Here is a 58,968-nt window from a genome sequence, read left to right as displayed (position 1 = left end):
ACAGGAACACGATTGACCACATCTTTACTCCTGATACCGCTGTGCGAGCCGGGTTCATTAGCAAACTTCATGCCGGCGCCATCTTTTTTTGACATAGAAAATGCTTATGATACCACATGGAGACATGGAATTCTGATAAAGTTACTCGATTGTGGCATCCGCGATCACATGGGAAAGTTCTTACAAAACTTTTGACTGATAGATTTTTTCGGGTGTGTGCTGGTTCTTATCACTCCGACAGGTATCCGTAAGATAATGGTGTGCCTGAGGGCAGCGTATTAAGTGCCATTTTTTTCGCCGTGATAATTAACGACATAGGGGACACGCTTCCACATGGGATCAGTCATTCTCTGTTCATAGACGACCTTGCTATTTGGTGTAGCTCATCGACCACTCGCACGATGGAGCGACAGCTGCAGCTGGCTGTCACACGCCTTGAGAAGTGGAATGTGCTCTATGGTTTCCGGTTTTCCACATCGAAGACAACTGCAGTCCATTTTTGTCGTCGTCGCCGTCACTGTCCTGAAATGGAAATCAGGCTGTATGGGCAACTGCGTCGCCAATGACAGTACCGTGAAATTTCCCGGTATACGATTTGACCGCCTAACATACCGTAAGCACATAAGAAATCTCAGCGACAAATGTTTAAAATCTCTTAACACCTTAAGGTGCGTAGGACGTACATCGTACGGTGCTGATAGGAGGACAATCTTGCTATCGTTCCCTGATTCGTTCAAAACTTGACTACGGTTGTTTGATCTATGATGGTTCTTCAAACCTGATCAAAGGTACTTTGAACACGGTGCATCACGTCGCACTACGTACCGCCACAGGGGCTTTTCGAACATCGCCCATATATAGTCTTCTGGTGGAGGCTCACTAGCCCCCACTAGCATTGCGAAGGCAGATGCTGGGACTGTGCTACACGTGCAAGCTGGCGCAGTTCCCAGATCATCCCACCTACAAAGCAGTGTTTTCGCGTAGCTTACGAAGGCTTTTTCTACGTCAACGGTCTCCACAAACTTATCCTTTTTGTGTACCAATAAGAGAACTTTTAGACGCGAGCGGCCTCAACCTACGACGTGTCATCAGACCTAAACCCATGAAGACTGCTCCTTGGGAGCTAGCATCGCCAAGAGTGGATGTTTCGCTATCGAACATGCAAAAGCAACGCGTTCTCATGACGGAACTTAAAGGCGCAACCTTAGAGCTCATAGCCTCCTTTGACGGGTGCATGACTGCTTATGCAGATGGCTCGAAGACGGATGCAGGTGTAGGGTCGCTTTTGTGTGCAGATCCACAACCCGGTCATTCACACTGCCTTCACACGCGTCGGTCTATACTTCCGAGCTTATAGCTGTCAGCAAAGCTCACTGTTTTACTGAAGTGGACGATAGCAATCTGCATTTGATTTTTTCCGACTCCTTGAACAGTCTTCTGGCTGTTGGCGGCTTCTCCTCGTCGAATTCACTGGTCCAGCACATCCAATCGCGTCTTAGCTCACTGGATCGAGCAGGAAAAACGGTCGTACTATGCTGGATCCCAAGTCACGTGGGAATCTGCGGAAATGATCTTGCTGACGCGGCAGCAAAGCGCGCTACGACAGGGACACGCATTCCTATGACGCCACTACCAGCTCAAGACTTGTACTCCGCAGTGTCGTCGTCTGTGTAGAAGCGATGGCAGTTCCACTGGAACTCGCTGAGCGCCAACAAGCTGCAGTCCGTAAAATCCCGTATTGGATTATGGCCGCCGTGTTTTCGGGACAATCGGGGAAAAGAAGTTGCTCTTTGCCGGTTACGCATAGGCCACACATATGCTACGGACCGTCACCTGCTATTGGCTGGCAACAGACCATGCTGCAGTCGATGCTCTGACCCGCTGACTGTGCATCACGTGCTGGTCGCTTGCCGTCACCTTACTGCAACGAGAGCGCGGTTTTCGGACACTACGTCCAGAGTCGCACTCTATGTGACTTTTTAGGGGATTCTTCGCACGCTGTCGAGTTTGGTAAGGTGCTCCAGTTTCGTCGCGCTATAGATTTCCCAGTTATCTTTTCGTCATGATGCTAGGCCTGACCATCGGGGCTTTGTGGGGTGACTTGATTGATGCACTTGCCTGATTGACGGCTCTACATAAATGGATAGCTATAGGCACTGCATGACCTACAATAGTCGATGGGCCCCAAAACCCCAAATCATCATCATCATCTGTTATGCGCAAATGGCTTGAGCCATGCCTCACCAAGTATGATCACGTCATAGCTGTGCTGCGCGATGTCGTGTCGCAGTTCCAGCAGCCTGGGTTTCACCAATTGTACATTGAATTGGGCAATGAACAGCTGGCCAGGGCGTACTTGAACCCTCCAGATCCGTCCGCCCTGGATCCTCGCCGCCGGCTGCGCAACCCTCCCCGGGCGAGCCTGGACGCGGCGGTCGGCCGGCCAGGCTGGGGCGCGGCCTCAGGCAGGGTCGCCGACCGCGTGAGCCGGCCGCTCGGCGGTAGTGCGGAGGGGTCGGGCAGGTCGGGTGGCCGCTACTCGCTCAGTCAGCTGATCGTGCTCCGGTGAGCCGGCACCGCCTGCGGCTGCGGTGGGTCAGGCACGTGTCGAGGCCGGGGTCGGCGCAGCGGCGAGCACCGGCAGGCGAACGACCGCCAGCACTATCAGGCAGCGCAACAGATCAGGGTGCATGCTGACTGCAGCGTCACGTCTTCACTCGAAGTCTGGATGACTGCCGAGCATTGCACACACGGACAGCACGGGCCTACAGCTCGGGACTATGAGCTCACCGCCCCGCCCGTCACTGCCGGCCAGCGCCGCCACGCACCCGTCACCGGTCACGTCGCCCGTGGAGATGGCTCAGGTGTCACTTTCACCCATGCACACTGGCTCAAATCACCCCGATGCACGCACAATCAGAAGCACTTGTTTGGATGAGGTCACCAGCACTCAGCCGGTTGATCCGTGTGGTAACACTGGACACTGGAGCCGGCGGACAGCGGAGCAGGAGCGGTTTCCGCACGCGTCCGGCCTCTGGCGCCGCGCAGCGGAGGCTGTGGACTTTATGGGCCCCAGCAACAGCACGATACCCTTCGGAGCCAGTAGAAAAAACTCAAGACATAGATAAAGAGCCCTCAAGACCAATATAAAGAGCCCCTGAGCAACTGAATGTATCCGTCATATGGGGACTTTGACAAAAGCGTGTAGAGCTTTTCAGGAGAATGGGAATCCGTGAAAAGCCCCTGATCGACCAAGAGTGTCCAGCCATGTAAGCTGATAGTGCCCCAACAGCGGCGTAGAACGCTTGGAAAAAATGCAAAGTGTTATAAGTGCATTTGCAAGGAAATTACGCACATAGAAAAGAAGACAGTAATAGTCTTATTCCTGGGAGAAAAACCAGGAAAATGGAGATATAAATGCGTTGACATTTCGGCAGTATGCCTTTACCAAAACAAATGGCAGAGGTGGGCTCAAAATTACCTGCCGATGATCCTACTCCATTTTTTCAATTTTTTTCTTTTAAACAGCGAGCCATAGTGTTTACAGGATACCAGCCTCCAGGAAATTATGCGAGAAGCAATTGATAGCCATTGCTACGATACAATGCATATGTAACTAAGAGTCAGAATACGTGAAAATGCGCGTACGTGCAGACGAATTCAAGCAAATAGGCATCACATATCATGCTTCATTCAAATATGCAAGGGAGTTCAAGCAAACAGGCACCGCGCATCACGCATCAATTATACATGTAAACGGTATTAATTGAGCACACATCACGCATAAAGACACATATCACGTTCGCATAATCGGCCATGATGAGCCTGTACGTTAAGGTTTGGTCACTAACTTTGTATAAAGAAAGATTTACCTAGTTTCCTGTCTGGTTGGTGTTGTGCTCTGAAGATGACTTTGAACTTTAAAAGGGGCATAGGGTCCACACCTCCCTGGATTTCAGCCTGAACGAGTGTTGACAAAAAATGGTCACAGAAAGTGATATTTCTTACTCTCTTTTAACGTCTTATTCCCTGTTTCCGTTTGGAAAGCTGGGAACAAATTTCCACTTTCCCATTCCCCGTTCTCATTCCCTGTTTTTAGCGTCTTCTCCCTGTTTTATCCTTGGAGTCGTCTTTGAGTCGCTAAAAACAAAACAGGGAATATCTCTTTCAGTGCTCATTTTTTGGCAAACGACGCTCGGGCTGAAATCCAGGAACGTATGGAACTCATGCCCCTTTTAGAGCTCAAAGTCACCTCCAGAGCACAGGACCACCAACACAGGAAAATATATGACTCTCTTTTATAAAAAGTCGGCGACCAAATCTTAACACTCGCTCGGGTGGGGGTCAAATTACCCCCGCCACCCCGAAGGTTTTTCCAGAATGGTTTCCGAACGATGTGGCGCGCCGCGCCAAATTTTGCACGGCTATAGACAATTAAATAGCAGATCGTTAGGCATCAAAAATTTTAATGTACCTGGTAAGGTCGCTGACCCATGGCAGGTAAAAGCCAGGCCATGGTTTCAGCAGTCAATTTCTAGGGAATCTTTTAATCTGACGCAACAACGCAGTGTTAAACGAAGCCATACATCTCTGAGATGCTTTCTTAGGCAGCACCAATATTGAATAAGCAAATTACGTTGACCTAAGGTCAGATGCAAAGGTCAGACCAAGGAAAAACAGCCTGATTTTTTACTCTAGGGCTTGCTGTATGGGATAGTTTCTGGTGATCATATTTAATCTATTTACGGCAGGAACTGCGCTATACATCTTCCATGATCCTGTCGAGTCAGGTCAAGTCAAGTCAGGCCAGGGTCGTGGTCAAGTGAGGCCATGGTTTCAACGAAGTCAAGTTCTAGGGAACCGTCCAATCTGATGCAACAGCAGAGTGTTGAACAAAGCCAGACATCTCTGAGATGCTTTCTTAGGCAACACCAATATTGAATGAGCAAATTACGCTGACCTAAGCTCAGGTACAAAGGTCAGACCAAGGTAAAAAAACCGCCTGATTTTTTACTCTAGGGCTTGCAGTATGAGATAGTTTATGGTGCTCATTTCGAATTCATTGATAGCAGGAACTGCAATATACACGTTCAGTGGTCTTGTTAGAGGTTAGAATAGGTCATGACCTAAAATGACTGAGATCAACATCTTTTTTTGTAGAAACGCTCTGCATGGCATAATATTTCTCGCTTATTCAAATGCAAAACTCAGAGAAGTCTTGTATGATTTTGGTCGCCATGAACTGTAAAAGGTCAAACAAGGTCACTGACCTTAAATAAGCATGAGAACTTCTGCTTAGAAACAGTTATCTAGGTTCTGGGGCACTTTGGATACCAACCAGGAATTTGACTTTATTTGACCCCATTTGACCCGGAGGTCATGGCCTAGGAGCCTCAAACTTTTGCTTAAGTTACATCACATACAGGTCAGCACACCCCGTGAATCTGGTGTCTTTATCTTTCTTAGTTCCTAAGATCTCAGCGGGGTCAAATGACCCTCCCCACCCGAGCGAAGAGTATTAGGCGGCCACCTGGGCGCGTGTTAAAGTACAAGGCTCATCATGATTATGCGAACGTGATATGTGCCTTGATGTGTGATGTGTGCTAGCTTAAAGCCGTTTACATGTATAAGTGATGCCTGACGCGTGATGTGCGATGCTCGTGTACGTAAAATAATTTGCATGCAGACTTGATGCGTGATGTGCGATGCCTGTTTACTTGAACTCGTTTTCATGTTTGAGAGAAGCTTGATGGGTGATGCCTGTTTACTTGAATTCGTTCGCATAAACACACATTTTTGGCGCGTTCTAAGTCTTAGTTAGATAAGCACTGTACCGCAGTTATAGCTGGCAATCGCTCCTTGTATAATCCGTTTGATGTTGGCGACCTGTAAAAAACTGTGGCTCGCTGTTAAAAAACTGGAATATCGAGTGGGATCATCGGCAGGCAATTCTGAATTTGCTGCTGCTATTCGTTTCGATAAATGCATGTTACCAAAATCTCAACGCATCTATATTTCTATTCCCTTGGTTTTCTCCGAGGAATAGGGCTATTACTGCTGTGTAATCTATATCAAAATGCAAAAAGATCAAGTCCTGAATTGACCCGACAAGTAGGCGTATAGGACCTGGCAGGAGCGTAACGCCTCTGGACAGCGTGATGATACTAGGAATTTTCTTCAATCATCACTTTCTCAATCAGCGAAGAATTAACTTTGTCTGCCCACGGGCTCTTTCCTTTCACTTGCAACTCTGCTTGGTCGTCTGGAGCCACAAAGACGTCCAATTTTCTTGTATTTTATGCCATAAAACTACGTTCGTTCTGCCCATCTGGGGACCCATCGGAGTCTATGGGTGCCCTTTGAGGCACAAGGGGGCATGGCCCGGTAGCCAGCCCCCCCCCCCCCCTCCAGATCCACCACTAGCCCGCGCAGCTTAATAGATGGGGCACCAACAAAAACAAGATGACGCACCATCCACTTAAATAAGAAGTACCCAAGACACAATATGGATGGCCCGGAGTGATCGAGTGTGCCCGAGAGGGTTAACAGATAGGGCCCCTGACAAGTCCTTCCATTCAATTGGGAAGTACCAAGACCTAATGTAGATGGCCCCCGAACGATCGAGTGCGCCCAAGCAGGTTAGCAAAAGGGTCTGCGACAAGAGCGTAGGGCCCTCCATACAAATAGGAAGCACCCGAGACCCAGTGCCGAGAGTCCCGGAAAGATGGAGTGTACGGGAAGAGGCTGTCAGGTGGCCCTCAAGAGTAGCATGGGGCCATACTTTCAAATACAAAGACTTGATATGTGGAGTCCCGAACAATCCAGTGTGTTCAAGCAGTTTAACAGATGGGGCCCCTAAGTGCGTAGGGCCCTCCATTCAAGTAGGAAGTTACCAAGACATAATGCGTAAGGCCCCGGAACGAAAGAGTGTACCCGTGCAGGTCAACAGATGGGGCCGTTGATGAGAGCATAGGGCCTTCTATGCAAGTAAGAATTACCCACGACACAATGTAGAGGACCCGCGAACGATCGAGTGCGCCGAAGCAAGCTAACAGATAGGGGCCCCGACAATAGCGCAGGCCCCTCCATGGAAATGAAAAGTACCCAAGACCTAGTTAGTGGATCCCTGAAAGATCGAGTGTGCTCGAAAAGGCCATTAGATGGCCCCGAGAGGAGCGCAGGGCCTTACATTCAAATACCAAAATCCAATGTGCAGGGCCCCAGACCAGTCCAGTGAGCCCAAGCGGGCCAACAGATGGTGACCCCGACAAGTGTGTAGGGCCATCTATAAAAAATACCCAAAGACCCATTTTGGAGGGCCCCAAACGACCAATTGTGCCCAAGCAGGTCAACAGATGGTTTCCGAGAAGATCGTGGGGTTCTAAGCAAATGCTAGAGAATTGGAAGGGCCCTAGGCCATTGAAGAGGAGCCATGAGCATATCACGAGTGTATTGGTTGGTAAACCGGGACCAACGTGAAAAGCCCCCGGGCAACCGAGAATACCCCGGTAGGTTAACATATGCGGCCCCCCCGGCTATAGCGTACAGAGCATTTCGAGCGAATTGGACGAATATGTAGATAGCCCCCGATTGACAAGATTACCCCGGCACGCTAGCGGGAAGGGCCCAAGGAACGGCTCAGGGCCCTCCGAGCAAATGGAAAGAATTCAAGGGAAAGGTAAAAGGCTTCTTAACGATAGGATTGACTCTGTGAGTGGACATGCAGGGCACCCAGAAACGGCGTAGGTCCTCTGGACGTCGTAATGAGACTGGAAATCTCCCATCCACCACTCTCTCAATCGTGAAGAACTATTTTTGTCTACTTGTGGGTCCTTCACATTCCCTTTCGACTGTTCTTGGCTGCTTGGAAGTCCAAAGACGTCAGATTTCGTTGCGCTTTGAGCTCAAACTGCGTCTTTTCGGCCGGTTATGACCCTTTAGTCCCGGAGCCTATAGTCCCGTTTGGTGCCGAATGGGGAGAAAACAGCCCGTACCCCCTGCCCGTACAGCCCGTTAAATGTCATGTAAACAGATGATTTGTCCACTCACCGGAATGAACGAATCTCCATTTTCACAAGCGTCCTATGTCGCTGTCCTGAATTCCACTGTGAACTTCTTGTTCGTGTTTTTCCTCGCTCCTTGGTGACCTCTCCCACTACGCTATTCTTTAAACTGTTGTATACTGCAAACTTGTTATCCTTTCTGCAATGCCGAGATATCCTGATAAAAATTCATATGTCTACTTTCTTCTTAAGTTCATCGCATTTTCACAGAATGTGGTAATTAGTTCTGAGATTTAGAGCTTCTTTTTGTTTTTCTTTCAGTCAGATCACGGTGAGATAAACTGATGAAACCACCTACAGTTTTCAGTAATGCAATGTGCCCATTATGGAGATTTAAGAGTTTTTTTCCCAAAACAATGTTTCTATAAAAAAATTAATAAACTAAATAAAAAATGTTTCAAGACATCTATCATCACATTCAATCACGTCAAGTTTGTCCAGTACTTTTTGTAAATGATGAGTTAGGCTCCTGCCTGCAACGGACTTAGAAGACATATGAGGTTTTCTGACTCTCAGAACACATGATGAGTGGATAATAAGTGGGCCTAAGAGGATCCGACATACCGCACACAGTTCACAGCGGTTCGGTTCATTACCAACAGACAGGCTGCCCGCCACCACCGGATTTGACGTATCCGCTCTCGTTAAAAAACTTGCTCAAATCAGCCTCGAGAGCGATGGCCGCATTGGCCGCTAACGTGTGGATGACCGGCTGCCAAACCAGACCTGTGGTTCGTCCAGCGATGCGAACCTCTAACGGAAAGGAAGCATTGATCCGGAAAACTGGAAGACAAGCGTATCACTTCCTTATTCAAGGTACATGCTGTGGCGCCTCCGGCTGCAGGGCGACGGAACCTTTATTTTCCAATAGGCAACATTTGCTTAGCTGGCTGTTTTTTGTTTTGCTTTGATCGACGCTTGCGGCCCATTTCACAACAAAAGCTATCTTTCTTTATGTTCACATGGTGCCCCCCCCCCCCCCTCTCTCCCTCCCGCCATCTGCCACCTCAGAAGCTCTTTCTGAGGCATAGTATTTGGACATGAGCCATATCTCGGACTTCACATTCTGGATGTTGACAAATCGGTAGGGCCCAATATTCTATGGATACAAAATTTAAATTTCAGTGCAGCTTTTTTAGGGGATGTCGTCTGCCTTCAATCGAGCGGTATGATATGCAGTGACGTCAGAGCAACGTCTGAAGAATTATAGCTCCTGACAGCTTTCACAAGTCAACTAACAATGACACCTTTGGGGACCTAAAACTTAATCGAAGATTATTTAAATCATACACCTCTACTTACATTTGAACTTACAATGAGCTGCTGCATATTCTGACTATCGCTAGCGGTTATTTTATAACATCCGTGTCCTACATACTTGACTTGATTTTCAAAATTGTGACGCGATCAAACTTCATGTGACCTATTTTTTAAGTGTGAACATTCATAATATCATGTTGTTTAAAATGCAGAACTCAGGGGCAATGCTTTCCTATTTCACAGGAGCAAAAACAAAGTTTTTTCTTCTGGCGTGGTACACAGGGGCGGATCCAGCATATCTTCAGGGGAGGCACGCAACATTGTGGGGCCCTGGAGTTTGGGGCCCCCTTCAAACAGCATCCTTGCATTTCGGTCATTACATTTTAAGGCAAGTCGTATATATATATATATATATATATATATATATATATGTGTGTGTGTGTGTGTGTGTTTGTGTGAATGTATATATATATATATATATATATATATATATATATATATATAAATGCGTGTATACATAGCTATATGTGTGCTTATCAATTTATTTAATAACTACTGAAACCCATCTTACTGCGCAAAGCCCCATAAAGTTATTCGTGCTACGCATGCATGCATGTAGGGCTCACTTAGTTTCTACAGATCACTTTAAATGCTGCGACTTCGAGGCCAAGTGTTTCGGAACAACGGGCAAAATAAACATGAGTTGGCTACCAACAACCATCGAAACAAGCATGGGCTCGATTCCTAGCTTATGCATTTACGGCTAGCCGGCTGGGCGGTGTAATCAGCTGATGGTTGATGACTAATGCATCATTTTCCCTTTGTTATAAGGGAGTGTGATATTTCCAAGCATTCAAAATATGCCAAGAACGTGATGCACTAGTATAATAAGTGTCACACACTCGATAGCCAATGGAAATGACATACACGACGTCGGCTGCATGTAAAATTACGTTCGACAATTGCCCGCAAATATAAATCGTCGCATCTTCGACTGCTGGTCTAAGACGGAGACACCAAGACCAAAAGGGATGGAACCTGGGCAATCATAGGTGCCACAGGAGGCCAACAAAGTGGCTCTCCTTAACAAGTATAAGGTGCCCAGGGCAAGTAAAAAGAACCCAAGACCAACGTGGTGTGCCCCTAAACGATTGGTAGGGCCTCAACAGGCTGAAATACAAAGCCCCGGCTATAACACAGGACCCTCCGAGCAAAGGGGAATTATCCAAGACCATACATGAATATCCCTGTGCGATCAAGAGTGTACGGGCAGGTTAACATGCGCCCGGGCGGCCGGCTAAATACCCTTCACGTGGCTTGAGGTCAATTTGACCCCCCGAGATCTCAGGAACTGAGAAAGCTAGATATACCAAATTTGCAGGGTGAGTTGACCTGTGCCTGAGTTCACTTAGACCAAAGTTGTAGCTAGGTCATGACCTCTACGTCAAGTAAGGTCAAACAAAGTCAAACTCCAGGTTGGTCTTCAAGTGCCCCAGAACCTAGACAACTGTTTCTAAGCAAAAGGCTGCATGCTCATTTAAGGCCAGTGACCTTGTTTGACTTTTTGGAGGTCATGGTGACCAAAACCATACAAGACTGCTCTGGGCTTTACAGTTGAATAAGCGCTTAAGGCTACGCTTACGCAATATGTTTCTAAAAACAAAACGTTGACCTGGGTTATTTTAGGTCAATGACCTGTTCTAACCACTAAGAAATTCGTGGAAAATGTATAATGCTGTTCCTGATATTAATATATTGGAAATAAACACCAGAAACTATCCCATACAGCAAGCCCTAGAGTGTTCAAACAAGTTGGTTTTGACCTTGGTCTGACCTTTATAGCTGATCTTAGGTCAACGTGAATTGCTTATTCAATATTTGTGTTGCCTAAGAAAGCATCTCAGAGATGTATGATTCCGTCTAGCATTCCGTTGTTGCATCGGATTGAACGATTCCCTAGAAATCGACTTCGCTGAAACCATGCCCTAAATTTGACCAGCCATAGACTAGCGACCTTACAAGGCACATCTAATTTTTTATTTCAAACATTCCATTATTCAATTGTCTACAGCTATGCAAAATTGGGCGTGGCCACGGCGCGCCATTCGGAAGCCATTTTGGAAAAACTTTCGGGGAGTCAGTTTGACCTTCACCCGAGCGCGTGTTAACAACACGAGCCTCGATAGGAGTTAAGAGTCTTCCGAAAATGGGACCAAAGCGAAAGAGCCCTCGAGGAAAGTAGAGGGCCCCTGGGCATCGAGTGTCTCCGTGCCTTACCTTACAAGAGCCCTAGCAACAGCACAAGGTCCTCCAAGCAAGTGAAAAACCCCGGGAACTATATGAAGGGCCTCTGAGCCACTGATTGTGCCCTGGCATATGGGACGCCGGAAAAGTGTGTAGAGCCTTTAGGGTAAATGGGAAGAATCAGTGGAGGAAAACCTGATCGATCAACAGTGCTTAGGCATGGAAGCAGATAGCGTCCCAACAGCACATTGGACGCTACGTGAACATGCGAGGAGATCAATGGCAACGTGAAAAGTCCCTTAGCGATCAGATTGACCGACAAATGGTCATATGGGACTAGACAACCAACAGCGTAATGGCTCTAGACAGCGTAATGAGCCCCAAAATTTCCCCCAAGTAACACTTTCTCAATCAGCGAGCAATGAGCTTTGTTTGCTTATGAACTCTTTACTTTTGCTAACAATGGTTCTTGGTTGTTTGTAGGCTTAACAGCATCCAATTTTGTTATGTTTTGTTGTAAGAAAGCTGCAGCCGTCTGGTCGGTTATGGGCCCCTTCGGAGCCATTGGGCCACCGACATGGTCCATGGGGCATGATCCCGTGCCCTCCACCCTCTGCATCCGCCACCGGCCCGAGCAGCTGAATAGATGGGGCCCGCTAAGAACATAGGGTCATCTATTCAAATAAGAAATGCTCACGACGCAACGTGTAGGGCTCTGAACGATCCAGTGCGTCAGAGCAGGTAAATATAAAGGGCCCCCATCAGGAGCGCAGGGCCCTCTATTCAGATAGGAAGTATTCGAGGCCCAATGTAGAGGGCCCCCGAATGATCGAGTGTGCCCGAGCAGGTTAACAGATAAGGTTCCCCAAAAGAGCGTATGTCCCTCCATTGAAAAAGGAAGCACTCAAGACCTAACGCAGAGGACCCCCGAATGATCCAGTGCGTCAGAGCAGGTTAACGTATAGGGCCCCCCTCAAAAACGTAGGGCCCTCCATTCAGATAGGAAGTACCCAAGAAACCAATGTAGAGGGCCCAAAAAAATCGAGCATGCCCGAGTAGGTTATGCAACAGGGCTCCCAACAAGAGCGTAGGGCCTCCATTCGAATGGGAAGCACCGAAGACCCCAGTTAAATGGCCCCAGAATGATGGGATGTGCCCGAGAAGCTTATTAGAAGGGGTCCGACAACAGAGTAGGGCCCTCCATTGAGATAAGAAGTACCCAAAACCAGTGTGGAAGGCCCCCGTAAGATGGAGTTTACCCGAGCAGATTATCAGGTGGCCCAGACAGGAGTGTAGGGCCCTAAATTCAAACTCTAAGACCCAATATATAGAGCCGCCGAACAATCCAGTGTGGCCGAAGCGGCGAGCAGATGGGGTCCTCGATAAGTGTGTCGGGCCCTCCATTCAGATAGGAAGCATCCAAGATACAGTGCGGCGGGTCCCCGGATATTCAAGTGTGCACGAGCAGATAACCAGATGGGGGCCCCGGCAAGAGCGTTTTGTTGAGTACCCACTTTTGTTGCGTTTTGGGTTAAAAAAAAAACGCACTCGCACCGGTTACAAAAAAACACTGCACCGACTGTGGCACCCTCGTAGCCAGTGGACCCCTTCAGGGCCCAAGGGAGGCCATGGCTTCGTGCCTCCCCCCCCCCCTCTGGATCTGCTCCTGACGGTACATATATGCTCTGTTCTATGCATACATATGACTGTTTTCGCGATGATTACAATCGTGCTTAGTAGGAATTTGTTTAACAGATGCAATATTGCTGATGCAAAAGCCGTTGCCGTCAAGGTTGTTGCACCATAAGGTGACGCAACATTTGATCGTATTATTGGCATAGAAGTGTGCCAATGCGTCAGCCGTAATTGTTTATAAACCCCCCAGTGACACCTTTGCCAGTTGGCCTCCTAAAAACGCCTCTGGCTATAATTCCCTGACCGTTGCACTTATCTATCTAAAAATGGCACAGCTGGATGGCGAGCGTAAACAACGCTACACTGTTACCTTCAGAGAAATAAACGGATGTGGGCGTGGTTTGGGTTTTTCCACCTGTCGCTCTAACGTGGAATGACCCACATGACGTATGAAATCATTTGACTTTTTACTTTTTGATAATCCGTGAAGAGCTTCGCCGTGGCCCGTGTGCGTTTGTGTGACCCCTCTCTCTGCACCTGTCCTTTCACCTGTCCGCAGCGCTGCCTGCGCCTTGACCTGTCTGGCGTCTCTGCGCGCCCCCCCCCCCCCTCCCCACCCACCCCAGACCGATCCTCTCTTCTGCCCTCTGGCGCCCTTCGTGCGTAACCAATCTCATGTCCTCTCTGCTCTCTCCTACCCTCTCTCCCGCCGCGCCGTGACTCGTCTAACGCCACAAAACCAGCGTGACCGGTTTTGTAGACGGACGGGGAATTTAAAAAGAACAGCCGCGTGTTTTTCCGAGGTCATTCCGGCCCGGTCCAGTGACGCAGCACGCCAGCCGAGGTCTCCCGGCCGCGGAGAGCACGACAGCGGCAGGCGCAGACAGCTGCTCGACCCCACCCGGCTGCTGCTGCTGCTGCATCGGCACGGTAAGCTGAGGCGATTGGCCTTAAGCAGCGCCCCACGTCTCTCATTGGCATCCGCATGTATGGCAGCATACATCTATATCGTTTGATATGATCAGCATACTCACATCATGCATCATATGATATAGTATATTGCATCATACATGATGTAATATACTCATATCATACTGTTGTCTTCCGTTTTCGATAAATTGGGTCTAAAAATTGCAATGGTTGAAAAATATGTCAAATATTTTTCGTCGAATTAATCCATTAATTTCAAAGTCCTGGTAAATTCTTTACATTTTTCTGCATCGTGTTTTCGTCTACTCAAGTTGAGCATTGCAGTGTGATAAAATGCTAGCAAAGCACGCAACTGCTGGGGACAAAATTGAGCCCCAGCAAATTTGTGTTTTTTGGAATCATGAAAAGGCTCATGAAAAATGTTAACACCGATTTAGCTTTATCAATACTCGACCACAAATTGTCCAACGAAGTGATAGAAAATGTCTATAAGTGGCCGAATCGCGATGATAATGGTGCAGAAGACGTTCACGTTTTCCTGGCCATGCTGTTCATGTCTAGCTGTTACGCTGGTTTCGCGCGGCAGCGTGAGACCAGCGTAACAGCGCTTTGCTAGGTCAATGGAAAGGTAACCTATTGATAGTCTTTTGATATATAGATTGATAGATGAACATTTGAGGGATAGGCTCTTTCTGAGAATATTACGTTGCCATACTTCGACCGCTTTCATGTGTACATGTAGGGTAAACCAAGCCTGCTTCAAACGTTGTTCAGAAATGTACGTTGAATTGCTACCGCGAATAATGTAAGCCCGTAGCTCAGTCTCGATAAAGGCGTGCAGTCTCAGTCTCAGTCTAGTCTCGCCCGTAGCTAAGTCTTAACGTTAAATAACACTTCCACCATGTCTTCGCGGCATGCCAGGTTGCACCAGGCCTAGAGATGTCGATCTCTTCCCAGTCTCCCGACGAACGGGGCCAGATAGGATGAAGGAGGGTGTCCTTGAAAAGCTTGGAAACAATAACAACTGTCATGCTGATTTTCCAGTAACTAGCGTAGTGCTGCGTATGCTTACGCACTTTTTCTAACGATATCAGACCTACGGCTGTTTTTTGAGTGTCGTGCCTAGGTCAAGGTAGGCCAAAAACGTCGATTTATTCTTTTGTATGCGATTTATGGCAACTACACGTGCAAGAATATATGTATATATATATATATATATATATATATATATATATATATATATATATACATTGTAACCAGCATTTCCCGGTATACTATCAGTACACCAGGAGGTGCTGGTTAAACATCGTTATAGAGCAAACTTTAGTTATGTTGTCAATGCTCGACGTTTCAAGCTCTGCTTATGATCACGATTGATCATCAGCACATATCAGGCACAGTCATATGCATGTGACGGGCATGGTCATAGGTATGATAATAACGCACATGTATTTCTCAGAGAAAATATGAGCATCCTATCATCATAATAGCATCCTATCATCATCATATCTGCGATGCCAGCAAAGCACAAGGTGCGCAGGCGCTCTCCTTTTTAGAGCGACTTTGATTTTAAAAAAAAAATTCCAGTTTCTCTCTCCCTACCTGTATCCGCGTCCTCAGATCGCCACGTCGATGATGGCAGCCGAGCGCAGAGGTGTCTCTGCAGCCGTCTGCCATGATCACAAGTACGCCTTTGAACGCCCAGCATTGACAATATAACCAATTTTTGATATAAAGCGTTGTTTCACCAGCGCCTTTCGGTATATTAGAGGTCGATAAATCTGCATAGCAAGCCTGAACTCGTCATGCAAGGTTTTCTTGCGTTGCGATCCACCACATCAGCAGCATTTTAACGAAAATTGTGCGACCAATTGTTACAAACTTTTTACCCCCCCCCCCCGCCCCCGTAAAAGACAACTTGAGTTAGGTTAGAAAGTTCAGATGATGGTCATTGGATCACTCGTTTTCTCCGCCACCGTACTTTGTTCAGTGCGACAGCTACTGGTAAAGCGGCTATGTATAATGCCCTCCAATATAGCGTTTCAACCGTTGTGGCTGTCTCAGTGAGCTGAGAGGTTGTTGCACTATGCTTTTTCATACAAATGCGATGCATTACGGCATTTATGCACCATTTGGCGTGGTGCATTTGCTTTTAAAGGTCTCAGTCAGGCTTTAAATTTGCATTTTGAGGGAGAACACACGATTATTTTGTTGCCATCACAAAATAACGTAAGATGGCAGCGAAACACAAACTGCACGGCCACTCTTCTGTAGAAAGCGACTCAGAACAGAAAAAACGCAGTTTAACTCACACCATGTCGTGCTGAATCATCTCATATAAGGTCTTAAGGTCAGTATTTTTAAAAAATAAGAACCAATTCTATTCTAAGATGGTTTAATGGCTTCATGCGAGTCCAAAAATGACTGTTTTTCAACATTCCGATTGTATTCGTGCAAAACGTAAAGCACCAAAACCACCATCGCAACAAACATATCAAAAACGTACGAGGCTTTACCTCAGAGCTGCACACCCAGACTCAGTGCATAAGAAGCCCGTCATAAAATATTTGATACAGCGTGGGAGACGAGCGTAATGGTGCCAGTCCACCTGTCATGTCACGGTCACATCAGCGTGATGCGGCCGTGCGGCAGGATCATGCAGCTTCGCGTTAGATTCTTGTTCGCTACCTGCAGTCTCAAACTATCTGCCGCAAGTTGTAGTGTTGGTTTTCGTCGGAGGCCGTAGCTCGCATCGCTAGGCGGAGCGGTAAAAATTAACCATTTAGCGAACATAAGTAGATCAGTAGGTAATTATTCAATTTAAGCAGTTACAAGTAGAAGTCGTGAGGGTAAATAGCACCTCAAATTTATGTTACGGCTCTTGATAAAATGATGAGCTTTGGGATACGTTTATGCAGTTCAGATGTATTGATCTGTAGCGGTAAAAATAATGTGGTCTGTAATCGACAAGTAGAATTACGTGAACTGTCTGAATGTTTCGCACCACGCTAGCCAACTATGAGTAAATTACGCAACGCTGCCCCGCCTTGTCATTTAACACACGCTCGGCTGGGGTCAACTTGACCCCTCCGAAGATTTTTCCGGAATGGTTTCCAAACAGCGCGGTGCAGCCCTGCTAAATTTTGCATAACTGTAGAAAATTGACTAGTGGATAGTTTGGTATCAAAAAATTTAGATGTACCTTGTAAGGTCACCGACCTACGGCAGGTCAAAGTCAGGCCATGGATTCAGTGGTCAAGTTCAAAAGAATCTTTCAAACTGATGCAACGACAGAGTGTTAGAGGAAGTCATACATCTCTGAGATGCTCTCTTAGGCAACACAACAATCAAATAAACAAATTTCATCGACCTAGGGTCAGGTATGAAAGTCAGATCAAAGTCAAGACCAACCTGTTTTATTACTCTAGGGCTTGCTGTATGCGGTAGTTTTGGTGCTCATTTCTCATTTATTGATAACAGGAGCCGCATCATACATCTTTCACGGGCCTATTTAAGGCCATAATAGGTCACTTACGTATCATGAGCTAGGTCAGCATTGTGTTTTTAGGAATATACTGCCTAGCGTAGCTTTTGTCGCTTATTCAACTGCAAAACTAAAAAAGTATTGTGTGATTTTGGTCAGCATGACCTTTGAACGGTCAAACAGGGTCACGGATCTTAAATGACTGCGTGACCTTTGGCTTAGATCAGGTGTCTAGGTTCTGGAGGCACTAGGAGACAGCCTGGAGTTTGACCTGGTTTGACCCTATATGACCCAAAGGTTGTGGCCTAGGAATTTCAAACTTTGACCTAAGTGAGTTTACATACAGGCCAACACACTCCGTAAATTTGGTGTCTGTAGCTCTCTTAGGTCCTGAGATCTCGGCGGGCCAAATTAATCCCACCCGAGCGAGGGGTATCCGACCGGTCACCCGGGCGCGCGTTAACACGCGCTCGGGTGGGGGGTCATATTGACCCCCGAAGGTTTTTCCAGAATGGTTTCTAAACGGCGCGGCGTAGCCGCTCCAAATATTGCTTTGCTGTAGACAATTCAATAGCGGATCGTTTGGCACCAAAAAAGATGTACCTTGTAAACCCACTGACCTATGAAAGATCAAATTCAGACCATGGTTTAAGCGAAGGCAGTTTCTAGGGAATCGTTCAATCTGATCCAACAACGGAGTGTTAGGCAACACAACAGTCGAATGAGCAAGTTACATTGACCTAACTTCAGGTATCAAAGTCACATCAATGTCAAAACCAACCTGTTTTGTTACCCTAGGGCTTGCTGTATGGGATAGTTTCTGGTACGCGTTTCGAGTTTATTGATGGCAGGAGCAGCATTATACATCATCCATGGACTTCTTAGAGGTCAGAATAGGTCATTGACCTAAAATGAATCAGGTCAACATTTTCTTTAAGGAACATACTGCTTAGCGTCATCTTTGTCGCTTAGTCAAATGCAAAAGTCAAAGCAATCTTGTAGGATTCTGGTCACCTTGACCTTCAAAAGATCATACAAGGTCACCGACCTTGAATGAGCATGTGACTTTTTGCTTAGTAACGGTTATCTAGGTTCTGCGGGCACTTTGGAGACCAACCTGAAACTTGACCTTTTCCACCTTTTTGGGACCGAAGGTCATGACCTAGGAAGCTAAAACTTCAACCTAAGTGAGTTCACGTACAGGTCAACACACCTTGCAAATGTGGTGTCTTTAGCTTTCTTAGTTTTCGAGATCTCAGCGGGGTCAAATTGGCCCCCACCCCACCCGAGCGAAGGGCATCTAGCCGGCCACGCGGGCGCGTGTTAAGAGGAAGCCAACGCCAGTCCACTGATAACGGATCGAGCTGTATTTACTTTCACTCCAGCTAATGCGGTCAGAGGGTTACAACACTCACCGAGTTGATAGGGCCTGTAGGCAGTTCTTAAGGCAAAAGTGCAATGGCAGCAATCGCATTTACGGATCGTGCATACAAATGAGGCATAATGCGAACGGACTGATTTGTAGACCTTAAGCAAACTGAAATCCCATTACTCCAGATCCGGGGCGCGCGCTGCTTGAATTGTCTGCACTGCAGGACCTCCGTTATGACTGGAAAGGAGAACAGCCGCAGGGACGTATCTATCACAATCATAAAACGGGGCCGAATAAGAAGTACACAAGTAAAAAGAATGGGCGGATCTCTTCGACCGCGGCACCCAAGTCAATTGCTTTATCACGACGTACAGTAAAGCGAAAACAGCTTTGCGAGTATACTGTTCGGGGAAAGTGCATTGGAAAGTTAGATGCCTTATTTGCCTCAAGCATCAGTTGCTATAACATTCAAGGTCAATTAGGTATATGTAGTGGTCTAGTCGTTCAGACCTAAATGATAACTCGATGGGATCTACTCGTATCGATTTCAAATCGAGCTTCTTACCATTGGCTGATTCCGCACGAGGACACGCCATGAGCCGATCAGCCAGTATCGGGTAACGGAGTGCGATCGGCTCACTCCGTCGGGGACAGTGGCCGTGACCTTGAAACTGTTCAATTCAGTCTTAAACTAGTCATTTAGACATGCTTTCCGAATTCTAGAACAATGTCAGAGTGACGGATGCGTGCTAATCAGCTGTACGTGCCCATTGCCTTTCACGACTCCCTTTAATGCAAGCGCCGTGCGCTCCGAGTACCACAACAAATCGATAGTCATTAGGTAAGTCATTAGACAGTCAACAAACAGATAGTCACCAGTGCGGTGCGAACCATTTACCGTTATCACGAACAAGAGTTTTTTCCACTTGCCAGGTTGTTACAGGCAGGCGGAATTATCGTGCCAGACTCAAGACATTTGAAGAGCCGTTCGACCTGAAGCACAAATAAAAAAGCACGGCCACAGGTTGAAAAATGGTTCTGACTGTCATCCTCGTCTGGTGTATTGCCATGTTACAGCGTTTCAGCCAGATGGAGTCCTCATAGGGACTCGATGATGTTCAGCTATCAGCCATGTAGGCGTCACAGCCCGAATCGTCTCTTTGGAATTGCTGGAATTCAATCCGGGACCACCAACTGGGTTTACCAACTGAGCTAGCCGGAAGGACAATTGTTGGGAGGTGAGTGAAGGGGCTCCAACGTGAGTCGGCAGACAAACTTCCACTTGAAATAAAGCTACCTTTTTAGAAAGTCCGCAGGCTTATGAGGCCCCACATGGGCAGCAATAATTTTGTAGTTCGAACGACCCTGCTAAACCGCCGCACTTTGTAAATGTCAACAGTTCCTCAGCGACTGGTTGCAGCCCACGCATTTAACAAAATGCATTTTTCTTAGTTGAACCTTAAATTTAAATTTGAACATTTCTTTTATTAATGCATTTGTTTACAGATTGTTTGCACATATTTCATGTTTCTGCTGTGTTGCAATAAAACCAAACATGGTTACCCTGTTTGAAATATCTGGTAAGCATGCAATTAACTCATTACAAAAAATTCGGTACATTCCTGGTCAAGAATTGAATCAAATATCAAAAGTGAAACAAATTGCGTGACAAAATGACGACATCAAGCAGACATAAAACTGATGCCAGTGATCTGGAAAGTACTTGAGGCATGAAAGCTATGCCATTGGACGACGAACGTATAAGATAATGGTTCAAACTAACGTGAGTCGATGTGCGGCAACGTTTGCGCGCTGGGTGCAACAAATGTGTAACCAGCCGCAGGATGTACACGAATGGGCCGCGCATTCCCGAAGTGATGCTCTGTTCGTCTCGAAGATTCGCCAGGAATGTAACAGGAAGTGGTCTATATCACGTTTTTTAAAACCATATCTTTTTCACGCATGGTGACCTCCCAACATCCCGCGGCAAATGGGAGCTACCTGAATCGGGAGCTTGAAATAGGACAGATTTGACCCTGGTACCTGTTTTTGGGATCTGGGAGCCCTGTGTTTGTAATCTGGGAGCCCTGTTTTTGTGATCTGCGAGCCCTGTGTTTGTGATCTGGGAGCCCTGTGTTTGTGATCTGGGAACCCTGTGAATTCTGCGCTGAAGTTGTCATGTCTAGTTTGTATATCCTCAGTTCACTTCACTCGGGAGTATCGATCGCTTTGGCTGATGTCCAAATCGGGCCGAAGTTTCAATAATTACAGTCGATGGCATCTGAAAGCGTTTAACAACACACAGATGTGCCCAAGCCAAGGAGGTTAGTGCGACTAGCAATAAAAAAATGTGGAAAACAGCTTACAAGTTCTGGTACCGGTGCATCTCCTTTCCGCTTTCAAACTCTGTGCATGCATTCCTCAGACCTGTGCATTCGCCAGGCTGTTGTCTCACTTTAAAATAAATTGACCTGGAAACGGTTATCAAGATATTGGCTGCACTTGTGTGTGGCGGCACTAGCGACCTGCGCCGTATTACAAGTCAGAAGATAAGTAATTAAATAAATGAGGTGCCGTGTTCGGAGGTGGTGTTCTACTCCCACTTTAAGTATGAAATCGCTTTGCAATTGGTGCGAATCCATCCTCCGAATGAGTAGGCTGCGCCGGAACACGAGATGTTCGTTGAATCTCCCGGTTTTGATCTCTGTGTTTTTTATGAATCGAGAAGTTTCAATCCTTGCTTACTTGCGCCTATCAAATGTCTATACAATTCCAGCAGATATCTTGTTCCGTGGCACACAAGCGTACTTTCTGTCCATGTTGGCATTTCTTGTAGGCATGGACATGCAGTGCCGAATGACTTTTGTTGTTTATGCCATGTGCCCTCTATTTCAGGAAGTCTGGTGCAAGCATGAAACTATTTATCATTTCCATGCTGGTGGAGGTGATATTGGCGGCAGAAGAGTGTCAACTAAGGCAAGTCCTGCAATGTTCAAACTTGCGTCTTATAAAAACCATTGAGAAGTAAACAACAGACCCATGTCACGTCAGAGGTGATGTGGCTCAGCGTGATTCATAGCTGTTTGTTAACAACAGGCTCGTTTTGGGCTGTCCTCTGTGGCAACAGGAATGTTCGCACATTTTACTGGGGCTTTGCTTGGTAGAATTTAAGCACATGTCAACGAGCTGAAGCTTTCATAGGCAGTGAAGTGAGTGAATAGCACTATGATTGCTGAGTGCTGTTCAGGACATCAGATGATTGTAGAGACAAAAAGACATAGGAAAGAGACCTCCGTCACCTCCCAAAAAACTGCCCATTTTGTGTGCCAACACTAATGGGTAGCTTTTTAACACTACGCGTTGATTCCTGAAGACAATGTACGATGGGTGAGCTCTCTTCTTCCTCACTCCTTCCTCACCGTGGGTGTCCCTGGCTGGACGCATGCCAGCCCGGCGCCTTGCGCCCGGCATCGGGCCGAGGCCACACATGCTGATGCCCGGCGCTCGGTTCGCAGCGGCCCGTTTCCGTGGACATGGCGCTGCGAAAACGGCGCGTGCGTGCGCCGCGCCGCCGACGAGGTCACAGACGGCCTGACGCTGAACGCGTGCAAGCTGACGTGTAATGACGACTCGATGCTATGGCCGCGGCCAACGGGGCCCTTCAGCATCGGCAACAACACCGTCTCCTTTCGGCTGGAGAGCGTCCGCCTGACGTATCAGGCGCCAGAGGCCGCGCGGGCTTTGCTGGGGCAGGCCGGCGCCCGCTTCCAAGCGCAGCTGGCGGCGATGATGGACGGGGGCGACAGCTGCATGGCCGGCCCCGACGGACAGTCGGACGCGGCGGTCGGCGCCCGGTCCGTCAAGGTGATGGTTGTCGTGGAGGACGGGAACACAGCGCTCACGCTGGACACCAGCGAGTTCTACCAGCTGCTCATCAACCACAACGGCCGATGACGAGGTGCATGTGCTCATCTATGCCGACACGTTCTTCGGCGCGCGTCACGCGCCTCGAGACGCTCTCGCAGCTTGTCAACTACGACAACGTCAACGACGCGCTGCAGACGGTAGACGCCGTGATGATTAGCGACGCGCCCGTGTACCCGGTGCGCGCGCTGACGCTCGACACCTCGCGCAACTTCATCTCGCTGGCCGGTCTGCTGCGCACCATCGACACCATGGCCATGAACAAGCTGAACACCTTCCACTGGCACATCACCGACACGCACAGCTTCCCGATCGAGATCCGCAGCGAACCGCGCATGGCGCAGTACGGTGCCTACTCGCCGCGCAAGGTCTACACGGCCACGCAGGTGCTGGAGCTGGTGGAGTACGCGCGCGTGCGCGGCGTGCGCGTGCTGCCCGAGCTCGACATGCCGGCGCACGTGGGCCATGGATGGCAGTGGGGCGAGAAGGCCGGCCTCGGCCAGCTGGCCGTCTGCCTCGGCAAGGTGAGTCCGGCGGGCGGCAGGCGTGCGAGGCCCGGGGGCTGCACCGGTGCCACGGCACGCGCCGTGTCTGATGCATGGCGCAGATTTTGCGCGGATGCAGTCGGGACGGCCTTCTCTTGTTTGTGGACTGCTCTTGTTTGTGGACTGCTCTTGTTTGTGCACTTCTCTTGTTTGTGGACTTAGCGCAATAACTTGTGACGTGCCTTCTTTGTGACCTATCTGGGCTGGCATTTTTGATTCTTTTATTCATGGCAAGCAGTTGTATTTTTTATAAACTGCCTTCCAAATGTATCACTAAGCATTCAATCGGTGCGACTAGCGCGCCTTTGCCTACCGTTGTTTAACTGTATGTACGTTGCACGGCACGCGTCCCAGTAACGTGAAGCCTTGGATAAGTTTATACCAGACGGTGGTCATATGTGAAGATATCTGCGGCGAACCAGTTACATTATTTCGAACGTGCGTCTGAGAGGAAGGCGACATAAGTGAAGCAACCCTTCTGAAAAACCTTCTACATCCTCGTGCAGGAACCTTGGCAGGAATTCTGCGTGGAGCCTCCCTGCGGTCAGATGAACATCGTCAACGAGAACCTCTTCCCCGTTTTGGAGAAGATATTGATCGAATATAAAGATCTCTTCCAGCCCGACATGTTCCACATGGGAGGTGACGAGGTGAGTAATGACTCAGTTTTGATTGGCTACACACGCGGCTTATCCGTGAGTGCCCGTTATTCTATGTGTATTTTGTGCTGATCTTGCCTGACATAAGGACCTTCCTGCATATATGCGTTGAGGCACAGAGTGCTTGCAATGATTTTATTTGTCAAAATGCGATATCCGTACGTTCCGCAATGCTGGATGGAGCGTACTACGTTGACCACGCTCGTGCTTGTAAGATATAAGCTAGACGCCAAAGCAGCAGATAGTAGCTTACAACGCCAGGAGCCTTACAAGTACAGTGTGGTCACCAAGCGTTCAAATATTTCTGGACCGCTTGACACCAGATGCAAGCCATGACCTTCATGTACAGTCAGTTATTTCACGGCGCCGGCGACCGTCCGTCAATAACCGTTGGCTGACCATCGCCATTCCGCTACCACGGGTCGATGGAGCTCATTGGTATCGGAGATGCGGCTAGCACAGTCAGCTGCGAGCGGACGCAGATGAGTCGAACTCCGTGCTTGCAGAGCTTTTTTATAAATGCCTGTAAGTATTTGTAATTATACTGCTTTATAAATAAACCCTTTAATAATGATACAAATGCTTTTATACGCACTCTCCGAGTTACGGCATGCCTGTCCGACAAAATCGGCTTCTTTTGTCGCCGCGCATCACGATGGCACCTCTTGTGGCGCAGATCAATCTCAACTGCTGGAAGTCGACTCCGGAGATCGCCGCCCATGTGAAGGCGCAGGGCGGTGACCCGGAGGACGACGAGGAGTACATGAAGCTCTGGATACAGTACCAAGACCGCGCCTACAACATCTGGAGCAACGTTACCGGTAGCTCGATGCCGCTGATCCTGTGGACGTCGCACCTGACTCAGCGGCCGGCGGCCGAGTCCGGCCTCGACCCGTCCAAGTACATCATCCAGGTCTGGACGACGGGCGCCGACAAGGAGGTTGGCCGTCTCCTCAAGCAGGGCTACAAGCTCATCATTTCCAACTACGACGCCTGGTACCTCGACTGCGGCTTCTCGGCCTGGGTTGGCGGCGGCAACAACTGGTGCACGCCCTACAAGAGCTGGCAGACGGTGTACGACAACAGCCCGCGCGCCATCGCGCGCAAGTTCGAGGTGCGCGCCACGCCCTCGGCGTCGCTGCGGCCGTCTCAGGAGGCGCCGGGCAGCGACTTCTCGCGTCAGATCCTGGGCGGCTCTGCGCCGCTCTGGTCCGAGCAGGCCGATGACTCGACGCTGGACCAGAAGCTGTGGCCGCGCGGCGCCGCGCTGGCGGAGCGGCTCTGGGCCGAGCCGGAGACGGGCTACGCCGCTGCCGAGCGCCGCTACGTTCACCACCGGCGCCGCATGGTGGCAGCCGGCGTGGCGGCCGAGACCGTGCAGCCCGAGTTCTGCCACCACTATGAGGGCAGCTGCTACATCAACAGCTGAGGGCTGCGGCGCTCTGGCAGCTGCCGGATCAGGGACTGGGCGACGCCCGGCGCTCGCCAGCGATGCCCGTGCCCACGAGAGACGCTGAGATGCGACGCCGCCTCGGCAGAGATGGCGGCCAGACGAGAGCCAGCCTGTCAGGCTATGTTCTGCGCTGGACCTGTATGCAAATGGAGAATACATGTTTTGCCACGTCTCGGTGCTGTCTCGTGACGTGTACACTCGAGGGGCACAGTTCTGTGCTTATACGACTCCCACCATCTCCTTTCTCTGAGAGCGGAAAAGTTGAAAGCTATGTGCAATAAGCGACCCGAGGAGCCTGCACCATTCTGCTCTTTACCCTGAGTCCACGAGCTGTACCCAGTCCCATTCTTGAGGTCTGTTGGCAACCTATGGTACCGTTCAGACCATTTAAACATATTTTGTCGAAACGCTTAAAAACACATAGACCATGACACGCTCAGATTTCGTATATGCTCTTTGCCTTCTTATCGGGAGTCACTCTTATATGAAGAGTTAGTTATTCCATATTCGTTCAGTTCGTCGATGGCTCTTATTTGGTTAAAAAAAAAACGTTAGTTGTTCAGTGCGTTAGCGAAGAACATTAGTCACATAGATAAGGCAACGGTATTAGCCTCATTCCTCGGAAAAAACAGGAGAATGTAGATATAGTTAGGCTGATATTTCAGCAACATGCCTTTATCGAAACAATAGCAGAAGTGAATTCAAAATTGCCTGCCGATGATCCCACTCGAGGGAAGGTAGGCCCACCGGTCGTACACAATGGGATAATTTAATCACAAAGGCAGCCATCCTCCGCGCTCGGGACTTGCCAAGGCCCCATGTTTGAGCTTGATCCACGGCTGGATGTGCTATCTTCGACCGCAAAAAAGCGGCCAAGGACCTCAACCGCCAGAGCAGCTGAGTGCATCATAAAATTCCAACCGGTGGCAGGTCAAACGTGGGGGATGGCGTCAAACATGCGGGCCTCATCGAGACCATGTCCCCTTTTGGAAACCACAAAAACAAATGCTGGCTGTTTCACATTCTTGTCACGTTGAACAAAACAAAACAAAAAAACTGACAAATAAAAAACAACAAAACGCTATTAATTGCGGCTACAGCCAACTTTAGAAGACTGTGACATGCTCTGACGAACCGTAGGTACCAGAAATCCCGCACTCAGGCTTAATGATTTCCTGACGTTTGAACAATAAAATGATTCGTATTTCCACTAACGCGACACAAACGAGCTATCGCCGATCCTAGTCGTCTCTATTTCCATTTGCATACCGAAGCTTAACACGCGCCCCGGCGGCCGGCTAGATACCCTTCGCTCGGGTGGGGTGGGGTCAATTTGACCCCCCTAAGATCTCGGGAACTAAGAAAGCTATAGACACCAAATTTACAGGGTGTGTTGACCTGTACGTGAACTCACATAGGTTAGCGTTTCAGGTTCCTAGGTTATTACCTTCGGGTCAAAAAGGTCAAACAAGGTCAAGTTCCAGGTTGGTATCTTAAGTGCCCCCAGAAGCTAGGCAACCGTCAAAGTCAGGGACCTTGTTTGACCTTTTGAAGGCCAATGTGACCAAAATCATGCAATATCGCTTTGAGTTTTGCATTTGACTAAGCGACAAAGATTACGCTAGGCTGTATGTTTCTAAAACAAAACGTTGACCTGGGTCATTTTAGGTCAATGATTTATTCTGACCTCTAAGAAGTACATGGAACATGTACAATTCGGTTCCAGCTATCAATAAATCAGAAATGAGCACCAGAAACTATCCCATACAATAAGCCCTAGAGTAACAAAACAAGTTGGTTTTGACCTAGGTGCGACCTTTATATCTGATCCTTAGGTCAATGTAATTCACTCATTCAGCTGTTGTGTTGCCTAAGAAAGCATCTCAGAGATGTATGACTTCGTCTAACACTCCGTCGTTAGATGAGATTGAAGGATTCCCTAGAAATTGGCTTTGCTTAAACCACGGTCTGACTTCTGGAATGCCATAAGTCAGTGATCTTAAAAGGTACACCCGGATTTTTTTATTCCAAATGATTTGCTATTCAAATGTCTACAGCTATGCAAAATCTTCCCGCGGCTACGCTGCGCTGTTCGGAAAACCATTCTGTAATAACCTTCGGGGGGGGGGGGGCAGTTTGACCCCCACCCGACCGCGTGTTAACAGTTCGTTTGTTGATTTGGACGAACCGAAGGCGCGAAATTTTGTGTGTTTTTTGAAATCATGTGTCTGTCTCTATTTAAACCACAGCCTGAAGATGTTTTTTTCTCAAATTTTACGAAAATAAAGCCGTACATAAGTTCGTAACTGAACACTGGCATGCATTGCCCTGTTGGGCCGCACTTCAATGTGCTTTCCGCTCAGAATGTGTCAAGGTTTCGCCTAATACATGTTTAGGAGCAGCTCCATTTTAAAGAGCAAAATTAAATCAAAGCTATTGAAAATATGATTTGATCCCAGTGTTAATCCTTAGGGTGTTAGGTGGGGTCGACAGCAAGAGCTCTATCTGACTGCACTCGGACTTTGCTGGCCGATCCAGGATCTTTCGGTACACTTTCATGCGGGTGGGACTCCTTAACAGGGTCATCTATAAGATTTAACCGCTTTTGAAAGAGAATGAGGTGCTCTTTGGTAGCAAGGTGGCCTTTGGGAGGGAAAATGGCGCTGTGCAGTTAAAAAAAGAGTATACAGAGGGTCATGCGGATATAAATGGCGTTGAGCTGTTATGAGGCCCTGAGGGAGCCCAGGGCCCAGAGAACTCAGACACGATCACAGTAGTCAGAGGTCTCCTGAGTGGCCCAAAGGCGGTCCCGCAGTTGCCTGGCAAGCTCCAAGGCATCCATCACCCCCCCCCCCCCTTAAGGCAGGTGTGCAAGAGTCCTTTAATTATAGATATATGTTCTGGCGGCCAAATGGGTCACTGCGTGGCTGGTGGGCTATCACCATCCAAAGGAACACTCCGATGGCCAGAGGGAGCCCACAAGCGATCTAAAGCTCTCCTTCGTAATCAGGGGTCCGGGTGACCAGGTAAGCTCCTAAGCTGTCAGAGGGACCCCACCCACAAGATGCTCCTCAATAGCCAGAGGGGGTCATAGAAAATACACTGCCTTGTCGCCGACCTGCCACCGAAGTGAGCTACCAACCAAAAACCAAAGGATATTCTGTCGCCGAGATGGAATGGAGCCTTTTGGTCACTGTCATTCTGGTTAAAAAAGTAGAACAGGTGCGCACCGTTGGGCATAGTTTTCGCTGTGATGGGTGCGAGCGCGCGCCCTGCACGCTCTGCGTTGGCGGTGCGAGGAACTTTCGAGGAGCAAGGGGCTTTCTCTCTTATAAGCAGGCGGTGCACATGCTATGCGTAAGCCAAACCATTTGGTGCAATATCTGCTGAACATCCGCAATATTGTATTGGCCTTCGTACTCCAGTGCAAGTCTTGGCATTGAGACATAAGCGTCTCCAGTATCCCAAGTTTCACTGTATGCAGTGACTAAGGATTGTGTTTTGTCCATATTCGGCCCTAGCATGTGCGCATGTTATACGCTTTGATACGTTCCCTGCTTGTCTGAACGCTCGCAGTTTCGCCTTATTTGTGATGCGTCTGTTTTGGCTGCGGTTGTTAATCTTACAGGCACGCTGCCATATCATGAACCGCTTAATCCAACAAAAGTTGCAGACTCACCTCAGCGGCATTTGCCTCCGGTTCAGGAGGCCGCCAAGCCGCGGCTCGCCCGCCGCGCTTTGTCTCCGTTACCTCACATGAGACAAAAGGCGATGCCCGGCGACTCGAGCCGAACCCGGCCGCGTGCCATGCGTTGGACGGGCCTGAGGCATATTGGGACTGGCAGGGTTACTGGCCTAGACCAGTCCGGACCGGACCGGGCGCTCCGGGCGGGACACGTGGAGTGGATGGAGTGGCTGCTGGGATGGAGCGCTGGTGGGCCGCTGGGCGCGGAAGACTCCGGCACCGCCTCAGGATGACCAGCACCGACCCCGAGCGGTAGAGACAGCGTCACGCCGAGGTAGTGGTACGATGGGACACGACTGCTGCGTGATGTCAGAGCTCCTTTTACAATAGCCAGATTACAACAGGAGCCCCGCCCGGACCACTGACTGGCGCCCGGACCACTGACTGGCGGCTGGACCACTGACCGGTCCACTGACCGGATCACTGACCGGTCCACTGACCGGACCACTGACTGGCGGCTGGACCACTGACCGGTCCACTGACTGGCGCCCGGACCACTGACTGGCGCCCGGACCACTGACTGGCGGCTGGACCACTGACCGGTCCACTGACTGGCGGCTGGACCACTGACTGGCGCCCGGACCACTGACCGATCCACTGACTGGCGCCCGGGCCACTGACTGGCGCCCGGACCACACTCTAGACAGCCAGAGTAAGGTCAACGGCAGATGGGAGATCTGGCCGAGACACAAACTTGCCAAGCTGGTCATTTTCCGTGCCCCTCGCCGCGTTACCGGGGACGAGCACCTGGCCTTGAATGGCTCTGGAAGGCCAGCCTGACTCGCAGCTAATCACAGCATGATTTCTCTGAGAAAACTTACGTTTCTGAGGACAACTGGACATTGTTTGGCGGTGGCAGCGGCCCCGCTGAAGGTCAGGTCACGTCAGAAGGCAGGGCCGTGTCGAGCATTTCGGCGCGTTAAGCCTTCGGCGTGGAAATCCGCCTATGACCAGGGATTTTACGATCGAGAGGTGGGGTCATGGCTCATGCAGCTGCTGGAATCCGTTCAATTATAATGTCCGGACTAAATCATAAAAATATATAATGGAAGCGTACAAGCATTAATTGCATTGGTTTTTGCCAGTAGTTCTACGGGCGTTGATGGGTTCAAATCTCCAACCGCCTGTTGGCGAACTTATGGATCCTTTTGGCGAGCGCATCGAAAGCGGGTACGACCCGCGACCCGGAATTCACGAAGCTGGACATAAAAAGTGATATCGCCATTATGCGGTCATTTGGTGTCATCGTTTACAGGTTCCTTGTGTCCGCATGATTGGTTTTCTGCCGAGTTCCGCATGCTTCTCCGCATGTCCGATGAGCTGGACAAGCTTGTTTCGTAACCTTTATACTTCCGCCCTTACTGAATTCCATCTACCGAGGTGAACCTTCGATGATCCCGTGCAGACCAGATTGGAAGTCAGCAAATGCTATTTGCTTCCGGCTTAAGCAGGTACTTTGTTGCCAAACCATGCACAAATACCCGCTTGACTTGACTGAATCATCGCTTGAGTCGGTGTCAGATCAGCCGCCATCGCCGTTGTTGGTCCTCGGCGATTTTAACTGGCGTAATTCACCGGGGATTAATGATCGTACCAACAGCAGGTGAGGCAGGCTTGCTGAGCTTTTGGACAGAAATACCCTGTGCATTTTAAATAGCAGACACTCTACTCACATTTCGTTGCCTTCGGGCACCAGCTCCGCTATCGATCTTATGTTCACTCCGACACTTCACAGCCAGCTCCGCTATCGATCCGACATGTTCACCGACACTTTACAGGCAGCTCCGCTATCGATCTGATATGTACGTCGACACTTACACGATGAGGGAGGTACACGATGTAGTGTTGTTTGTGAGCGCTGGACGAAGTGTAGTCACTTTCTGTGCTGCTCGATTTTCACAGCGGATCTGCATGCAGTCAGTGAGAGACCGATTTACGCGGAGGAGCGCCGAGGGTAAACATTTCTTAAACATTGCTTGACTCCCTTAGCGGCACTTAGGCTGTTCAACATGCGAGAACTGACCATGCCCTGGTGGGTTAAATCCTGGTACAGCTGCCGGGTCTTGGGCGGGTAAGCAGGCGCGTGGTTTTTGCCTGGGTGCCCGGGCACAGTCGACCTGGCTGGAGACGAAAGGGCCGACACCTGCTGCCAAGGATGGAACGCAAGTCATTGTTGTCATCCCGTTTGGAGGAAAACTGGCCAGAGTCTTGCATGGCAACACGAGAAACAAACTACGTGCAGTAAAAGACAAGCTGGGTGACTGGGCGACCTCTCACCAGAGTCACAGAGGAGAGGAGGTCAGTCTATGTCGCCTCCGTACCGAGCATACATACGCAACACACGGCTTTTTTCTGTCCGGAAGCCAGGCGCCAACGTGCCCTCGCAGTGGCCACGCGGTAACAGTTGCTCCACACGCTTGTGCAGTGTCGCCACGTGGCAGCTGAGCATAATCGTTACTTGGCCCGCAGTGCACGGCGCGGGCTGACCCTGTCCCTGCGCCCCTGCTCGGCGGGGGGATCTGATCGTCGATGCCGCAGTGCACGGCGCAGGCTGACCCTGTCCCTGCGCCCCTGCTTGGCGGGGATCTGACCGTCCATACCGCAGTGCACGGCGCGGGCTGACCCTGTCCCTTCGCCCCTACCCCGGCGGAGATACGATCGTCGAAGCGAAGGCTGCTGTACAGCTTATGGATGGTGTCTGTTTCAAAATCATGTTCTCACCTACCTGTCTGATTTACTTCACCTGTTAAACTTGCGCACGGAGAAATCGTGTTCCCGCTTGATCCGACAGCGTACTTTGTGCGCAACCCACGCATGCGTAGAACATGTGAGGATCTATTAACTTAGTTACGGGCGAAAAATGATCACCGCCGTCGGGGCACGCTTAGATTCAAATGTCACGCCCAAATAGATATGACAAAAGATCTATAAAGAGATGCTCATAAAGTCGGCTTTATTTGGCAGATCCGCGCAATATGTCTGCGATTCCATATTTTGGTATCAGCTACCTGACAGATGCTAGCCGGAATTATCAAGAGACGCCGCTTTGCTGGCGGCTAGTCAGTTTTCTGCTCGCTCCCATCAGACCCCGTCTGTTGGCGGCTAGTCAGGTTTTCTGCTCGCTCCCATCAGACCCCGTCTGCTAGCTGGTAGTCAGTTTTCTGCTCGCTCCCATCAGACCCCGTCTGCTGGCGGCTAGTCAGTTTTCTGCTCGCTTCCGATCAGACCCTGTTCCACGTACACAATTCAGGAGGCTGTGAGACAATGGTGAAGGCGTTCAATTGAGGCTTTGCTAAACCTTACCTCACTAAAGCAATCATGACATAGAAGGGACGAATGCGTTTTGCAACACCATTTCAACTCGCTAAAACAATCATAACATAGAAGGGACGCATGCGTTGCCTAACACCACTTCACCTCACTAAAACAATCATGACATAGAAGAGACGCAGGCGTGGTCTAACACCACTTTACCTCATAAGACCATCATGACATAGAAGGGACGCAAGCGTTATCTAACACACCGGCACGCATCATTTCCAGTCAACAGCCAGACAGCAGTACGTGACATATGGGCCGTCTCATATACTGACGGGTCATGTGCTCACTCGCGCGCCGTCACTTCACAGACATGGATCACAGCAGACCAGCACAAGAACTCTGGCAGACACCAGCACGGCACGGGCCCCCATCTCGTTTTGCTTACAGCAAGTTACAGCCAGGTCCCTTAGCGTGGAAGGCGATCCGGCTTCTCGCCTTGTCTCCCATCTCGCAGACCCGGGAGGGTTTTCGTTTCCCATTTGTCCCTGTCTCTTAGTGTGAGAGGAGTCTGGCCACTTACCCGTCCTCTGTCTTTCTACTATCAGAGGGGGTCTTGGTCCTCGTCCTGTTTCCTGTCTCTCAAAAATGAGAAGGGACTTGGCGTCCCGTCCCGTCTCCTGTCTCTGGGACTTGGGAAGGGAAGTGTCTTGATCCTAGTCTCGTCTTCCGTCTCTCTGTGGGAAGAAGTCCCAGTCCTGGTCTCGGCTTCCCCTCTCGATATGGCAGTCTTGGTCCTGCCTCCAGTCCCTCGGTTTGGGAAGCGGTCTCGTTCCTCGCCTCGTCGCTCGATTTTCGTCCAGGGGACGGCTTCAGGTGTCGACCTGACGCCATCAAGCTGGAATAGGCTCTGCCCAGCTGAACCTGTCGGCACTGGACGCCAGGACAAGCTGTTGCTCAGGACGGCACGGGATCACGGAAGCCCACCAGTTAGATCGGGGCATTATTGTGGAATGTGCCCTCAGCCCAATGTCAGTCCGCACAGTCCGGTCCATACCGCCTGCTGGCTTAGGAGAGCCGCTAGCCTAGACCAGCCTTAGGCATTTGCGAGCCGCCCACTCAGACGAACTGGCGGTCCTCATACCAGGCTCTCCTTGGGATGTCACCACTGCAGGATTGACTGGAACTCCCAATTGGTTACGAGGTGACAGACTTTCGGAGTTTTGGCCGCGATGCCCCTCAAGAGGCAACACGCACGACAGAATTTAATTTTTAACGAGCCAGTGTAAAAACTCAAACGCATCGCTTATATCAAAAACAATCTTCATCTGACATCATAACTGACCGCTAGCGGAGGTATCACACTCTGAGAACCATATGCCCTGTTGATGGGATGTGTTCACCCCTTAGGGAACCGATCAAGGTGAGTTCACATTCAGCCTGGTGAAGGAGGCTTGCTATTTAGTCGGTTGCAATGCAGAGACGCTGCACCGCGGGGCCCATCCGTCATTCACACTCGGCAGGTAGCCACCACTTCCTATGCTTGCTGATACCCTGAGAGCAGAAAAGAAGAACAGGTTGAACTAACCGTTACCAGCATATTGAACATGCCTGTGGAGCGATATCTATTATGCAGGCTCTTCTTTAGTGCTTGATGAATTCCACTTGGTTCGGCCGTCATTTCTGGGCCGTTTTGGCCCCGTCATAAGCTCTCTTTGCGAAACTTGCACCGCAACCATGTACGTAATGACATAACACGTGTACTCTGGATATAGAGTTATAGTATCGGGAGCAGAACCCAAAAGCAAAGAAGTTGAAGCATTCCCGCTTGTTTTGCCGGCAATTGTTGCTGTTTAAAGCGAAGGTTCTACATTCAATGGTGTCTATTTAGAAGGCCTGTATATAGTCACAGTCATATAGTCAGGCCACGTATCTATCCATCTGCATGTTTAAGCGCAATTTGCATCCTGCTCACAGGAGGCCAACGATACATTTATCTGGCGGAGTATGTATTGGCGTTTGCAGATAGTGGATCTTGCAGTTATACTTCATAATTACCAGAGATACTGCGAAGGGAGTGTATAACGCCAAGTGAGCTTTTCGGTCGCAAAACCCCCTCGATAGACCAGGATCGATGTCGAAAAGCCAACCGATATGTCCACGAGAAGCAACGCTAGTTGTTGCGAACCAATGAGGTGACAGACGACGAAACGGACAAACGGCATTTCTCGGTAATTCCAATCATCAGCTGATGATTGTGCACTCCGGCAGAGGCGGCCGCCAGCTGTTCCCACGACGTGCCCGGGACGCCAGAGGTTTGGTGCGGGCACCTGTTGATGGATACAACGCTCGCCTCATGGAAATAAAGATGTAACGACATTGCCAACAGAACACCACAAAACGATAGAGAGTTGATAGGAGTCGGTGGTTGATTAGTGTCACTGATAATCGTTTTCGGCGCAGCCTTTAATGCAACAGCTTTCAGCTAGGGTAACGTCAGTTATCCGCTCACGCGTCGGAGCTGAAGCCACCGCGTCAGATACATGTTAAGAAATGGTGGTGACATGCCCCACACAATGTTCCGAGTACCTGCAGAACAGAGCGGCAATAAATATATGCCGATTACGCTTCAAGCCGAATGAATGACCCGTATACGTGCTGCCAATCAAAATTGGCATTAAATGTGCGACCCTGTCTGGGCTGCAAAACCATATGGCTTTCCAATAATTACCAGCATGGCAGAGATACAGAGCAGTTGTCGAGAATAAGGTTGTGCTCTCGTCCGCGATGGATGTAGCAATGTATACCGGGTGTAAGCTCCCAGGCACAGACGGGCGGAGACAGTGCTTTCTGAGAACAATGGAGGAAGGCACGACACAATTTCAGGAAAATTATCTCTACACCATCCCTCTATACGGTCCATAAATAGACCATCCCCTACACGGTCCAAATATACGGTCCTATAATCCAAGGATTCTGAAGCCCTATGACTGCACCTTTCCCTTGATAAATACGAAGAAGATTCCAACTATAGACGTGATTATACCCCGGACCCTTCAAAAACAAGCTCATGTTCTATATCCACGCCTGTACCAATTTTTGGCATTCTTGGCCACGAGCCAACTGATCTGGACGATGAGATGGCAGGGCTGTTAAGCACAATAGTCCAATGCGGCGTGCATTTTTTTTATTTTCGGCGTTGGGGGGGGGGGGGAGCGAAGACACATCACAGGTATTTAGGGATTTTGCAGTCATTGCCATTTTAACATGTAAAATTCGTCATATATATGATCTGCGTTCCTTTGTCATTGATTGGACATGTAGACATCTACGTGTTGCTAGGCTTATGAAGTGTTCTGTCTAACTACAGGCCACATCTGGGTGTTGTTGGCCTGGGTTTTGCTCCCTTTCAACAGGAATGAATCATTTTGCCATCAATAAAAACGTTTGTCCATGCCATTAGCGATTGCAACGACATAAGCTATTAGAAAGCGTGACGGCCGACCTGGGCCGAGCAAACAAAACCCTTCTCATCATTCAAGTAGGACTCGCTTTGACTGCGGCCTCGCTCGTGTTGGGCGTCCATCTCTATCTCCAGAGATCGTCGGTGAGCGGCCGTGACTCTCGGCGGGAATACTTTGACAGCCTCAGGTCGGCTCTAGTTCAGAGCACCAGACCAGGGCAAGTTCGGGAGTGTCAGCGTCCGCGCGGTTTAAAGTCGATTCGGGCGGCATGTACTCGCACCATTCCATGCTTGACACTGCATGTCTCCGAACCAGCCATCTCCCGTGAGATTCCTGACCATCTTATGACACGCTACAGCTCCGGATGTATTCCATGTCCGGGCATGACTCTGGTTCACGCTATGTCCCTCACATAGTTCCGCATTACCTCACGTCCCTGCATGTCCCGGTCCGCTTCATACCAACCCTGTCTCTGGGCCACAGGTGGCGCCGCCCTAACACGGCTCCAGACGGCGGCACGCCCAAGCGCACGGCCGGACGACGCCATATTCCGACCCATCGCTGCATCACGTCATTCTGCGAGCGTTTCTCTGGACCACTAATCGCTCTGACACATCTGTGGACCTCTTTATAGACATAGTGTAGTATAAAAACCGTGACGTGTTCTTGGTCCACTCCACATCTAGATGCCTCTTGGGTCCGGTCCACGCGTCAGCATGTCTCCGGATCACGCCAGAACCGTCTATGGGGTTTACCATGCCCCGAGCGCCTGACCTGTCTATAGGGTTTACCATTCGCCGAGCGCCTGACTTGTCTATGGGGTTTACCATGCCCCAAGCGCCTGACCTGTCTATGGGGCTCACCATGCCCCGAGCGCCTGACCTGTCTATGGGCCTCACTGTACCCCAAGCAGACTTTCGTGGACCGGGGAGTTCACACGGGTTCGGGTCAGTCCGGTTCCTCACTTCCGGGTCACATGGTAACGGGACGGAAGCCCGACCGGGGCCGGCGCGTCCCGAGTCTCCCCGTGCCGCGGTCCCCGCCGCTCCGGACTGGCGCCACCTGCGAGCAGAGTCGTGCCGGCCGGCCACCAATGGGCCGCTCGCTCGCTTTACAGCCGACAGGCTGCCCGCCGGCGGGGCTGGGAGCCCTCCGTGTGGTGGAGAGGAGTCGCGGGACGCTCCGTTCCACCGCCGAGGCTGGGGAGTCCGTCCGTGTGGTGGAGAGGAGTGGCGGGACGCTCCGTTCCACCGCCGAGACAGGGGAGCCCTCCGTGTGGTGGAGAGGAGTCGCGGGACGCTCCGCCCCGCCGCCGAGGCAGGGGAGCCTTCTGTGTGATGGAGAGGAGCCGCGGGACGCTCCGCCCCGCCAGCGGGGCTAGGGAGCCCCTCCGTGTGGTGGAGAGGAACCGCGGGACATGCGGGAAAAGGCCCATCACCCCGGCGGGCAAGACAGTCGCACATACATAATGGCTCAAGCTAGGGCTGTTATGTTCTTTTCCCGCGGGTCATGTGAACACCAAAGCTTCGCCGAGAACGTGTCTCGTCGTTGTCTAGGCTCTATGACGCACTCAGCTATGCTATGTGATGCTGCAGCAGAGGCTATTTGGCGCTGCCCGCGTCACCCTGGTGCGAAGAGAGGCGGACGCGGGCAATCAAACCCCGTACTTTCTGTTTCCCAGGTGCGCGGCTTAGCCACTGCACTATCGGACCAGAGTTCCCCCTCTTTCTCGGCATCGTCAGGGCGTTTCGACCGAATTGCATGGCATGCAATGAAGATCAATCACGCTCGAATGGGAAGACAGCCTTTCAGCTTACCGTCACCGCGCCTGCATTGGCGGCTGCTAACACTTTAAACGGTTGTCGAAATTCTTTCGTGGTGGCATGGTTTGGTATATGCCGAGGCTGCTGACTTGCACAATTCACAATATTACCATCAACTGAGTATGCAAAGAAAAACAAGGTCACGACAGGAAACGGTAGGCTTCCCATGCGTACCCACCACTACGTTACGGACGAGTATTGAAAACTTTTGCGAGCTAACATTCGGTGCGGGTCAGTCCTTTGCGTTAGGGGACTGCTCTCGGCATTCGATGCGGGTCAGTCCGGTGCGTTAGTGGACTGCTCCCAAGCGAGCTAACATTCGATGCGGGTCAGTCCGGTGCGTTAGTGGACTGCTCTCAAGCGAGCTAACATTCGATGCGGGTCAGTCCGGTTCATTAGTGGGCTGCTCTCAAGCGAGCTAACATTCGATGCGGGTCAGTCCGGTGCGTTAGTGGACTGCTCCCAAGCGAGCTAACATTCGATGCGGGTCAGTCCTGTGCGTTAGTGGATTGCTCTCGACCGTGATGGTCAGTGGTTGGATTGGCACTGAATACTGTAAAGCATATTTATCAGTTCGATTGAAATGCTATATAAATGAATTACGTGATTCTGATGTTCACATATACCGTACACGGCATGTTTTGGGATTCAGTTGTGCTGACGGCTACCGTTTATAAATTATTGATATTCACGGGCATTCCTTGCGCCCAACGTTCAGGTGGCTAGCCACTCCCTGTTCTGACTGGGCGGTGTCTCTTCACTTTCACCAGCTTTGCTCGGAAACACCACGAGCTGATTAGAGATGGACGGACAGCGAAAAGATTTAACTCAGGAACAGAGCCTGAAGAGGCTAACTGTCTGCTGTTCACCGCCTTGTGGGTACGGGCCCACATTGCTTATTCATAAATATATATTATTGATAGTTCATTATTAAGTTATATTACTCACTTATCATTATTTGCTCATAGACTCTCATCAACGACACAGCATTTTGGCGGATGGTTTATCGTTTAATGTCAGCGCTCAATTCGCAAACATTTCGAAGTTGACTGGCATACCGTAATGAAACATGCGACTTCGTTTCGCAGTACCCTGCGTTATTCTCAAGCCCTGATTAGTTTTCGTTGTGACTGTGAACGGATTAAAACACGGTCATGCCGGGAGCTTTCCTGAGCGCTGGACATCGGGTCCGCTAAGGCTGGCATCGAGCGCAGAGATGGCCCGCACCGGCGCGTGCCTCAGAGTAGGTACTCTCTAACGCATGCTGACATGTTTCACTCTTGTCCCTGACAGAAACAATGAAATAGTTTGTGCATATGAAACAATAGCACCCTGGGAAGAAACACGTGTTTGTGCCGCAGTGTGGGGGGGGGGGGGGCACGACAGCTCAAAATTGCCACTGAAAATCGATTTTAAAATGCTGCAATCGCGCAATTTTTTACGTGGCGTACAGTAACATTCCATGTTTCCAATCTACTTGAATACCAATCCAAGTAAAATTTGATAGATGAAAAGAGTCGTCCCCTGCGCTCCCCCCCCCCGCCGTCCGTGAGATACGCCTTTTGATTGTGCACTTGCTTCTTTTTGTCTTTAAATATACTTTCAGTAAAAAGTTATCCTTGAAGACAGACAACGAAGCCAAACCTGTACTGCGCGGAGGCAAAGCGAAGTGCTAAGGGCAGGATTAATCGCATTTCGTCGGTTGTGTTTGGGGAGCTTGTTAAGTGCAAGCTGTAGTTTTCAGATGGTAGGACAGACTTATCGTGGTTCCTTGGGTACATTTCAATCACTCATCTATGCATGTTATTACTTTTGATTCATTTCAACACATATGCATTCCACTTCAGCATAAAACACTACTGTATGCGGACTTAGACCTCTGGAGATAAAGTCATGCATGAGTTTAATAAGAATCGCGTGCGAAGCAGCATGCTTAAATTTATGGAACACGTCAAGCAGTCTCACAAGTGCTTCACAAGTCTCACAAGAGCTTCAGTCGCGGTCATCGGGTGTCTGAAACATGACTTACCAGGTTGCGACACATATTATAATGAAGGCCCAGAAGCCATTTGCCCAATCACCATGTCTGCCATGGTAAAGCTGTAGTACCTTCGAGACGCTTGAGACAGCAAATTGTATTTGCACCATTCTTCAGTTTTGTTCGCACTTTTACGCATTCAAGCCAAATATCTGAGGATCAATTACGGGCTACATTTAGTTCCGATTTGTACGAGGACATGATTCCGGCATGACCAAATTAATTCGTGCGACTGATTCTCGCAAGTTGTTCAGTGCATTAGCGAGGAACATTATTCACACATATAAGACAGTAGTATTAGCATTATTCTTCGTAAAACAACAGGAGAATGGAGCTATAGTTGGGTTATTTCTCCATTCTCCCGTTTTTTCTAAGGAATGAGACTAATACTACTGACTACTCGATCAATTTCCTGTCCACTCAGAATCAAAGGCGTATATGCCGATTCCAAGGGTCCACTGTATCCAAATGACTGGCACTTCCGCTTGGCCCCGACAAACGACAACACCGCGCCACCTATGATAGTGCTGCCGTCAGGTGGACAACTTTGTAACTGCTAGTTCCGCCGGTCTAACCGCTGTGTCAGCTCTCTTTAAAAATGTGGGTCGCCTGAGGATGGCGCACTCTGGTGTGCTGCACCCCAGCAGGCCATGTAAACTCACGAAGACGCCTCGTTCGTAGCTTCTGGCACTGTTCGACTGCATTTTCACACGACAAATTTCGCTCGAAATCTTTGCGAACCAGTCGGCCTCTGCCTCGCGAGATCTAGGAGAAGCGCTGCCACTTTTGAGTTCGTGGGCCAGCAAGGCGCGGGCTGAAAAAGCCCGCAGGACTTTTGGCGATATCACTGACAACGTTGCAGTCATTACCGGGTATTCGTTTTCTGAAATCATAACTTTTGTGTGTTTTAACCACAAGCTTATAGATAATATACTAGCAATGGGTGGCAATAAATCCCAATGGAAAAGACGTTATGTTTGCACATAAGTGATAGAACAGAGAAACTGCATTTTACCATAAACTTTTCCATCTTTAAAACGCGTTATAGTTCATGAACATATAACTAATGGCATGCTGCAGCTTCCAGAGAAGATTACCACGGCTCAACAACTGTCAAACCTACAGTTCGGTGTAATTGCCTAACCAAACATTTTCAGGGAATGTAATCTGAGCACAACAACAGGACAAATCTTTTTGAAATTTTAGGAGAATTTTGTAATTTAAATGGCATCCGTCATCTAACTTCGTCACCGTACGCTCGAATGTCAAACGGCTCAGCTGAAAGGTGTGTTCGGACTTTGAAACGAGAGTTCGTTCCAAGTAGGGTTCGATTCTCACAAAGTCGCTCGCTTTTTGTTTCAAGACGGCAATACTTTGAACACGGCCACGGAGGTGCCTCCGGCTGAACTATTCTAAGGACTGAACTATTGTCCTACTAACTATTGTCCCCTCAGGCTCCGGGGAGCCCGAAGAGCCACTCACAATCCACGCCCGAACAGTCCGAAAGGCCAGCTTGAGGTCGCATTTAGGGGCCTCGGCCCGCAGGGCCGGGCACTCCAATGCCAGCCAGCGGGCCTGCGCATTGATTAGGGGTCTCCTGACCCGAAAATGCCTATATGTTGGTCAGACACCACCAGTAAGGTACAGTCGGCTCCGTGGCGGCATGGGCCTGAAGGTCACTTCCCAGGCAGCAGTAAAGCCAGACCCAGCGATTTAAATTGGTCGGGACTGCAGTGTCTTTCAGCGCCCGGAGAGCCTGGGGGCCCACCGAGTACTACCACTAAGGACCCCATTGGAGGGTGTAAAGGTGTGAAGGGCTGGTCGGAGTCTTATTCAAGGGCCACGGCCCACGGTCACGGGCCCTCAGATAATAGTCAGAGAGCCCTTTGCGCCGATTGGGGACCCCCCTTAGACGATACGGGGCTATACGCCCGCCAGGCACCGCCAGCACCCAACATTTCTAGCCTGTGTAGCGGACAGCGTGCCCTTACGACAGTGCTGTGCATAGCCTCCGGCAATTACTTGAGGTGTTCAAATGCGCCAGAGGGTGGTGGTCCTCATCCACGATGCGGTTATCGCGTTGACTTAGATGGCGGGCATGCATGCATGTAGTTTTTGTGCATTCCTTTTCTGTGTTATTCCATTTGTGGCTCCATCACTCCTACCTTCGTTGAAATTTTTAGTTACATTATTTTTCCTGAGATATTCATTTCCAATCCTCATGTCTAGAATGTCTCAGTAGTACGCCACACGCCATACGCTACGGAATACAGACAGCAAGTCGTCAATATGTTCAATACCCCATTAACACGCGCTCGGGTGGGGGGGTCAAGTTGACCCCCCCCCCCCTCCGAAGGTTTTTCCAGAATGATTTCCGAAAGGCGCGTTGTAGCCGCGCCAAATGTTGCATAGCTGCAGACAATTGAATACCAGATCGTTTGACATGACGAATTTAGATGCATCTTGTAAGGTCGTTAACCTATGGTAGGTCAAAGTCAGACCATGGTTTCAGCGAAGGCAATTTCTAGGGAATCGTCCAATCTGATCCAACAGGTGAGTGTTTGACGAAGCCATACATCTCTGAGATGCTTTCTTAGGCACTATAAATATTGAATGAGCAAATTACGTTGTCCTAAGGTCAGGTATGAAGGTCAGACCGGGTCACAACCAACCTGATTTTTTACTCTAGGGCTTGCTGTATGGGATAGTTTGTGGTGCTCATTTCGAATTTATTGACAGCAGGAATCGCATTATACATCTTCCATTGACTTCTTAAAGGTTGGAAAAGGTCATTGACCCAAGATGCCCCGGGTCAGCATTTTGTTTTTATGAACATACTGCCTAGCATAATTTTTGTCGCTTATCCAAATGCAAAACTCAGCAGTCTTGTATGATTTTGGTCACCATGACCTTTAAAAGGTGAAACAGTCACTGACCTCAAATGGGCTTTTGACCTTTTGCTTAGAAGTAGTTTCCTAGGTTCTGGGGGCACTTTGATGACCAACCTAGAATTTGACCTTGTTTGACCTTATTTGACCTAAAGGTCATGACCTAGGAAGCTCAAACCTTGATCTAAGTGAGGTTACGTACAGGTTAAGACACCCTGAAAATTTGGTGTCTCTAGCTTTCATAGTTCCCGAGATTTCAGGGCGGTCAAATTGACCCCCATCCCACCCGAGCGAGGGGTGTGTAGCCGGTCGCCCGGGCGCATGTTAAGTTATTTGCATCATTAAGCTTTTCGTTGAGCAGGGTGAATTGATGGTGCCGGGGAGGACGGGATGATGGGTAGAGAAATGTCCCTGGCCGAAGGTGTGTACGTCCTCCGCACCGGTCGCCCCCTCCCCCCCCCCCCCCCTCCTCCGCCACCTAAGAATGGTATGTAGTAGGTTAAAAACAGTATTATGCTCTTAACATCGAGGGGGTAGGCTGGCATAGATTTTATAACCCGACATGGGACAGCTTTTCTGCACCTTTGTCTGTCTTACGTGTTGCGTGCACAACGGTTGCGTCTGCATGCTCCGTAGATGGCATCCGAACAGGGATGGTAGATGATGCAGCGACCAGGACTGCCGGCACGTGGTGCCGCCTCGCTGCGCGGCCGTTAGTGCAGTTAAGCGAACCCTTTTGCTTCGGGGTCAGATGACGTGGCGAGTGGCGCGAGGTTTGACGTAAGCCGCTGGAAGCCGCCTGTTTCGTCAACGGCGATAGCAGGGACAACTTTGGTAAGAGAACTGTATGTACTTAGTGTATTATCTTGTATGTGTATTTACTTACGTCAAGATGCATTGTGATTATTAAGTATTCGGTGTGTGAACAAGTGATATAGGACGATAACTTTGCTGTCACTTCCAGAACTCTACTGTGTTCTGGCTCCGTATGCCGGCGTGCTTACTTCACTGGACGACAATGTTGTGTTTGTTTCAGAAACAGAAACAAAAAAGCAAGTACGTAAAAAATGCAAACGTCTCTAAGTCCTTTTTCCGCCGTCGATGATAGTTTCAAAGTTGTTACCTGTGTCCACCCGTATTTTTGCGCTAACTATTCATCTCTCATGAACCATGCTAATTGGCCATTTCCTTTCACACTCAATGCAACACATGTAGCCAAGGCATGATGAAAGCCCGCTAAGTGCATATGCATGTTCAAAATTACCGAAAAAGGTTAAGACTCGCATTCATGTGTAAAGATTTTGAGATCATAGTCTACTGTTTCAGTGTTTTCTATGTTTCTGTGGCACAGGCCACATGATATTGTCACTTCCGCCAATGCTGTCGTACAAATCAGTTCCTTGAGGTTTTGATTCGCTGGATTATTTCAGTTTTGTAAGCCTGCTGTCAACAGTCTGTCGCAGGACCTTGGTAGGGGCCCAAGGTGCGGCAGTGCGGTTTACTTAGTCTCCATGTTTCTGTGTTGAACAAAACATTCCTGACGCACACGACTCTGATGATGAAGTTTGATAGTGAAGTGCATTACTGTTATGTTCTTTCCATTGTTTCTGCACTCTACTAATTGTTTGTCTTTTTGACACAATGTCGGTAACGGAGCTGGAACAGAAACGTGGTAGGTTGCCCAGTGTCCTGACAAGAGTTCGTAGAAGAGCTTCTATGCTGATCGACAGTAGAGGTAGTAGGACGCAGCTCATCCCCATCAGTTATGAAGTTGATCACGCTTCAGAGAAGTTGGAAGAGCTTAATGATGAGCTTATTGCCGCGCTCACTTCCGAGGCAGACAAGGCTCAAGCTAAGCAGTACTTTGAAGATGCAGAGAAGCAGCACGAAGAGGCTGTAGGTGACATTGAAATCTACCTGACAGCGAGGAAGAACGATCCTTCGTCAGTTGCATCGCGTCAGATATCTCAAGCGTCTGCAAACTCATCAGCCTTCCGAGAAGCTGACATACAATTCAGAGTGAAGCAGCTGGAGACAGCTCAGCTGGAGTGTCAACTAGCCCAAGAAAGAAAGGAGCAAGACATGCAGAGGCGGCGCAAGTTGCAAGAAGCGAGAGACGCCCAAGCCGCAGCTGAGCTACGCGCACAGCTTACTGAAGCTGCTGAAGATCAGCTGAGCTGGGAGAGGAAGGACGACTTCACTGGGAAACTTGTTGATCGGGAAGGTCAAGGGGCTCCTCCTGATCTAGGTGAGCAGGGGAGAGGTTTGGACAGGCCTCAGGTTCTGACGTTCGTTGGTGCTTCGGTGCCTGTTGATCGGCGGACCCAGGGGGCCCATCTTGACCTGCATCCAGACCGTCCAACTCTGACCAGTGTCCTACCACCTGGCCCAGTCGGTAGCCCATTGCATGTGAGCAGGGAGCCCCAAGGGGGACTCCCTCGCGCGTCCACGTTCCATCACAGCATTCTTCGTCTGTCCTTGCCCAAGTTTGGCGGGGGACCAGCAGAGTGGCCGGAGTGATTTGCTCTGTTCAAAACGCTTGTTCACGATCAAGCCTCCCTTACCTTGACTGAAAAGATGGCTCACCTGCAAGCTGCAGTGTCGGGTCTTGCACAGCACACCACAAGTGGTATGTTGTATGATGGTAATTGGTATGATGACGCCCTGATGGCACTGGAGGACTGTTTCGGACGCCCGGGGGACATTCTGCATGCCAACTTGCGAGACATATTCGCCTGTCCCGCACCAGCCTATCTCGATCCAGTACGGTTTGAACGTTTTCATGCCACTGTCCAGTGCGCAGTCACCGTTTTTCAAAACTTGGGTTACCATGGTGATCTCCATAGCTGCGAAAACCTTAGGCGTGTGGTGGAGAAGCTCCCATCAGAGTTGAAGCGAATCTAGGGGAGCACATCTTGGGCTTGGATAGACCTAGTCCAATCCATTTTGATACCTGGCTCCGTAAACAGGTGAGGGTAGCCCTCAACTACGTGGCCGTGTCTCCGGAGTCAAATAAGACGGCAGCTGAGAAGAATCCGATGAGACACATGCAGCGGTGGCAGAGTGAGAAGAAGGCAGTTGAGCGAACTGCTCTAGTCACGGAGGCCATGACCGCTGGCGGGATCTGCGTGAACTGCAACGGACAGCACGAAGTAAGCGTGTGTCCTTCCTGCCTGCTGATGACGGTCGATGACAGCTCATTTTACTGCCAGCTCTGGTTGCTGCTTTTTTTTTGCCTGAGGAAGGAACACGATGTTCGAAATTGTCGCTTTGCAAAGCCGGGTGGTATCGATTGATCTATCCGTGGATGACCAATGACACAATTCGCTCGGCGCACCACCCGCGTGCGGCTCTGTATTCCAGACTCCCGAACAACCCACAGATCCCAGCTGAGTACCCGACCCCGGTTGTACTCAAGCACTCGGCCGCGTAAGTGGCGACACCTCCTGGTTGCGACTGCTAACAGTCAACCCATATACATATCAACTCATCCCCCGTAAGATAAACGAGTCCGAGAATAACACACAGCTGACAGCGCGTCCGATTATCCGAGATGGCGATATAAACATTACCGATAACGAGCGGGTACCACACGCTCGCGACCCGACCGGCGTAGGGCCGCAAAGGGAGAGCAAGGTCGCACTTCTCTGTCAGGAGAGCCGGTGCTCGTCCGATCCACTGCAGCAGCCGCCGGCAACACAGGACACTCCGGAACGGGAACTGTCATCCTACTATCGACCAACGGGCTGTCCGGCGACCGAGCCCGCAGGTGATCAACGTGTCGTCGGAAGCAGCGGCCGTCCGGCAGCCGGACGTCACACTGACGGCCCGATACCGCCACCACCACCGCTGGCTGTCAGGGCCGCTGGTCGACCGCAGATACGTACACCGGATCGCCAGTCTCGAACTGTCGCACCGCGGTCGAGTGCCGGTTATTCGCCAGTGTTTGACGTTCTTGTTTGGTGCAGACACGTTCGGGCAGGGCGGAGTCTGGCCGCAGCCGGGACAGGTGAGTGGTCAGCGGGCGGCCGTGGCAGCAGCTCCGCGGGCGACACGCCAATAGTCGAGTGAGGGGTGGTCCAATACTGAGGCAGGACCCGACTCAGGCGCGTCTGCAGCGACCCAGCACTCTGCTTCTTCAGCCCGGTTTTGATCACTTTGACTGCACTCTCGCCCTGACCATTGGACTTCGGGTGCAGAGGAGGGGAGAACACATGTTGCATGCCATTTGTTCACTATTGTCGGTGAGAAAGCGACGGAGCTTATCGCCCGTGAACACTGCCGCGTTATCGCTCACCACCACACATGGCACGCCATGCTCTGAGAAGGGTATCCGCAACCGTTCGATCGTCGCCTCTGCTGTAGACGCCGTCGTGGGATACGCCGATATCCACTTTGAGTAGGCGTCCACCACGACCAGAATCATCGCCCCATCGATCGGCCACGCATAGCCCATGTGCAGACGGTCCCACGGTGCCTTCGGGTACGGCCATGGGCTCACCGCCACCGGGGAGGCCTGGGACCGGTTCAGCTGACAGGCATGGCAGCTCCTCACGGTCGACTCGATGGCTGCGTCCACGCCGGGCCACCACACGTGCGCGCGTGCTTCACTGCTACGACTTCATTGCCACAACTTCATTGCCACGACGTCAGGGTGTCCCTGGTGCAGGAGCGAGAGCATCGCCTTCCGCAGAGCAGGGGGCACCACGATGCTGTTTCCCCAGAGAAGGATGTCATTTTGAACGCTGAGGTTGAGACGGCGCTGGTAGAATGGCTCAATTCCATCAGCTGCTGGCACCGTCCAGCAGCCGTCCATGGCTGCTTGATAAGCACGTGACAAGGCTAGGTCACGGCTCGTGCACCGGCGGATCTGATCGACGCGAATCAGCTGGTCCATTGACTTCAGAAGACAGATAATGTCTCCAGAATCCGGAACGCTGGCCGGGCAGACAGCCAGTGGCAGCCGGCTCAGTACATCGCTGTTTGCCTGCCGAGCTGAGGGGGCGTACACCAGCTTACACTGGTACGCCTGCAGTGCGAGGCGCCACCTGGCTACTCAGCGACACCATGAGCGGTAGCGGCTTGTCACTGCTTAGGAGGCCCAGGAGAGACTTATGGTCCGTTTGTCTGATGAAGTGCCGGCCACACAAGAACTGGTGAAACTTTTTCACTCCGAAGACCACCGCCAGCCCTTCTTTATCCAACTGGCTGTAGTTGACCTCCGCGGCCGCCAGGCTCCGCGATGCATACCCCACCGGGCGTTCCATTCCCGAACCGTCGATCACTGACAGTACAGCTCCCAGCCCGTGCGGGCTGGCGTCCACAGACAGTAAGAGCGGCAGGTTCACGTCGTAGTGTGCGAGGCACGGCGCTTGCACCAACAGCTGTTTGGTGCCCGCAAATGCCGTGCTTTCCGCCTGTCCCCAGCTCCACCGCTGGCCTGCCTTCACCAGCCGATAGAGCGGCGCCGCCACGGTGGCCAGGCTGTCCATGAGCTTGGAGTAGTACATGAGCAGTCCGAGATATGCCTTCAACCGCTTGACATCAGCAGGCTGTGACGCCTCCACGATTGTCCGCACTTCTGCGGCTGTGGGATGGATGCCGTCGCAGTCGACCCTGTAGCACAAGTATTCTACTTCTTTAGTCATCCACTCGCACTTGCTCGGGTCCAGCCGCAGACCAGCATCTCAGAAACGCTTCAGCACCGCTTCGACATTGTGGCGGTGCTCTTCATCGTTCCGGCCCGTGATGCACACGTCATCCAGGAAGACGGCAACGCGTGACAGGCGGCCAACAGCTGCTCCATCATGCGCTGGAACGCCGCCGGACCTGACGAGATGCCGTACACGAGCCGAGTGGCGGCCATGAGGCCCCGATGGGTGTCTATCACGGCGTAGCGCTGGCCTGTCTCATCTACAGGCACCAGCAGATATGCCTCTTTGAGGTCCAATCTGGTAAACTTCTGACCTCCCGCCAGCTTTGTGAGGAGCTCATCTATTCTCGGTAGTGGATATTGCTCCACTCGGGAGGCTTTGTTAACCGTCAGGTCGTAGCTCCCACACATTCTGAGCTTCTGTCCCTTTTCAGAACACTGACCACGGGCGCCGCCCAGTCCGAGGTCCTCACCGGTCGTAGAATGCCCCGCTCGACTTGCTTATCCAGTTCCGTATTTACGAGCGGCAGCGGTCAAGGTGTACTTTCCTACCTAGCGTTAGAAAAAAATCATTGTACACCATTCGTCGCGTTTAAGGCAGGACATATCGTGAATAACCACAAAACAGGTAGATTCATGCTCTTACCTTCTATTTTTTTATATTTACGATGGCGAGCTCCCGAGCGCCGCACACACACACAGCAGCCGCGACACCGGCGCCATTACTGCGCGCGCCCACAACATTACTGCGCATCAAGCAGCATCAAGAACCATAAAAATGTACGGGGCCAAGGTAACACGAATCCATGAAATTTGATCCTCATTCTCGCCTTGATAGGGCTGTTTCGTCGACAATTATGGTTTTCCCCGGTCCCCAACCTTGACACGTTTGGGCCGCGCATTAGATCCTTTGACATGACGTCTCGATTGAACTGAAGCCAGCCCACTACCATCTTTTTACTGGGAGTGGTGCCGATTAAGTTCTTCATGGCACTTTCATTTACCTCGACCACAACATACGCGTAGGCCATCTCTAGTATGACAAACGGTCTGAGGTGTGAACCGGCGAAAAAGCTGCCGTCTACAACACGCTTGATTTTTCGGCGCTTGGTACAGGGCCAAGCTTTGCCAAACACATGTCTTGACCAAACGCTCCTTTCACCATGCGCCTTCTTGCACAGCACATTTGTCCTACTTTTCTTATGAGACCGTTTTCGCGGAGAAGTCTCAAAAGGTCATCTGGGTCCTTGGTCTCGAAATCCAGTTTTGATAAGTCCCTAAACGATTCCGCTTCGTGCAACTCCATCTTCAGCTCTCGTGCAATATTGCTTGACTGCTTGGATACGCAGTAAATGCATTTCATTGTATTATTATTGTTACCTTGGGCCCTGCACATTTTTACGGTTCTTAATAAGCAAAAATGTCGTCATCACGCACCAATAGCGTGGCAGTCGTGCTGGGGCTCGAGGTTGCCGCGCGTTTGCGGCGCCCGGGAGCTCGCCATCTTAATTATAAAAAATCGAAGGTAAGAGCATGAATCTACCTGTTTTGTGATTATTTACGATATGTCCTGCCTTAAACACGACGAATGGTGTACAATAATTTTTCCTAACGTTAGGTAGGAAAGTACACCTACACCTTTTCATGGTTCTTGATAAGCAGAAATATTGCAATAGCGCAACGACAATGCAGAAACGGCGCTGGGGAGTCGAGGCGGTGCGGTGCGTGCGGCGCTCGGGAGCTCCCTATCGTAGTTATTGAAATTCGAAGGTAGGAGCATGATTCTACCTGTTTTGAGATTGGTTTTGAGATGTTCCACCTTAAACACGACGAATGGTGTACAATGATTTTTCTAACGTTAGGTAGGAAAATACACCTACACCGCGGCAGCAGAGCCAGGAGCACGGGCCGAGGCTTGTAAAACTTCGGTGTGACTGATGGGTCAATGTCCAGACTGACCGTTTGCGTGCAGGCGCCTCTGTCGTCCTGGAACAGCGCTCTGTATTGCTGCTGCAGGTCGGTCATGGGCGATGCCATACTGAAGAGGCTTTCCCATGGTAGCCGCAGCTGTGCAAGCCAGTCCCGGCCGAGAAGTGTCAGTCGGCCGCTGTCTGTCGGCCGCGCACCAGCACCGCACCTCCCGTGTATGTGGTCAGTAAATCCCGGCCCGACTCCAGCGGAACACTCTCCAACTCCGTCCGCCACATGACCTCGCTGATGATCGCCTGACTTGCCCCTGTGTCGACTTCAAACACCAGCGGCTTCCTGCTCACCTCCACTGTCGTCTTGTACGGAGGAGCACGGGTCGGAGTCATTGTGCTGCTCACATGTAGCATGCTATTTTCTCCATCCGATTCCGCGCTGTCCGCCAGTACGGTATGCACCGCTCTGCACACATTCCGAAGATGTCCCACTTTTCCACACCCATAGCAGGTGGCCCTTCTGTGTGGACATTCCGGCGCTGGGTGACCACGGCGACCGCAGCGTACGCATGCTGCTCCACCAGCGGATCTGCCTGGCAGGCCGCCAAAACTCGCCGGCCCAGCCGCCGCTGGCCGGAATGGGCGGGGTCGTCGCCTCAGCCCTTCTGGCGACGGCGCCGCCGGGCCGACTGCGTGCAGCGACTCCGGACTGGGACTGACCGCTGCTGGAGCCGTCAGCGGGACTGCCTGTGGAGCGACACCGATCTCCTGCACATCAGCAGCTGCTGTCTCCATCGCGGTCGCTATTTCTACGGCGAATTCCAGAGGAAGGCTGTCTTCCTCCTGCAGACGTCGCCTAAACATCGCGCCGTGGCTTAGCCCGCACACAAATTTGTCCCGAAGCTGCTCCTCCAGGCGATCACCGTACGAACAGTCCCTTGCGATCCGCCGCAGTTCCGCCAAAAACACTGACACTGTCTGTCCAGCCTGCTGCACTGTCCGGTTAAACTTGTTCTGTGGCACGATCACTGCCGGCCTCGGGGCAAAATGCCTCTGGCCTGCCTCGGCCAGCTCCTTGTAGGTTCTCGAGGCGGGCAGCTCCGGAGCACAGATGCTTCGCATAACCGAGTACGCGCGTGACCCACAGACGCTCACAACTACTGCCCGTTTCCTTGGCGCAAACGTAATGGCGTTAGCAACCAGCTGTTCAAACCGCTCCAGATATTCTCCAAAGTCCGAGTCACTGTCACTGTACTCACCGATATTCCCAATCAGTGATAAAGCCATTGTGTGGCCGCCACCTAAAAAACAAATTTCACGAATCCATCTTCGTCGTCAGTTGATTTATCCGTGGATGACCGATGAAACAATTCGCTCGGCGCGTCAACCGGTTGCGGCTCTGTATTCCAGACTCCCTCCCCCCCTCCCCCCCCCACATATCCAAGCTTAGTACCCGACCCCGGTTGTACTCAAGCACTCCGTCGCGTAAGTGGCTACACCTCTTGGTTGCGACTGCTAACAGTTAACCTATATACATATCATCGATGACTGCAAGATGAGGCACCGCCATGTGCTGCATGGAAGCAGTAGGGTGACCCTCCGGGCCAACCGTGAGGTTTTGTGTCCAAAACCTGAAGGTAATCGTGTAGTGGCCACAGCCTCACTGCAAAGCGATGCTGTAACAACTCTTCTGTAGGTTGTACGGGCCGCCATCATCGGCAGTCACGGCAAGTCCATGAAAGTTTGTGCTTTTATTGACCCTGGTTCTCAGACATCCCTGGTGTCAGAAGATGTGATGACACAACTTGATCTTCGTGGAGAACAGCAAAGATTTCGGCTCCAAACCGCTGAGGGACATGGTTTTGGACAGGGCTCAACCAAACTGAAGCTGGAGCTTGACACATCAGGAGACGATGGTACCAGGATTATAGTTCCCGAGATCTTTTCGGTGACAGATATCAATGTCACAGTCCCCCGACTCCAGAAGAAGAAACCTGAGTGGAAGCACCTCCAGGACCTTGATCTCCCAAAATGTGCAGGGAAGAAAGTGCAGCTTCTACTCGGTGCCAATGTGATCGAAGCTGTTCTTCAATTGGAAGTAAGAAAGGGCAGAACCGGGCAACCAGTGGGCATCGGAACCGCTTTTGGATGGACCCTAGCTGGTTCTTTAAAGGGCTTCGTACCAGAGAGAACGCACGAAATGATGTTCATGTAGGCGTAGATTTTTATGCCTCGTCGTTTTGCGTGCCACCCGTCCGGGACCAGAGGGGCTTCGCGCGCAGAACGTGGGAAAGCGAAACAGCCGGCCGTGGTCGAGGGCTAGCACTTCCATCAGGCCGAGAGCTGAATACAGCTCGGCTCGATGATCCGACCGACCACCTGCCAAAATCGTCCATCGCGCCAGGAGAAATGGAGGCGGGAGCGGGCGATCGGCGAAACAACATGCGCACTGAAACGTGCAAACAACGTGTGAGGATGTTTGCTGTTTCGCTCCACCAGCCTCCGCCTCGCCGGCACCGCCGTCGCCCCAGATGCCATCAGGAGAGCCACGCCACGTGGGAACTGGGCCAAGGGGGGACGCGCAGAGTCCGCCCGTGGCGAGAGCGGGCGGGCCTTACGTCGTCGCCAGCGACGCCACGCCCGAGATCTGGCCTAGGGGCACGTCGAGGGCTGGACTCTGGGAGCGGTGCATGCCGGCCCGGCGACACATTGGACGGAGGGGGCGAGGCGGCAAACCCGTTGGATCACGCGAGAAGACGAAGGCGGGCCGACCCAGTTGAGAGGTGTCGAAAGTCGATAAAACATGAAGTGAGGGCCTCCGGAAGGACAGTACAATGCCAGTGAGTGCGCCCGACGCCTACAGCTGCATCTTGAGATCGACCCTCCGAGGCCCCAGCCCACAGCGCCCGGATGTGACATTCGGCATGGCGGACGACGGTCACCGGCGACAGCTCACACGATGTGAGCGCCCAGGCTGTTGTTCCCCATCGCACCGGGCCATGGACGGCTGGCGCTCCGAGCGTGTCCTTTCACTCCCCTCCCCACCGGGCGGCGCAAGCCACGGTTATCGGTTCCTCCCGTGGGGGCTCGGGAAAGGGGAGGGGCTCGGGTGTGCGAGCGTGTAAGGTGCTACGCGGCTCGACGCTGAGCCCGCCTGAGGCGATGGACTGGTGTGTCGCAGTGTGTGAGTGTTCTTTTGCCCCGTTTTCATTGTGTGCGAAGACAGACGACGGTTTGCATTGCAATGGTTTAGTGAGGGAGCGAGGCTGGATGAGGTTGGTCCGGGCGGCGAGAGGACACTCGGCCCGGCGTTGGGCGGTACTGTGTCGGGAGCCCCGGATGCATGCTTGGGCGCAGCGACCCGTTCGTTGAACCGTCCTGTAGCTGTCCAGAGTTTGCCGGTGGAGGAGGCCATGTAGAAGCGCTGCGGCTTGTCTGGGCCCTCGCCTGGCCGCCGTCGCGGCCAGACGCGGCGTACGGGTCGCGCCGACATGTCTCCGGAGGTCTCCGCTGGCAATGGTGGCAAAATGTGGGTTAGGTCGACAGTTTGCCCTACCTTGTTCCCTTTGTTTTTTTCCTTTCAACAGTTCGAGGTGGTCGGACCCCCACTGGTTCGATCCAGCGCGCATCCTCGGCTTCTCTCACGACCACGCTGCCTTCTCTCCATTCGTTGTTGATCGCTTTGCCTTGGCCGATGGACTGCATAGTCTCATGGGACTTCCGCACAGCCCAAGGTTCGTTTTTTCCGCCAACTGGGCGTTTGGTCTTCTGCTCCCGTCGTCGCTAGTGTGCGTACGTGTTTTTTTTAGACGCCGAATTCCCGCCGGAGCACGGCCAGCGCGCATGCGCGATCCGCTCACAATCGCACTGCCCTTTTGCCATCCATTTTGATCGCCTTGCCGGGTCGACGGACGGGATGGTCTCACCAGACGTCCGCGCATGCCTAGGCTCACTCCCCGTTCAGTTGGTCGCTCGCATTCCATCTCTCTCCCCCCCCCCCCCCCGACCCGTCGCGGAACGCCGAGCTCTTACCAAGCTCCGCTCTGTGCGCCTGCTCACACTTCGTTATGTGCATGCTGCTCCACCTCGTTCTCTTGATCACTCGTCCGCCCCGATAGATCAGCTGGGTCAGTGAGGTATCCGCGCATGGGTGAGGTCGATTGCTGTTTTTTTTTTTGTGTGTGTTTTGCTTTGTTGTTTCTTTTTTGTCGTCGTCCTCCCTTTTATTTATGTTGCTTTCTTTTCGTTCAGCTCGCCTCTCTGTTTAATAGGTTAGCGCGGTCTAGCTCCGCCCAGCGCACGCGCTGCACGGATTCCCTCAACGAGCGCGTACATTGCCCGTCTTCCCACTTCCTCTCCGTTTCGCTAGGTCTGGATCGCTCTCTGACCGAGCGATGCGCGGGGTTCATGTTGGGATGGCAAAGGCCCATCTCGTCTGAGAGGTATCCGATATGGACGCCGGAGGCTCGGTGTAGGGGAGAACGGTGTCGAATTTTCCGAACCGGACGGGATCCCGGGATGCTGGCTAGAGGTCGAAGGGAGACCGCCTGCCGGGGTGCTGAGGCATAGCGGCGATGTGCGCCGAGCCCCCTACATCTCGAGTGATCGCCCGCAGTTCTGCGCGACCAGGGAAGGTTACTCGCAGGGCGTAGTCCGGGACGGCGTTCGGAAGGAAACGCGGACGCCATCTGTCAGCGGACATGGGCAATCGCGGCAGAGGGCAGCACCCGGCGGTGCGCGATGGCGGCGCTGGAACCCGCGACACGCCGGCAGATGGCAGTATCTTGCGGTGTGGATGGACGGAGCGGTCCAGTGCTCGCGGCCCGCCGGCAAGTGAGCAGCACGGCGTGGCTACGACAAGGACAGGGAGCCAGACGACCGCTGTCCTGCTTTTACGCAGATAGACGTTTGTGGGTGGCGCGGCTTAAGACACAGTTTCGCTCTTTTTTCGGAGACGGCCGACTCGTTTTATTGTTTCCCACTCGACCCGAGGCGTGAAGGCATAAAGAGGCATTGGTCATGATGTGACCCAGGACCCGTGGGGGCCGCCCAGGATGCTTGATTGTGCACGGCGGTAGCGGAGTCTATCCGTGGCGTCTCCGCCTTGGGAGAGGACAGGAGTCAGTCTGCTCCCTTCCGACGTGGTGTACACCGGACCTTATGAGCACTAGATGGCGGTATGTTCGGGACGGATAGAGATCCCGTCATCGACGCTCAAAGGAAGGGCGACGAGGAACCAGGTCGCAGACCAGACCGAGTCTCCAGAGCCGGCCGAGGAGATCGTAAGGTTTGAACGCAGGTCACACCGGGCGTTCGTCTGCTGAGGGGCATCACTGTCCCATCGGGCGCGCTGCCTACCTCCAGACCTCTGAAGGGCACGCCGTGGGGCGGTGCCTTGCAAAGCTCGCTCCGGCAGGCGGGAGGCGAGGGCGTGGAAGTGCCGGAGGCGACGCCTCCGGGCTGGGCGAAGGGCTGCCTAAGGCGCGTGCGCGGCAGCGGATGGCTGTGAGCGGTGGGTGTGGCCTTGCGAATGGTGGACGGAACGCGAGTTGCCGTCCAGCTTCAGACATCCGGTGTCGGCCCAGCAGCTGCGTCCGTGCCAAGCTGGCAAATTAACGTGATACACTTAAGATAGGGCTTTAACGTGGCTTTATGGCAAGATCGAAATAAATAATGCCAAGGCGCAGGAAATAGGGGGGGGGGGGTCCCACCCGTGTGCAAGCCAAGGATGAATGGGATGATGTGGGCGCCAGCGGATGTGAATGCTTGGAGTGAGTGTGGTGGGGCGCCGAGCGCATGGAGTCCGCGTGGATTAGTTAAGGCCGGGGGGGGGGGGAATCCCAGGGCCATTACCCAGCGGGCTCTTGCCAATATAATTCGCCAGGGCGTGGGACTCTTGCCAGTTGGGCGTGCTAATATACATGCGGTTCCGTTTTTGCCCCATTTAGATATTATCGCAAGCCAAAGGGTAGAGGTGGGGTACCGTGGTAAAGGGCGCACAGCCATGGGCAGGGAGACAGCCGCTCATGGTGCCTAACCGGACCTAACATCCCGCCAATGCCCCGGTCACCCGCTTCATTCTAGCTCTGTGGCTCACATGAGTGTGTGTTGATGTCGGATGTAACGGAGCCACAACGTGCTGAGTCGTGCGCTAGCATCATCTGGCTCGTATGCTGACCAATGGGCTCCTCATTATAAAGTCGCTCTTGTGGGGAGGCGTGACAGCGGCAGCCGACGGCACACAACATCCAGCGGCGGCCAGGCAGCTGCACACGACGCCCACCGCAGACCCCCCCCCCCCCCACACACACACATTCATTAACAAGATGACAGCTGATGATAAGATGTCAGCAATGCTCCAAGAATGGTGGAGTACGGAATCATTTGGGAGTAAGTTCGACGCTGAAGACGCCAAATCACAAGACGACATCAGAGCAGTACAATCATGGAAGCACCACGTTAAGGCTGAACAATAGATACGAGGCGGAACTTTTATGGAAGAATGCCGACGTGACCTTGCCGAAGCAACAAGACGGTGGCACTCAGCCGACTTTGGTCCCTGGAAAAGAGCCTGCTGCCGCCAACCACAGAAAAACGGCAGCATGCAGAGAAGTGGAGTCCATGGTGAAACGGACGACCCCTCACATACGTCAGCTCTGATGCCTCTGATATCGAGCCGCCGGCGCCGAATCACCTCCTGCTCGAATGTGCTAGCGTCAACATGTCACCAGGAGTTTTCCAGCCCAAGGAGATCAACAGCAGACGTCGCTGGTGTCAAGCCTCAAGTCCTGGCAGATCATTTCTGGAAGAGGTGGAGACGAGCAATACGTGCCTACACTGATGCATCGTCAGAAGTGGCTCCATGACATCAGATGCCTTCGAGGGGGGGACGTTGCATTGATGATAGAAGCAGAATGCCCCGCGAAGAATTTTGGCCATCGGCCCGAGTCGTGAGAGTTTTCCCGGTGCGGACGGCGTCGTTCGTTCTGTGGAGTTGAGGGTCAGCGGAAGGGATGCATTTACCAGCGCCCTGTCATCCAAAGTATGCCTCTTAGAGGAGGCTGAGTGAAGGCATATTGTATAAGTCATTGGACGAGTTGAAGTGCCTACTTAAATGTGCTTGCATTGATTGTGGCTTTCCCTCCGACATTTCATATCTGGCTATCCTTTGTTGCCTTTCTTTGTTAAACCCTCTCATCTGAAGGCGATTTCAACGTTCGTGGCCGATGAGCATGCTGCACAGACCAAGAACTTGCCCGTGACGTCCGGTCCGACCTTCGGCAGGTCGTGGTCGGCTTCGTGCCCACCTCGGACGGGCGGATGAGCCTACGTGTTCTGGCGACCTCGGATTACGGCGCTGGCCTTCCAACCGACTGATGTCGATCTGGGGGGTACATCAGCGTCGGCGAGTCCGGCCCCCGACGGGTCGTGATGGACTGCATGTTGTCCTACAACCGGGTGCATGCGGTGGGCACTTGCGGGCGTCTTTGAGCTCTACCTGCATGCACCCCGGCGATCGCCGGCTGCTGTCGCCCGTTGGGGCACGGAATGGTCAGCGCGGTGCCCGGATCTCGCCGGGTCTGCGGCCGTCGCTGCGCGCCGGTGGACTGGGCCTTCGGTTCGGGACCATGGCTGTGTTGCGAACGTGCCGCAGTGTGTATGGTCTCGAGCAGTGGCAAGACTCCTTGCACAGGAGGTGGTGCAGAGATGTTTGTTTGTTCGAAAATGTCTTGTTGTGTTCGAGGATGTATTGTGTTCGTAAACTTGAGTGCCCGCAAAACAAAGGTGTTCAGGGGGAGCAGCGGGGAAAGGATGTGGCGTGCACGGCCGTTGTGTCTGCGTGCTCCGTAGATGGCATCCGAACAGGGATGATAGATGGTGCAGCGACCAGGACTACCGGCAAGTGGCGCCGCCTCGCTGCGCGGCCGTTAGTGTCGTTAAGCGAACGCTTTTGCTTCGGTGTCAGATGACGTGGCGAGTGGCGCGAGGTTTGACGTGCGCCGCTGGAAGCCGCGGGTTTCGTCAACGGCGGTAGTAGGAACAACTTTGGTAAGAGAGCTGTATTTATTTAGTGTATTATCTTATATTTACTTAGGTCAAGATGCATTGTGATAATTAAGTATTCGGTGTTTTAACAAGTGATATAGGACGATAACTCTGATGTCACTTTTAGATGTGCTGTATTCTGACTTTGTATGCCAGCGTGCTTACTGCACTGGATGACAATGTGGTGTTTGCTTCAGAAGCAAAACAAAAGCAAGCATGTAAAAATACAAAGGTCTCAAAGTCATTTTTCCGCCGTCGACGATGTTACGTCTCTGATATGGTAACGGTGCGAGGGGGACGTCAGGTGAAATGCACCCATTCATTGGTGCACACCATATTGTCTTCGATACCCAGTGTTCCAAAATCCATTTTTGGTAGGGTGTGCAGACGTAAAAAATATTAAAATGATGTTGATATCCGACAGCAAAATAAGCGTTAAAAATAGTAAATTCACTGTTGAAATGATAGCATGTAAATAGAATGCATAGGAACGTTGGTATATGTTGTTGGACTTCTTGTAAAGATGTATATATTTTCATATTGCCATCGCCCAGTGGATTTA

At 51.2% G+C, this 58,968-nt stretch overlaps 1 pseudogene; it reads left to right on the top strand.

Moving 5' to 3' along the window:
- The first annotated feature begins 14,115 nt into the window (after positions 1–14,115).
- On the top strand, positions 14,116–25,741 carry LOC119103050 (chitooligosaccharidolytic beta-N-acetylglucosaminidase-like; annotated as a pseudogene).
- The last annotated feature ends 33,227 nt before the right edge of the window (positions 25,742–58,968 follow it).

Source organism: Pollicipes pollicipes, unplaced genomic scaffold, assembly GCF_011947565.3.
Source record: "Pollicipes pollicipes isolate AB1234 unplaced genomic scaffold, Ppol_2.1 Scaffold_5724;HRSCAF=6776_pilon_pilon_pilon, whole genome shotgun sequence".
NCBI lineage: Eukaryota > Metazoa > Arthropoda > Thecostraca > Pollicipedomorpha > Pollicipedidae > Pollicipes > Pollicipes pollicipes.
The sequence above is the reverse complement of the archived record's forward strand: the minus strand, read 5'-3'. Positions and strand labels throughout refer to the sequence as shown.